This window comes from Gadus macrocephalus, chromosome 12, assembly GCF_031168955.1.
Source record: "Gadus macrocephalus chromosome 12, ASM3116895v1".
Taxonomy (NCBI): domain Eukaryota; kingdom Metazoa; phylum Chordata; class Actinopteri; order Gadiformes; family Gadidae; genus Gadus; species Gadus macrocephalus.
In genome coordinates, this window is record NC_082393.1 from 21173406 (window position 1) to 21232159 (window position 58754).

At 45.1% G+C, this 58754-nt stretch overlaps 4 protein-coding genes across 6 annotated transcripts in view; 2 read left to right on the top strand and 2 right to left on the bottom strand.

Annotated features, from left to right (window-relative positions):
* LOC132468806 (meprin A subunit beta-like) overlaps positions 1–1938 on the bottom strand; it is a 12825-nt gene extending 10887 nt beyond the window's left edge. Inside the window, exons 1-6 of the mRNA XM_060066614.1 lie at positions 1717–1938; positions 1104–1335; positions 786–813; positions 563–613; positions 409–446; positions 1–50 (exon numbers count right to left, since the gene is read on the bottom strand). The exon at positions 1–50 is cut by the window's left edge and continues 29 nt beyond it. Of these exons, the coding sequence (XP_059922597.1) occupies positions 1–50; positions 409–446; positions 563–613; positions 786–813; positions 1104–1151 (215 nt within the window). The 5' untranslated portion in view covers positions 1152–1335; positions 1717–1938. The remainder of the gene's footprint in view (positions 51–408; positions 447–562; positions 614–785; positions 814–1103; positions 1336–1716) is intronic.
* Positions 1939–13159: 11221 nt separating this feature from the next.
* On the top strand, positions 13160–14577 carry LOC132468811 (maternal DNA replication licensing factor mcm3-like). The gene is made up of 2 exons (XM_060066619.1): positions 13160–13745; positions 14220–14577. Exons 1-2 carry the CDS (start codon positions 13654–13656, stop codon positions 14428–14430), a joined length of 303 nt encoding a protein of 100 aa, XP_059922602.1. The 5' UTR covers positions 13160–13653; the 3' UTR covers positions 14431–14577.
* LOC132468805 (meprin A subunit beta-like) lies at positions 14578–23658 on the bottom strand. The gene is made up of 15 exons (XM_060066613.1): positions 23491–23658; positions 22977–23004; positions 22754–22804; positions 22611–22648; positions 22145–22223; positions 21771–21888; positions 21230–21408; positions 20633–20851; positions 19753–19899; positions 18894–19109; positions 18424–18680; positions 17644–17848; positions 16912–17085; positions 16361–16607; positions 14578–14928 (listed from the first exon to the last, which is right to left on the bottom strand). Exons 1-15 carry the CDS (start codon positions 23536–23538, stop codon positions 14919–14921), a joined length of 2016 nt encoding a protein of 671 aa, XP_059922596.1. The 5' UTR covers positions 23539–23658; the 3' UTR covers positions 14578–14918.
* A 730-nt stretch (positions 23659–24388) lies between these two features.
* Positions 24389–57418, top strand: trappc8 (trafficking protein particle complex subunit 8). 3 transcript variants are annotated; one of them, XM_060066596.1, is made up of 30 exons: positions 24389–24711; positions 26702–26911; positions 29947–30030; positions 31976–32065; positions 32259–32433; positions 32564–32717; positions 33090–33177; positions 33604–33857; positions 34831–34946; positions 35146–35296; positions 36216–36316; positions 36928–37033; positions 37789–37920; positions 38527–38751; positions 39372–39477; positions 39997–40191; positions 41308–41471; positions 42289–42363; positions 42615–42720; positions 42915–43072; positions 43636–44117; positions 45348–45522; positions 47178–47274; positions 48697–48765; positions 49321–49379; positions 49954–50157; positions 50776–50877; positions 54439–54581; positions 55254–55343; positions 56487–57418. In XM_060066596.1, the coding sequence occupies exons 1-30, from the start codon at positions 24555–24557 to the stop codon at positions 56746–56748; spliced, it is 4530 nt and encodes a 1509-aa protein (XP_059922579.1). In that variant the 5' UTR covers positions 24389–24554; the 3' UTR covers positions 56749–57418. The 3 variants fall into 3 exon arrangements, with proteins under 3 accessions (XP_059922579.1, XP_059922580.1, XP_059922581.1); XM_060066597.1 differs by having other exon boundaries at positions 29962–30030; XM_060066598.1 differs by lacking the exon at positions 29947–30030.
* Positions 57419–58754: the final 1336 nt, after the last annotated feature.

The following is a 58754-nucleotide window of genomic DNA, read 5'->3' on the forward strand; positions in this document are numbered from 1 at the left end:
GTTTTCGGCCAACGGTACTGATCTCCGACGATGGAGTTTCTGTTGGCCAACTTATTGGAATGAAGAATGAGACGGGTTAACCTTTAGAAAGCCATGATACCTTTGAGAACCTATATTTAATGTTGGTTTGCTGCTAGTTCCTAACTCTGAAATTCAACAATGTTTTCTAAAAAACGGGCACGAGTTGTTTCTGATTTACCATCAAAATCTACTGCGTTAAATGATAACGTGTGGATTTTGATATGAGGTCTCATTAGCACAAATTTACAATCATCTGAATCACAGATTAAGCATGGACACAATCAAGAAGGCTCTTCATAATATGACTCTAGTGAAGCAGTGACGGCAGCTTGGAGGATGAAACTTCAGCTTTTTCAGGTAAAGGTATCTCAGGAAACACTAACTCACCTCAACACTTTCAATATCACCCTCCAGCAAGTCAAGTCCTGCCATAACAAAGTGTTGTTGTTTTTTACATCCACGAGGAGGTATATTCAGAATAATGATATAATAATGAATAATGATATATACAGAGCATAGAAACCAAGAGAAATATACAAACCCTTATTGACATCAAAGATATCCCAGTCCTGGCCCTCATCCACATCAATTTCTACGAAATAGAATAGATGTATGTTTACTAAAATTCACAATTATAAATAGCAGAGCACTTTGAGAGACTTTTAGAAACACGTATTCACTCATACAAACAATTAGTTGAGCTCAAGTAATCTTTCAGTGAAACAATAAATCTCTTGAAAGTAATTGCATAGTGAATCACTTACCTGTTTCTCCAGATAGTTTGGCCACCGTCTATAGAAAAATATAATTACCATGCAGTTATGCCACTTACACTCTTCTCACGCCTTGCACGACTTCATGACTTATAAATAAAATAGTATGTTTGTCGATGCATAATTATGATAACTTATAATTTTGGCATTAGTCGGTTCATTTTTTTATAATACGAATAGTGCAATTTAAATTACACTCTCATTGTGTACATTTTCCTACACGACATTACCAACTACACAACTAAAACAACACCATCATTTTTAATTAATAAGAAAATCCATGTCACAAAAATGAATGCATGTACTCACTCGGTACCAGGTCAGCGCAACCACCAGGATTAGACTTCCGGAAACCATGGCTCAGATCAAACTAGCCAGAGCGAGAGAGCAAACACTATCCCTCTATCCTCTGAGTGACTGCTTGTGCCAGAAGCTCAGCAGGTGCAGGAACTCCTGCTCTAAGGTGCCCAGGAAGTCGCAATTGCCACCAATGGACAGCCTCTGCTTCCCCTCACTGCGGTTCCCCACAGAGGAGAAGCAACTGTCCACAGACCACAGACAGAGAGGAAACGTTTCTTCAAGCGGTCAATGTCCTCAATGTCCTCGTCAGAACCAAGTTTCATCATGTCATTGCACTTGTTCATACATTTGGGGTCTTGGCTATTGATTATGATGTAATTATTACTAATAATTATCCGAAAATGATGCTGAGGCACAATGTAAGGCGACTAAGTTGGACGTTTTTTCGTCGTGGGTTAGTATGTTATTAAAATATATAGTGATGCATTTGAATACAAGCTATATCATATTCAATTAAATCAGAATCATTTCAGGATTGAACTTTGAGGCCAGCCTCAAGCCTGTCATGTATATGAACGTATAGAGCAAGATAGAGGTGCAAAATGTGCAGATTTGTTGTCACCCGCTGCCCTTGAACACAGAGATGTAGTTCTCCTCCCCTCTCCATGGTGTGAAGTCAATGCATGTCTTCAGTCTGTACTGCTCAAAGGCCTTCAGAATCACCCCTTTGGCATTCATCTCTACAGCTCCCATGGATAGGAATGTACCAGGACACATACCGGCCCACACACACACACACACACACACACACACACACACACACACACACACACACACACACACACACACACACGGTCCATTTGGTGTATGCACTTTCTATATTTCAATATTCTGATACTTTTGAGGTTCCATTTGAGAGCATCCTCTCACCCACACTTTCTTCTATATAGTAAGGAATCGTTTTCGGCCAACGGTACCGGTCTCCGACGATGGAGTTTCTGTTGGCCAACTTATTGGAATGAAGAATGGGACGGGTTCATATTTAAAAATATTCATATTTAAAAAGTCATGATACCTACCAGAGGACCCGAACTATCAACCAATGTATGTAAGCTAATAGATTCTCTTGGACGACATTACAAATTCCTCACCTGCAATTTCTCTGCAACATATGATAGAAGATATTACAATGGGGAGAAAATCTATGAAAGGGAACAGACTACTGGGATATTGGCAAATCATAATGTTTGATCCACCCCAGTGATTAAAGGAGTGTAAAAAAAGGCATCCCACTTTATTGATGTTCCTATTAGAAAACTATGAATACTATTCTGGTACAAATAACGGGAGCGCCATCAAGTTTAAACTTAAGTTTATCCATACTATTCTATATATATGATATATGGAGCTAAATGTGAAAGGTTAAATTGAGAAAAACAGGACCAATCAAGAAGGACATGTTACACAGGTTTTTGCACTGAAGTAAATATACAAAGTAGTACTATTTTTATGTTTATTGTAATGTATGTTGTGTACAAGCATTAAAGAAAAAAACAACGTCCCTGTCCCATCCAGTGAGTTTCTGCACGGTGGCATCACACCGGCAGCACGTGACTCTATTCTGGTCGCACCCAGGAAGCAGCGCAGTCTGCTTGGAGAAAAAAAAGAGCGGTATTTTTAGGCCAAATCGCCCAGCCCTATGTACAGTGCATCGTCGCAATACGTCATCTGCCCCGGCAGAGTTGGCCTCATTGAGGTTTAACCATGGACCTATTAAAGAAAGGACAGCAGATAAAAGAATGGCGCCCATTCATTCCTATGAAAACTGCTCAATGGCGCAGGGCAACATCAAGGAGAGGTTTGCTTCCGCATCATGGGAGCCTAGCCACGCCCTAGTCACTAGTGCATGACGTGCCGGATGCAGAACAATACTTGTTGTCTAGCATTGTTAGCATTGTAGCATCATAAGTAGGGTTGAGCACCGAAACTCGGTTCCAGTAGGGAACCGGTTCCGACGTAAACGGTTGTAACGAGATCGAATAAGAACGCACATTTCGGTTCCTCATAACGGTGCCTGGCGTTTTTTAACGCCCCCTGCCCCGCCCCCATGGTGTTGCGGCATCAACTTGCGTTAGTGCTGGGCGCTATACCGGTTCACACTGAATAACGGTGTGTATTTTCGTTAGGATATGATTTTTTTATATACCGCCATACCGGTGTATTTGATTACACAACGTTCGGAACGCAGCGCTGCGCGACACTTTTTCAGACGGGACCCTTTTCAATGTTGCGCTAAACACGCATGGTACGACTTTCTTTATAGGTCCATGACTGCGAGGCGTGGTATTTCAGGCCAACTGGTAAAAGAGTGTGTCACGGCTTTCAAACATATAAACCATAAAGCCTATGGGCGCCTTGAGACTCGGGACGGACTTTTCAACGCGCTGCGGCATCGCTTACTTGATGTTGTTTTGATTGAAGATCGGCAGGTTGTAGTGTGTGTGTGTGTGTGTGTGTGTGTGTGTGTGTGTGTGTGTGTGTGTGTGTGTGTGTGTGTGTGTGTGTGTGTGTGTGTGTGTGTGTGTGTGTGTGTGTGTGTGTGTGTGTGTGTGTGTGTGTGTGTGTGTGTGTGTGTGTGTGGCGAGCGAATGTCATTTTAAAATAACAAACAAACTCAAAGCCGATTCATGCATCCAAAACTTTCTGTTCAAAACCAAATAAACAAATCAAAAACAGTTGATATTCGCTTCAAATACTTTTTCTTTTCAAAACTTGGGAATTAATACAGCGCCGTACCGAGCGGTTGAAAACAATGTTGGCGTCTCCTGTGGCTGCCATGATGCGTGCCTGCCTGCTTTCAGCGAGTAATTAATATTATTTGTAATTATTTTTTAAAAATATTTATCAGTCACAGCACTCGCAGCAGCCTCTTCGGGTAAGTCGAGTAATTTAATGCCAACCGTAATATTGCGTAGGCAGGGGCGATTCTAGGGAGTGTGGGGGCCCTAGGCAGAGGATTGTTGACGGGGGGGGGGGGGGGGGGTATGGAGCGATTTTTTATTTATTCATTTATTTTTGGCTCTAGGGGGCACCCTAGTAGTGGCCCGGGGCCCCAAGCAATTGCCTGGTATGCCTAATGGGATGCAGCGCCTCTAGGCTACCAAACACCGTTGCCATTCAACTCAGTGTCCGCTGACTTTCTGCTTAATGTGAAACTCATAACAAGTCGTGCATGTATGCAAGTGTTCGAGAACCGTTTTAGCACCGGAACCATTTGAAAAGTAGGCACCGGTATCGGATAAAACCCAAACGATACCCAACCCTAATCATAAGTGCAAGGTCTGTCTACACATCCCTCGGCGACTTTAAGTGATAAAAAGTCAACACAGTGCCTAAAACCCATCAACGTCATTCAAGTTAAGTAAAAGGAAAAAACTCTCGAACACGAGAAGTTAACTGAGCTCTCGCGGATGCCGGGCCCAAGCAACATTTGTTTCGCTACGACTCCTTTCAGCTGCCCACCCCTCCTTCTCCTGCACAAAAAAGAACATTTTGAAAAGAGAAAACTTACATTTTACATTTTATTAGTACATGGCATAAAGATAATTATGAGCCTTTGATTTGTTGTCCAGAATCCAGACAAATTCCTGTTCCCCACTTGTATTGGAGTGAGCGGCGATATCTACTTCTGGGCCCCTTGAATCGAGGGACCCGTCCCCGCTTAAACAGCTGCAATACCAGGCTTGGCCGCTGAGCACTGGTGGATTGCGGAAGTATGCAAAGCTCCCGGGGGCCTGCACGCAGGGCCATATACATCCTATAGAGTGGCGAAGTCATGCCCCTTCCGGTAGAGCCCATGGGACCTATGAGATCGAAAAATATGTATGGTTTCAATGGAGAGAAAGTAAATATCTTCTGGTCCCAGACTTTATTTGCCCCGGATTACACATGTTGTTTGTGGATTTAAATTATAATTTTATGTCAAGAGTTTGACCGTTGTGCAATTATTCAGTTAAAGGCTGTAGAGAAAAGACAACTTGACGCCCAGTTATCTAGGTGTTCTTATCCGATCTCGCTTGTCCGTTCATGTACCGATTTGGGTCCGAAGTAGATCGGGTAAAGGTGTTTACATGCATTTTAAAAGTCTGGTTAAGTCTTATTCGTTTCTTTATCCGATAATGACTCTGCATGTAAACGCACGCACTGACTCAGAACCTTTCAATCGCTGTGCGGGAGAGGGAAAGGGGCTAGATAGCCCTTCCGGCCCAAAAATCAACAACTTTACCCTGATGTGATAAGGATTGCAATTATGCAGAGGACCAGAAATTTGTTTGCCATTCAAATCCTAATGTCAAGAAAGGTACATTCCACACGATGCGTCTGATGTGAACGAAGACATTGCCCTGTTGTGCCTCCATGTCTCGCCGGCTGGGGACTCACATGTACATGTATTTGTCGAGCTTGGCGGCAAAGTGGCACGGCATCTGCCCGCAAAAAATACATACATTTACCAATGTATAAAGAGGAAATTTGGGTTTGTGACACACACAGACTGTCAGAGTTGGGGATTGAGCCCGGATCTGCAAATCCACAGTTCTACTCTAAACCCAACAAAAAGGGAAGGGTATAGACTCAAGTGCAGAGAGGGTTAACTGAAGTGTTATTTATTATAACAAAGTCTTTGGGCAAAAACACAGAAGATCACAAAATTCCAAAGCGTGGGCAAAAAGTCCAACAGAGATGGCATAAACTCAAAAACAGGTAAATCTTTGTCAAAAAAGCCAAAAATTCAAAACGTCATACCAAAGGGGCAAATCCAAGTTGGTAGTCCAGAGAGCAGGCAAGCGGTCAAAACACAGAATCAATAATAATGTCCTATACAAGACTTGGCTTGGGTCAGAGTGCAAACGTGGCACACCAAAGGCTAAGCACTGAACACAGGCAAAAGCAGGGCTTAAATACATTGCTTAATTGGTCATCATGTGACAGGAGCAACAAAACACAGGTGACAGGAGTAATTGGTAATGCAAGGAAACAGAAAATACTTAAATAACACATGCACGGCCACTAGATGCCGCCAAAGTCCAAAGTGCAAAAAAAACATAATTCAAAACCATGTCAGGACCCCTTCCCCTAGGAACGTCTCCTGACGTTCCTAGGGCGGTCCGGGTGAGCAGCATGAAAGTCCTTACAGAGGTCTGTATCGAGAACGTCCCGTGCTGGAACCCAGGTACGTTCCTCTGGCCCGTATCCCTCCCAGTCAAACAAGTACTGCAACCCGCCACGAACCTGACGGGAATCCACAATACAGCGGATGGTGAAGGCTGGTTGGCCTCCAATAACATTGGGGGGAGGGGGTGTTTCAGGGGCAGGGGCCAGAGGGGAAGTGAATACAGGGCGTAATAGGGACACATGGAAGGTGGGGTTTTAAGGGAGCGAGGTAACTGGAGGCGGTAACACACAGGATTAATACTTCGGACCACCTTGAAGGGGCCCACATAGCGAGGGGCCAGCTTGCGGGATTCCACCCGCAGTGGGAGGTCCTTGGTCGACAGCCAAACCCTTTGACCAGGGCGGAAGCTGGGGGCTGGCCTCCGAAGCCGGTTAGCTTGGCGCTGGTTCCTTTTGGAGGTCCGCAGGAGAGCCCGTCGGACCTGTTTCCAGGTTCTTTTACACCGTCTCATGAACTGTAGCGCCGATGGGACACTCACATCCCTCTCCTCCTCAGGAAACAAAGGTGGCTGAAATCTAAACTGGCACTGTAATGGAGACATGCCAGTAGATGTGGACTGGAGTGTGTTGTGGCGTACTCAGCCCACGGCAGCCGAGAACTCCAGGATGATTGGTTGTCAGCCACTAGACTCCTCAGGGATGCCTCCAGCTCCTGGTTGACCCTCTCCGTTTGCCCATTGGATTGGGGATAGAACCCGGATGTGAGGCTGGCCATGGCTCCAATGAGTTTACAGAAGGCACGCCACACCCGGGAGGAGAACTGAGGACCCCTGTCGGACACAATGTCCTGGGGAAGCCCATAGACTCGGAAAACATGTTTAAATATTAGTTTGGCAGTTTGAAGAGCAGAGGGGTAACTTTGGCAAGGCAATAAAGCGACAGTACTTGGAGAACCTGTCTACCACTACTAAAATAACTGTGTTACCTTCAGAGGAGGGAAGGCCAGTAATGAAGTCCACTGACAGGTGTGACCAAGGACGACCAGGAACAGGGGGTGGAGAAGACCTAGAGGACGTTGATGCTGTGTCTTACTACGAACACAGAAAGTGCATGCTGCCACAAACGACTTGAAATCCTTCTCCATCTCCACCAGAAACGTCTTTTCAAAAGCTCCAGAGTCCTTTGATTGCCAGGATGTACTGCCAGGCATAAAGAGTGCACTGTAATACTTTGGACCTCACCTTCTGGTGAACAAAAAGACAATCTGATGGACCCGTTCCAGGTCCTGGATCCTGCTGGAGAGCCCTCCTGACCTCGGCCTCAATGCCCCAGCGGATAGGAGCCACAATCCTGGAGCTGGGGATAACGGGACACTTGTCTTCCTCAGTGCCGAGGGTCTCAAACTGTCTAGATAGGGAATCTGGTTTCTGGTTCTTGGTGCCTGGTCGGAATAAGATGGTGAGGTTAAACCTGGGGGGAAAAAGTGCCCACCGGGCCTGGCGGGCATTCAATCTCTTAGCCTGCTTCAAATACTCCAGATTTCTATGGTCCGTCCAGACTAAAAACGGATCTTGGGCCCCCTCCAGCCAATGTCTCCACTCCTCTAATGCCATCTTGACAGCCAATAGCTCTCTGTCCCCAACATCATTTCGGGCCTCAGTGGGAGATAGGCGATGAGAGTAGAATGCACAAGGATGCAACTTCCCGTCGGAGATACGCTGTGAACGAACTGCACCAACCCCCACATTGGATGCATCCACCTCTACAACAAAAGGCAGAGAGGGATCTGGCAGTGCAAGGATAGGTGCAGACGAAAAACGCTCCTTGAGTAGTCTGAACGCCCCTTCAGCCTGAGTCCATATCAACGCCCTTAGTGAGGGCAGTGATTGGTGCAGCCTCAGGGCCAAAGTTCCTGATGAATTTCCTGTAGAAATTGGCAAATCCCAAGAACCGCTGCACCTCTTTGACAGACCTAGGGGATGCCCAGTCCCTCATAGTCTGAGTCTTCACCGGATCCATTTGAACACGACCCTCCTTCAAGATGAACCCTAGAAAAGTCACCTCAGACACATTTCTCCGGCATAACAAACAGGTGGTTCTTCAGCAGCCTCAGTAAAACTTGCCGGACATGGTGACGGTGATCTGAAAGGGACTTAGAAAAAATCCAAATATCGTCAAGGTAAACAAAAGCAAAGTGGTTAATCATATCTCAGAGAGCATAATTTATAAGGGCTTGGAACACTGCAGGTGCATTAGTAAGACCAAAGGGCATAACTTGATACTCGTAATGCCCTGTTGGAGTGTTGAAAGCGGTCTTCCATTCATCGCACCTGCGGACGCGAATGAGATGGTACGCATTTCTCAAGTCGAGTTTGGTGAAGACCTTGGCACCCTGGAGCAAATCAAAGGCAGTAGACATTAGTGGCAGGGGATAGCGATTACGGATGGTGATCATCCTTCTTGCCCACAAAGAGGAATCCAGCCCCGGCTGGAGAGGTGGAGGGTCGAATAAATCCAGTAGCCAGGGCTTCTTTAATGTATTTGTCCATGACCTCACGTTCTGGCAAAAACAGGGAGGAGATACGCCCACGGGAAGGACTGGTACCAGGCAAAACTCAATGCTACAGTCATAGGACCTGTGAGGGGGCAACACAGATGCTCTCGCCTTACTAAGGACTTCTTTCAGGTCCAAATATTCAACAGGAACTTGAGATAGCTCCAAGGTATCAACAGGTTCCACTAGTGGTCGGGCAGACCTTGGCAGGAGACAAGTGGCATGGCAAGTGGGTCCCCACTCAAGAACAGTTCCAGTGGCCCAATCAATACAGGGATTGTGCCGGTTTAACCAGGGAAAACCAAGAACCACAGGGAACCCGGGTGAGTCAATCAGGTAGAGGGTAATTTCCTCCCGGTGAATGTCTGACTGGAGTCTCAGGGGGGCAGTGGCAGCAGTCATTCTTCCTTTACCTAGGGAGCGACCATCAAGAGCAGAGATAATGAAGGGAGGATTAACTGCAATCTGAGGCACCTGTAGACGTCGGGCTACACTAATGTCCATAAAATTTCCGCCAACGCCGGAGTCGATGAAGGCCTGAAAAGTGTGTCGCTGCCCTCCCCATGATAGACATACAGGTAAGAATACTCCTGCACCTGGGGAGGCGGGAGATAATGTTAACCCAGTCACGATTCTCTCTAATCTTGACAGGGCTGACCATTTCCCGGGAAGTCAGGACAAGAGGCTCGGAGGTGGCCTGCCTTAGCACAGTAATAGCATAGCCCCTCCCTTCTACGGCGATCCTTTTCAGCTTTAGGGAGATGGGTTCCTCCGATTTGCATGGGCTCAGGATCACTGCACGATGTGGGAGCAGGACCCCAGGATGGAGCTGGAACATCAGCCGACCTTCGGGCGTGAGGTTGGGTATGGTGGAGCTCATGCAGGCATTTGTCTAGCTGAATAGCCAGGGAGACAAATGTCTTAAAGTCATTGGGTGTCTCCACGGTAGCCAATCCATCCTTCAGGGCATCAGACAATCCGTCGTAGAAGACTGAGACTAGGGCCTGCTCGTCCCACCCACTATCAGCTGCCAGGGTTCTGAAAGTAATTGCATAGTCAGCAGCACTGTCTAGTCCATTTCATAGTTTAAGGAGTTCTTTGGCTGCCTCCTGGCCCACTGCTGATTGGTCGAAGACACGCAACATTTCTTCTTTGAAATTTGTATAATTAGAGCAGATAGCGCCCTGTTGACCCCAGAGAGCAGTCGCCCAGGCTAGAGCCTTGTCAGTTACTAGGGTGATTAACTAAGCTTGAGGGCTGTAGCTCAAATGCCAAATCACATTGTGTCAAAAAGCCTCTGCACCCACCTGGATTTCCATTATATCTCTGCGGCGCAGGAAGTCTTGGTTCATGACTAGGTGGTGCAGGAGATGGTGCCGGAGTCGGGTGGAGAGCCGGTGCTGGAGATGGTAGATTCCCGATTCTCCGCACTTCTGCCAGTATATATTGTAGAGCTTGGTCATGTGGCTGGACACGTTGCTGCAGATTGGCCAAGGCTTGGGCATGGGTGTCCATTGGAGCTCCGAAGCTGTTGATGGTAGCCATGAGGCGTTCGATATCCGATAAATCCTGGAGGGCAGTCTCTGCTGAGTCATCCATGTCTTAGTCTTTCTGTCAGAGTTGGGGATCAAGCCCGGATCTGCAAATCCACAGTTCTACTCTAAACCCAGTGACCAAAAGGGAAGGGTATATAGACTCAAGTGCAGAGAGGGTGTTGTTTATTTTAACAAAGTCTTTGGGCAAAAACACAGAAGATCACAAAATTCCAAAGAGAGGGCAAAATCCAAAAAGGGCAAAAAGTCCAACAGAGAAGGCAAAAGGTAAACTGGTCAAAACACAGAGAATCTATAATAATGTCCTATACAAGACTTAGCTTGGGTCAGAGTACAAACGTGGCACACCAAAGACTAAGCACTGACCATAGGCAAAAGCAGGGCTTAAATAAATGGCTTAATTGGTAATGTGACAGGAGCAACAAGACACAGGTGACAGGAGTAATTGGTAATGCAAGGAAACAGAAAATACTTAAATAACACATGCACGGCCACTAGATGCCGCCAAAGTCCAAAGTGCAAAAAAACATTATTCAAAACCATGACAGACACAGACACACAGACAGACAGACAGACAGACAGACAGACAGACAGACAGACAGACAGACAGACAGACAGACAGACAGACAGACAGACAGACAGACAGACAGACAGACGTCACCTGCTCAATGACTTAGTAGGAGAACTGCAGGTGCTCGATAGATTTAGATTTACTGGACACTTGCTGGACACTGGCTGCGGCTGTACTGTTTGTCAGTGAGCGGTTTCCTGAATACGAAGATTTTCCCACAGCAGCCCTCCGAAAGGCAGTTGATGCCTATCCAATGTTGAGCAAACCACATCTGCAAACAGAGCTTTCTTTTATTTATGAAAACCCTGACTTCAGAGCATGCAGCAGCTCAATTGCATTGTTTCATATTTTTAGTCAGAACAACTTAAAGGTTGGGTACGCGATTTGCGAAACGCCAGCAGATTTTGAAAATACACAACTCAAATGGTCCTACCCCCTCTCCTTCAACGCTGACTCTGACTCCACCCATTCCAAGTACCTGGACGCGCAATCATGCACGAGCGCGAACAGAGATGCGCGAGAGCGAGCCAGGCTAGCGTAGGTTTTCGTTTAACAACATGGCACTACATTCAGCTGTAAATTGCACCCAGTACCGCGGGAAGTAGGGGTTTTGGGGGTGCTGCAACACCCCCTGTCCGAGGCCCTGTCTTATCACAGAAAACGATCATTTCTAAAAACTCCGGCCAAAGTGGAGATTTCTGAAAACGCCGGTTATGTGTTGTCGTATCAACGGGGAGAAACGGGATTTTAGGTTCTGAAGCGTCACATTATGCACCAGGAAATGCTTAACGTCATGTGAGCGTCCGCTGTACCGTATTGGTCCGAATATAAACACAAACCCCATTGTAATACGACCTATATTTGGAAAAAAGATTTGAAGACCAGATCTTGATTTCATGAATAAATAAATTGTATTAATTGAAATAATATACGAAAATAAAAAGGCATAGAATAAAACACTGCATTGCCACTAAACAGTAGTGCAAATAGGCCGTACTGATGTGTAGGCCTACACCAAAGACTTCCTGACACTCCTCTGCCCCGCTGTGTTCGCTCTGGCTGTGGTCGCTCCGAACTGTTTCGGCCCGTGGCAAAGCGAGTCATCCTCGCTGCTGTCCAAGGCATGTTGAGACGCAGCATTTATTTAATGCTCATATGTCCTAGTGCTGAAAAAAGGTTATATGAAAAAGTGTGAGGGTAGCGGTGGTGCGCTAAACTTGTTCTGTGAGCAGCTGGATGTGAACCATGGTGTGAAGGAAGTGAACACAACGATCGATTTTCAACTGTGCGCGCATGCACTGGTGTAATTGAGCTGCGCTGCTATATATCTTTTTTATCAATGTGACGAGTTGCGAGTCTAGTGCAGGCCGGGTTTTTTTTCCCAGCACCCCCTGCTGAGAATACGTTCTCGCGGCTATGGTTGCACCAGATGTTATAAACATTAAACGGTCACATAAATCATTACTATTTTTAGAAAATGTATGTTTGTTTCATATAATTGTATTTGAAGTCCTGGTTTTCACTAGGGTTGCCGCGGTGTGGACATTTTCACACCGAGTAATACACTCGTCTCAACACCGGTATTACCGAGTATAAACGGTATAAACTTTGAAACTAGGTCAACCGCCACACAAGCATCGGTTTTTAGACCCTTCTCGTCCTTCAGTTGCCGCAAACGTTCAAAAGCAGCGCCTGGGATTATTCTTGATTTCAGTTTTTCTCTTTCAACGTTTTTATTATCAATTACTCTCTGAAAAAGAGTTGTCCTTCTCTTTGCTGGTGGTGGTGGTGGTGGTGGTGGGGGGGATGGTGGCGTCTTGTCTGCCATGGAAATTGTCTTCTACTGCTAGGTCCAAATGTGGATTAACTAGTTCCAGTAGATACCGCAGGATAACAACAAACAGGAGCTTGCTCTGGGTCACGAGCTCTGGGTCACGAGTACTGCACGAAGGGGTCGCGCGCGGGGCGCGGGGGAGGGGGGGAGGGGGAGTGCAGTACGACCGTTTGATTGACGTACTTACTGTCCAATGAAACTCGGTGGCAATGGATATGATTGGCTGGAGTTTTTCGAGCCCTGCACGTTCCACAGATGATTGACAAGTTTAATTTTCATGTCAGTACTTCTAACTCAGTGGCTGTAAGCGGGTTATGATAAGGATTTCAAGTAATTTTGCAAAAATGGCCAAAAAAGCAAATCACCTATGCAACCTTTAATGGAGGGGTTTTCTGAAACGTGGAAATTACTTTGCATTCTTATCACTACGCCCATGACTGCAGCTGAGTCAGAGCGATGCTTTTCAACGCTCAAACTATTTAAGACATTCATAAGAAATACTATGGCCAAGGAAAGACTGAACGCATTGGCAATGCTGTCCATCGAAAATCGACTGGCACAGGACATACCTGATTTCAACAGAGTTGTCATTGAGAAATGTGCACACGTGAAAGATCGTTGGGCCAAGTTCCTGAATAAATGAAGCTCTGATAGCTTGCTTGATGAATTCTCATAAGATATGTCCGTTTGTTAGATGGCAAGCTCGAGGCCAATTCTTACAAGTTCGCTGGGGAGGAGAATTGTATGATGCCCAACTTGGCTCGTTATAGTTTGGCCCAGAAAGCAGAATTTAACATTTACTCTTACTTTACATTTTATCGATACTCCCAATTTACATTGTTTACTTTTAATTCAAGTTTTTATGTATTTAATAGATGTTATGGTTTTATCTTACTTCAGCCAAACCCAATCTAAGACCCAAGCCTTTATCGGACACTTTTCAGAAGAAGGAGATGAGTCAGGACAGGTATGGAGCACCTCCCAAACTGTCAAAAACACTCTACTGTGTCACTATCCACACTTGGACACTATGCAATATGATGCCCTGTTTCTCTCAGAAACCAAGGCAAAGGGCACATGAATGTTCTCTATGCTTCACTAGCATATGTATCCATGAACTTTATTTCATGGCACGTTCATGTACCCATATAGAACATTCGCTAATAAACGATGTTATACCAAATGGTCATTGCAGTAGTAGGTTGCAACAAGTAAACCTGTGCGTCCCATTATGATTGCAAAAAAACGTAAGCAGCCATTGGTTATATAAATTAAGCATACATAAAGTACATTCATGCATCTTATGCAGATAAAAAAAATGGAATGGGGGCATTGGTAGTGGATGAGGTGGGACTATTCCTCCCCATGTGAAGCACTTTCAGTGCTTTGAAGAGGGCTGTATAATTAAATGTTTTTTTAATTGCTCCATCATGTCCTCCAGACTCAAGGTGTTCAAGGGGGCTCTACTGCAGGCCTTCAAGACCCAGCGCTCCCAGTCAGTGGCGGTGGCCGAGCTGCTGGGCCTGGTCAACAAGGACCCCACTCCGGCCCAGGGCGAAGGCTTCCAGGAGGGGGAGGTCGAGCAGCTGCTGGGCCGCATGCAGGACGACAACCAGGTCATGGTGTCTGAGGGCGTGGTCTTCCTCATCTGATGGCAGACTCCTCTTCATTCTGCCTCACATCGCTAATCAAACTCTGACCCCCCCCCCTCCCCACCACCACCAAAAAATATATAATTCTTTGCTTGGTTTTTGATTAACAAAAATAAATTGTTTGAGCAGGGCGACTGGTGTGGTTTTGTTTTATTAAAACTTTTTTATTGATGCATTTTAATTGAGCGATTTCAGCATTGCAATAGCGTGGCACAAATATAATCCTCCCTTCTATTTTGACGTGGCGACTAGTGGAATGAAGGCAACACGAGTTATGTTATACTTTCATCTTTCAGGTGTTGCTTTAACAAAATCGTGTTGGGGTTAATGTATCGGGTGAAATTATTAACCAACAGCTTCAATGGACTTAATTCACCCTGCTTTTATGGTGATTTGTAGACATTTTATTCTTTCATGCATAGTAATTCAGTGGGCAGTCTTGTGGGTGTCTCACGGCTGGTTGATCAAAGAGACGGGTGGTGAATCCTTCAGGCCTTCCTGTTATGACAGATGCAAAGCATTGTTAATCCTTCCAACATTAAAGAGCCAAGGGAGAGGGGTCAAATCATTAAATATGGCACATTTGGATATACTTATGGTTTAACCATAATATGGATAATAATTATTATCCATCATGTTGTCATCACCGTTGTCTTGCCTTATGACTAATACACCTCTCCTCTTCCTCGTGGTTTGAATCATCATCATCATCATCATCATCATCATCATCACCCTCATCATGAACAGATCCTTTTTTTTAATCTTTGTTGATCATCGTGGTGGTATTGTTAAATGTCTCAATCCCTAAATCTGCCGTGGACTCCTTATCGCTGTCATCTTCATCATTTGAATCTACTGTCTAATCTTCAACAAACCTTCATCATTGTGTTCAATGTCATTCAGTAGCATCATTTGGTTATCAGTCACACAATGAATGGTCCTATTCCACCGCCATCAACAAAACCAAACCCTTACCCATATCAGTGAAACCGGGGTAAAAGCCTGATCCTAATAACTCAAAGAGTTCCACAGTTGTAATTGGCTCCACCCTCTGTCAGGGTATTTTTATCCTTGTGTTTATTCATTAAAAACGGAACACTGGCTTACAGATTGACACGCGATAAGCAATTAATAATGACGTGGGCATGGGTGTCCGAGCCCATGCAAATACTATAAAGGCATTTTTTATGAATGCAAAGCACTTCAGGGGATAGTGGTTGTCTTTGTTGTTCAATGCAAACCTCTCTTCCTGATTTTATAAAGGTGATTCGTGTCCCAGAGTTACAGTGCATCTTGTGTGCTTCCGTGACAACTGGCCGTCTGCCACACCTGTGATGGCTCTTCTCCTCTCCTTTCGCCTCCTAGCTCTGGAGCCCACATTATCTACGCACCGCAGATATTTGCTCTATGACCCCCCCCTCCCCCCCCATCGTAATAGTGCCAAAACCTTTTTTTTGTCCTTAACATTTTATTTCTGACATGAGGGCAAGACAAAGGAAAAGGGAAACCATGGCTACAGAGGCCAGTGGACGAGAGGAGAGAACCGGCACAAAATAAGATGCATAGTGGAAAGGGAGGGAGAAAGGGAGAGCGGGAGAGTGAGAGTGAGAGTGAGAGTGAGAGTGAGAGTGAGAGTGAGAGTGAGAGTGAGAGTGAGAGTGAGAGAGACGTTCGCGTTCAGAATGCCAGCTCTCTATATGTACTGCTGGCAAACACAAGTCAAAATGTATAATAACCTTTGTTTTTCATTACTTGCATTTTTGTGATTTAATGTGAGGTTTCCTTTATATTTTTTACTGTCTTGTTTTGCATTAGTAATACAAAAAGCGTAATATAATTACAAGGCATTAAGGAAGTGAAATAGTGTTCTTGCAGTGCTCCCTAGTGGTGGTTTCACATAACTGAAACGTCTCGGTGGTTAAACTCACACTGTTCCATAAATCCAGGCATAGCCTCTAAGATGGCCACTGTGTCTGTCTGCTGTGTCCTCTTTCTGCTCCGCACGTACATGCCGATAACCAAGGCAACCACCAGCAGCGACACTGACAGCGTGAGCCCCATCGCTAGGGTATTTTGGCCTTTGTTGCCCCCCAGGGGTACGTCTGGGGCCAGGGCCCTCTCCTTGGGGTGGAGTGCAGGGGGGGGCAGGGGCTGAGGGAGCAGCAACTGAGAAATATCTGTGAAGGAGGGACAACGGTTTACGGGTGCTGTTATGTTAGTCTCACAAATCAGGCTGGATAATACATTTAAAGCCTGAGAGACAAGCTCACATCTGGGTTAACGGGCCGTTTTGCGTTATATTTTCTTGTGACCAATCATTTTGCATTTAGCAGACGGATGGCTTTCCCTTTTCTAACAAATTACAATCAAATTCTAGCTCTTAAAACTTACCTGCAGCATGAACAGCATACACTGAATTAAAAAATAACACAACGTCCTAATAACTCTGTCACTATCACACTCCACAGTAATGTCCCCCACCTTGCAGACTCAGGAGGAAGTAGGCGTCGTCTCCTTTAATGTACTTCCTGCTGTGCAGTCGGCTGTGGGTGAGGAAGCTGCTCGTCCCAGTGCCAGGGCCGCGGTAGTAGCTCCCATCAGGGCCGCTCACCAGGGACCCCACCTTACTGGGCCGGTCCCAGAAGAACTCGAGACCTGTCAGAGGAAGGAAAGGAGACCTTACTTCCTTTCACTCTCCTTTATTCTCTTCTGCTCACTACAGGACTGCTGCCTTCCCAGAGCCCTAGTGATTGGTTGTTTATAGGGCATTGTTTATTGCTTCTGGGTCAATGTAGATACCGTTATCTACTCTGCACACTCTCTCCAGTTGTTGCATGCATATGCTTGCATGTGTAGACACTTGATTTTGTGCTTAAATTTAAAAAGTTTGCTTTGATTGTTTAGAGTCTGCTAAATGATTGAACCTAAGGGAAACTGAACAACCGCAATTGGATGAAAGGCATAGATGCACAAACATGACTGAACCTAAATGGAACCAAACTACTAGAATGGGTCAACAGACGCACATGCACGCACACAGACACAAACAAAGTAATTGTTGTATCCTAATAGCAATAGAAAATGATATGGATCTGTCCCTGAACTTTGATACACCAGGTTAGGATCCGTGACAAGAGCGTTTTCCACAAAGCACTGCAAACAGTGTTGACTTGTTCCAACAGCGGCCTCCCTGGGCGTGGCCGGCGGGCTTACCGTCCGTCTTGTTTGGATCAGTGGTGATCATGCGCTGCATGTTCATCCGGGTCCTGACGTCCGACTGCTGGTCCATCAGAGACATGGTGGCCTGGTGCCAGGGACAAGGCCACTTCAGGCTGTCGTCGTTGGGGCCGGAGGTCAGGTACAGGTAGAGCGCCATGGTGTCAGGACGGGTGTCGATTCCATTGAGGTACGAACCTACCTGCACAGCAGGGCAACACGCAGGATGAAACTACCACCCTCCTTTGTGGAGAATTTCTGACATTTGACATGACAGAGACAGTGGAACTTTAAAACCTGGTTGTTAACGTAGATATTCTAATGAATTCATATGCTTGTAAGTAGACTGATAGACTGGCATCAAAGGATTATGTTAATTGTGTGTTTGTCAACTTTTTGGCCTCATGTATCCACACAGCCCAAACAGTAGATCAACTTTTGTTCATATTTTTATAATTCAGCGTCATGATTCATATTGTAGTGGCTGAGGCATTTAACAAGAAAGCAGTTGAGGCATACTTCTTTCCATCCATGGTCTAAATCTACCACTGTATTAATTGATAGCACTCCATTGCAGACAATCGGGTTAGTCTCTTCATAATTGACGGCAACAGTTGAGTTACTGTGTTATCGTGCCATATTGGCGATCATGAAGACTCAGAGAATAGTGTGAATATAAACAACAATAGAGGCATTCAAAGCCTGAATATGAATATTATTGTGTGATTCATTCACTGGGGAGTGGAATTCAAGAGCAAGGTGTTGGTTAGGACTCACCTGGAAAGAATAGCCAGTCGGTGACAGGAAAGAGGGACTGTACACCTTGGTGCCTACTGGCGTGGTTGCCAGGAGACTGGTGATGTTGCGTATTTTCCACACATGCTGGGGACATTGGCCGGACCAGATGTTGACGTCATCGAGCGAGAGACCCCCCAACGTGGCAGAGGCGTCTCCCTTCACCCCCTCGAACACCACTCTGGACTTTTTGGTGATGCTGAGAGTCACGTGATGCAGCTCCCATGATCCGCTTGAACCTTTGATATATTTGAGAGATAAACGGACATGGTCAACATGAGCAATAATCAAAGAGATTTCTTTGTTCTTTTCACAAATGACACACAGATGGCAGCGAGACACATTCATTATTAATTAATTTATTGCATTTTAAAGAGCTCCTTCTAGGTTCCCAGTGCTCGCCATAGTAAGTGTGTGTGTGTGGGGGGGGGGGGGGGGGGGGGTGAACACACCTGTTATGGTCTCAAAAAGCGTCAATCGGCCTTCAGGGTTGAGTTCGTCATACTCCCGCACCCAAATTTTGAGGGAATCGCTAGCGCCCCCGCTGCTGTAGAGGAAGAACTGCAGGCACTGGACCCCAGGTTTAGGATACAGGAACCGGCTCTCAAGAAATCCCCTGTCCCCAGTGGATCCAGATGCAGTGCTGAAATGCATGAAGTAGCCCTTTCCTGTGGGCAACAGTGTCCATTACTGCACACAAGCACATTAATCCACAATACATTATGAAGTTTACAGTATTTCTCCCTGAATCTATAATCATTCAAATGTTCAATACAATCGGTGACAAGATGTCAGACATTTGTTTCCAAGATAATGTGTATCGCGATAAAGTTAAATTCAATAGTAGTTTTTTGACTTATTGTACAGGTCGGACAGTATTGTAAACAGTATTGACCTGCTCTACTTCAAGTATTTGTAACTACAAACTGTTAGCTGTAGGTTGCTGGGGATTATCCTGTACTTTGTTCTCCCTTCGTGTTGGTAGCATATCACTTTCAAAACAACAACACTTAAATTAGGCCTATGTGACCCAACACATTTATGGCTGGATAAGCTGATGAGCTGTGATTGGGATCTATTTTATAGAACTAGGTGGTTGTATAACTCCAAAAAAAAAAACTAGATATATTGTGCATTCCAGAATTGGCCAAACTATATGTATTTCATTTTAAAATCAAATATCGAAAGAAGTAAATGAAACATTGTTAATCCATATATTGAAGCAATTGTATACCTGAAAGTAAAACCAAAATAATGACTTGAATAACAAGTGCAATGAATAACAAGTATAGGTATACAAGTTATCGCTACCTTTGCATTGTCCCATTGAGGTGAAGTCTGTTTGAGGTCCTGCACTCACAGCCATACGCTGTTCCCACTTGTTGTTCGGACCCTGGATCATCCCACAGATGTTCAGCTCCTCAAAGTCGCAGCTCTCCACAAAGGTGGAAGAGGTGGCTGTGGAAGGGATTCATGTGATGGGTTAGTAATGCAAGAACAGAGTCTGTCTCTAAAGGGAAGCTTTTTTTTTTTTAAATCAAATTCAGGGGGAAGGCCATCATCCAAAACACATTTGGTATGAACTTACCTTTGCCTTATTGCCTAGGAAGGTGTATTTATCAGTGAGGTACACAACTATTAAACATGAATGTAGTAAAATAATAACAACAAAAATTGATAACTCAGTTGATAACAATTGAGAGTTAACAGCTGTAAATGCTGTTTGGAGTTTGACCATTTTAATATCAGCTTGGTTAAGCCTTTGTGATGCCAAACATCTCTCTGGGGAATTAATTTATTGTAATTGATAAAACATTAAGTGAAGATAGCAGATATTAGTATCATTTAGTACAGTACTGCATTCGGCTATTAGAACAACACAAACATTTTATAGATATATAGTAGATATAAATTGGTACTCAGTCAGGTCAAGTCCTATCACTTGAGCCCATGCATAATTCAGCATGCAGACGCAGTCACCACTGTTTAATGGTTTCCAGTTTTTTCATTTACAGTATGTGTGTCAAAGCACCAGCAGCGGTCAGCAATGTGTTATCTCCATTAGCCCATTCTACCCTTGCCCTGGTATAAAACCAGCAGACCCATAAATAGCGTCAAGATGAGCGACACCTGTGTTTGTGTTCTGATGACGCCTCTGTTCATAGGGGTCATGTGGTATAACTCAACCCACTGCAGTTGTAGAGGCGGTTCAGCTTGAGGAGGTCGCTGTCGCTGAACTCCATCCGTTGGCCGACCACGTCCATGAACTCTGGGATCTTGGTGATGATGGTCGGCGCTGAGGCGATGTTGAACGACGTCTTGCTGTAGTGCATCACCGAGCCGTAGTCATAGGGCACGCCTAGGGAGCTGGACACCTTGTCGTCGTACTTGTTGAAGTTGTGATCCTTGCCTGTGTTTCAACACATAGAGTTTGCATGTTGGGGATGGAGAAGTTAGAATATAATACAATATAATAAAACAGAAAATGTCTTTATTTGCTCCAAGGGGGGATTTGCCCTTCACATGCAGAGGGGCGGCAAAACAGAAACTATTTTCTGAATAAAAGTTTTACACCCTTCATATATAATACCTGAATATACACAATATACCTATCACCACGAGGTATCACAATGATGCACACATTTTTGCAATTGATATGTACAAATATATTTATTATATAAATACTGTGTGTAAGTACTGACTATATAATGTATGGGTCAGGTTGTTAGAGAATTAGTTTGTAAGAGAGAAATATTGGCGCTCTTCACCACTGACAACGACACCATACCTGGCTCAATCTGATCCCACATGATGTTGACGTAGTCGTCGCGGTCCGCCCGGGACTGCTCGTGCCAGAAGCCCAGCGCGTGCAGGAACTCGTGCTCCACGGTGCCCAGGCGGTCGCAGTTACTGCCGATGGACAGCCTCTGCTTCCCCTCGCGCCGGTTCCCCACAGAGGAGAAGCAACTGTCCACAGACCACAGACGGAGAGGGAAAGTTTCTTCAAGCTGTCAATGTCCTCAATGTCTCACTTCTTCATTCAATTGTGGTCTTGGCTATTGATTATAATGAAAAGCTATGATGTGATATTATTATTAATAATTATCCCAAAATGATGTTGAAGCATAATGTAATGCACCTCAGTTGGAATTTTTTTGAGGATTATTAAGTTATTAACAGACATTTTGATGTATTTGAATGAAGGCTATATAATATTAAATTCAATCATAATAATTACAGTTTAGAACTTTGAGGCCTGCCTCAAGCCTGTCATGTATATGAAAGTATATAACAAGATAGAGCTGCAAAATATGCAGATATTTTCTAACCCGCTGCCCTTGAACACAGAGATGTAGTTCTCCTCCCCTCTCCATGGTGTGAAGTCAATGCATGTCTTCAGTCTGTACTGCTCAAAGGCCTTCAGAATCACCCCTTTGGCATTCATCTCTACAGCTCCCATGGATAGGAATGTACCAGGACACATACCGGCCCACACACACACACACACACACACACACACACACACACACACACACACACACACACACACACACACACACACACACACACACACACACACACACACACACACACACACACACACACACACACACACACACACACACATTTGGTTTAGTTTATGCACTTTCTATATTTCAATATTCTGATACTTTTGAGGTTCCATATGAGGGCATCAACTCACCAACGCTTTCTTCTATATAGTAAGGAATCGTTTTCGGCCAACGGTACTGATCTCCGATGATGGAGTTTCTCTCGTCAAACTTATTGGAATGAAGAATGGGACGGGTTAACATTTAGAAAGCCATGATACCTTTGAGGACCTATATTTAATGTTGGATTGCTAACTCTAACTCTGTTCCTAAATCTAACTCTGTGTGAACTTACTTTACAATTAAACAATGTTTTCAAAAAAACTGGCACAGGTTGTTTCTGATGTACCATAAAAAATTGCTGCGTTAGATGCTAGCCTTTTGATTTTGAAGTGCGATCTCAGTAGCACACATTTGCAATCATCTGAATCACAGCTTAAGTATAATCACAATCAAGAAGGCTCTTCATATTATGACTCTAGTGAAGCAGTGACGGCAGCTTGGAGGATAAAACTTCAGCTTGATGAGGTAAAGGTATCTCAGGAAACACTAACTCACCTCGACATTTTCAATATCACCCTCCAACAAGTCAAGTCCTGCCATAACAAAGTGTTGTTTTATTTCTATCCACAAAGAGGTATGATCAGAAAATTGATGTAAATATATAGTCAGAGCATAGAAACCAAGAGAAATATACTTACCCTTATTGACATCCAACATATCCCAGTCCTGGCCCTCATCCACATCAATTTCTACAGAATAGAATATATGTATGTTTACTAAAATGCACAAGTAGAAATAGCAGAGCACTTTGAGAGACTTTTAGAAACACATATTCACTCATACAAACAATTACTTGAGTTCAAGTAATTTTTCAGTGAAACTGTGAAACTCTTGAAAGTAATGGCACAGGGAATCACTTACCTGTTTCTCCAGACAGTTTGGCCACCGTCTACAGAAAATTGTAAATAGAATGCATTTATTCCAGTTCCACTCTTCAGACGCCTTGCAAGACTTAGGCTGACCTTGCTTGCAAGGGTACTCTTACTCTATTCTATTGTAACTCCCTTTTCATTTATGCTATAGGGATATGGTTGTGTTCACTTGCTCACCATTGCAGAGTAGAATAAAGAACTTTAGTTTAGTTTTGGGAGTATCATTGACTGATAAATAAAAGAGTGTTTGATTTTTGGTTTGGCAAGGGTGCCGTAACCTACAGATGCACAATTATGATAACCTATAGTTTCGGCATTTGTCAATTCATTGTTTTATCATACTTGAGAATAGTACAATTTAAATTCCATTCTCATTGTGCATATTTTCCTACCAAAAATTGAAAACACAGTAATTTACTTGTGTACCAACTACACAGCTAAAACCACATTCTAGTTATATTAATAAGAAAATCCATGTCACAAAAGTGCATCCATATACTCACTCGGTACCAGGTCAGCGCAACGACCAGGATTAGCCTTCTGGAAAGCATGGCTCAAATCGAACTAGCCAGAGCGAGAGAGCAAAGACTATCACTCAATCCTCTCTGAAGCTGCTCTATAACAGCTGAAGCTTGCTGCAGTTGCTTGTGTTCATTAAAATGTGTTCTTTGAACTGGTATTTTTATGGCTTATTTGGATAAAGGTTTACAGAGCAAAGTTATTCATCTACTTTATTGCTGTTGCTTATGTTATGGCATGCTTAATAACCTATTTTTTCCCAGTTTTCCATTGTGTCAGATACAGAGATATCCTCGATTAAGACACCCGACAGAGGACCCTATCAATCAAAGTGGTAGGCCTACCTTTAATTTATTTTTGTTATTTTTTATCAACTGAAAAAGTAGGGTACGTAGGCTAATATATTTTCAACATAAAAAAATTCCACACCTGCAATGTTACTGCAAAATATGATATGATATATTACAATGTGGAGTAAATATACGAAAGGCAACAGAATAGTGGGATATTGGCCAAAACCGTTTGATCCACCTCCGTGATTAAAGGAGTTAAAAAAGTATACCACTTTATTTATGTTCCTAATAGAAAACGATGCAAATAACGGGCGCTCCATCAAGTTTAAACGTAGTATACCTATATGATATATGGAGCTATGTGCGAAAGGTTAAATTGATAAAAACAGGACCAATCAAGAAAGACAAATGACACAGGTTTTACACTGAACTAAAAACACAAAGTGGTACTATTTAACGTTTAGTTTAACGTTTATTGTAACATATGTTGTGTACAAGCGTAAAAAAAAAAAAAAAAAACGTCCACGTCCCATCCCGTGAGTTTCTGCACGGTGGCATCACACCGGCATCACGTGACTGTCTTCTGGTCGCACTCAGGAAGCAGCGCAGATCAGCAGGCTACGGGAGGATCCAACATGGCTGCTGTCTACTGACAGAAGGGGAGTTGTTTTCAACTCACAAGTGGACAGTTCAACCGATAAACCCGAATCAAGAAAATTATAGATATTCCTTAGGTGTTCCAAACCTGGTCTGCCATGGCCCAGTGCGTTCAGTCCGTGCAGGAGTTCATCCAGGACTCGTTTGTCCCGATGGTAGCCGTTCTATGCAGCGAAGATGCGGAGAAAGTGACTCGCAAAAACAACCTGAATTTCGCCGAGCTGCTCAGGCCCTTCTGCCGTCTGACATCCGAGGGTGAGTGATGCCTGACCACCTATCTCCGTGTGTATGCATCCAGAGAGGTGTCACACACCCGACACTCTGGTTAATCCTGTTATTGACTCTGGGTTTTGGCTATCTTAAGCTAGCTAGTTCCTCAGCATTGAGTTAGCTTGCAGCCAACATGCTAGGCTAGTAGTCACTACTAGAATGTGAAGCTATTGCTGTCAGTCACAGGGAAACAGGGAGGAAAGGCTGAACCAGGTGGATTCAGGGCCATTCTTGAACCTTCCTATCAACTGTAATGCGAGACGAACGGTTGACACCAAAGCCGCGAGCCTCCATCTCACGACGGCTGTCTTGTTGAACATTAGCCAGCTCCTCCGCTAACACCCTGCTCCAATAAGGATGGCTAACGAGACGGCTAGTCAGCTAGTGGACATCTCTGTCAGGCCCTGTCCTTCCACTTAGGGCTTGTGACGGAGACTATCCCCTAGCTAGTTCAGCTCAGTGTGCTGGAGATGTGGTCAATGATTGTTTGCTAGGTCGTTTACCCTGCTGCTTGGTGTGTCATTTTTCAGTAATAGTCTCCGTTCACTTCTTCATATAGACAGAAATGTCTTTGGAAGGAGCTGTTCCTCTTCTTTTTTTTTGCTGAGGGCTATTCAAAGGAACAGCAATATGAAATACGCTCTAGGTGAAATTGATATGCATTCACTACACACTAGTTCTTGGCAAAATGTCATTATTCTTGTTTACTTATTATTCATAAGGATGAGTCCAACATGGGGCTAATTTCATAATAACACAAAATGTGATTATGTTAGTTATGCATTTGGTTGGCTATATTATGTCGTTAGGTAAGGTATTTTATAAGCAAGAGAATAGAATAGTGTTCACAATGTCTACGAGACACTAAAAGCAAGATACCTTAGTAGTATGTTGCTTCTGGTATCTTAAACAATGTTATTAATATTATGCACTTTGATTAAATATTGTATCTACATTACAGACTACAAGACTACAACCAGTCCTCTTTTGCTTATCAGTGAACATAGTCTTAGAAAATGGCCTATTCTTCTCATATTGGGATAAGATGACTTGTGCCACAAATATACATGTTCCAAGTTAGTGAACTGCTCAATTTCTGCGCCAATATGCTCATAATCTAAACTAAATGATCACAATCCCACACGTGTTTACATGGAAGGGACATTTGAATGGCAATTAGAAACTTGAGCCTTCCCTGGACAAAGAAAACTCGAGTCACCACAGACCACTAATGGGATTTAGACTGAAGGACTGCTACCTAAAGTAGAACACATGTTTTCAATAGAATCCAAAGTGTGTTTCTTAATATCTTATCACTACTAGTACTCAATAACCCTGTAGTAATTATTCGATGAAGACATCTTTTTGATATTTTTTAAAGATCATCATTTATCAATCATTTAAAGGGAAGCACAAATGAATGCCTAATTTAAATTGAGGTTGGCAAAAAGTTCCACGTGGTAATAATGATCATGTATTTACCATATTGCTTTTTCTTGATACATGTTTTGATACACTTATATTGGCGTCTAATTCTTATTAGCTCGAGGAAATCCTGGCAATTGTTTATGAACAATGCAGAGACTTGCGTGTGAGCCCGTACAATGCAGCACATTATCCAAGTCACACCTCTGTGAGTTAACAAAACTACATTTGTCATTTGTTTTTAGTGATTCCATACAACAATGCTGAATTTATTAGTTACTTATTATCAGCAACTTGTTATTTTTACTTTTATTTTATATTATTTTATTGTATTTATTTGTATTACTACTTCGTACCTGTTGAGGAGAGCTTGGAACCCTCGCATTTAATTGCCAGCAACGACTGCCACTGCATGTTTGTGCATTTGAATGAATAAAGATCTTGAACTTGAACTTGTTGCCATTTCTTCAAACCAGTCAATTATATAACCTTTTTCCGGTGTGTTAATTGTTACAATTCTGCTTCTTACCCCCCCCCCCCCCCCCCACAGGCCACATACGTGACCCCAATAATCAGGTGCAGCCAGTGAAGAACCTGCGCATCAGCGTCAACAACGTGTGCACGCGCCCCGCTCCAGCCACCGGCTCCCTTAGCCCCGCCCAGCGCCGGCTCCTCGGCGAAGTGGTATCGTCCATCCAGCCACCAGAGGGGGTCACTGCAAACATCATCACAGCAGGAGACCATGACCTCAGCTTTAACGGTGAGCGAAGGGTGGACCACGGTGGTGGTCTGTATGCATATCTTTCGAGCATGAGTCGAAACACATTGTCAACAGATCACTGGCGGTGTGGGGTGTTCAACAACATGCTGTTTAGCACAGTTGTGTGAGGTGTTCACCAACACGCTGTTTAGCACAGAGGGATTTATCTAAATAATTGACTTCTTACGCCTCGTGCCCACTGCACCGTCAGTCAACGGACGTGGGAAGGCGTGGCTGACGGATGGGGGAGTTGTCTTTGCAGATGCATCCGTCAGCCAATCAAATCGGTTCGCCGGGTTCTTCCCGCTTCTTCCTGCTTGTTGCGAGGCAAGATGACCCGCTTTCCCGCTTTCCAGTATCGTCAGAGCCCGAGTCGCGTCACAGTGCTTACATTTGCATACGCGATCTGATTGGATGACGGAACCGTCGCTGCCGAAAAAGTTGAACATTTTTCAACTTTCTGACGGTGGCGAACGCTCCAACTGAACGGACGGATCCACAATGCATTGCGCGTCCGTCCCCATTCAAAAACAATGGGCAACGGACAACTGACGGAGGTAGTGGGCACGGGGCGTTAGTATTCAGACATTCAGTCCATTTCAGGGTCGTTTGACGTTCATCCCAAAAGGAAATGGAAGTCTCACAAATTTCCCCATTTGTATTTTGCTATTCTGTACTTTTCTGTAGATGTCTGTCTTATTTCCAGTAGAGGGTAATAGAGAGTATTTCGACTCATTAAACAGAATTTGACTTGAATGTTATTTATCCCGTACCGTATGCACATGTAAGCTTAGATGGTCCTTTACAAACCCGTATTATGCCGCGTTTCCACTGCAGGGTGCGGAACAGATCGGATCGCAAAGGTGCGGTAGGGAGGGGGCGGTATAGCCCAGCTCAGTTCCGAGGTCGCGTTTCCACTGCCGACAGTACCCTTTGTGGTAGGCCGGATGTCGATCGCCGCGGCAGCTACGTAAACATCGTAAAAAACGTCTTCCTCCCCAAGAATGCAGACGAACGTCTCCACCTCCTTGTTCGCCCAAGCAAGCGTTTTACGCGACAAGTTAATTGTAAAGAATACCTCGAGGCTACTGTTCGTTTGTTTTTATCCCCGCGTCACCCGGAAGTGACGATTCTGTCGACCAATCAACGGAGGGGGGGTGTAGCTAGAATTTCACGGGACCCTTTCAGGCGTCTCGTCTCGTTTGCGGTACCCCAACGGAGGAGTCCCGAGAACGGGGCCGGAACGGGTACGGCAAAGTCCGGGTCACGCCCACTTTTGGCGGTGGAAACGCGACCCGACCCGCACCTTTGCGATCCGATCCGTTCCGCACCCTGCAGTGGAAACGCGCCATTAGGGGTTACCTAAAAATCAAATACCAGGACCCTAATGCCGCTTTTCCACTGCATGGTACCAGCTCGACACGACTCGACTCGACTCAGCTCGCATTTTTTGCGTTTCCACCGCGAAAACATGGTATCTGGTACCTGAAGTGGCTGCTTTTTCTAGTACCGCCTCGCTCTAGGTTCCAAGCGAGCTGAGCTGATGCTAAAAGGTGACGTCGGCAGACGGCCGGCCACTGATTGGCCAGAGAGTGTGACGAAGTCACGAGAGCGACATGGCAACCATGCTGGTAACAGCCATAGCAGCGCCGCAGCCAACATATTCCACTTCTTCAACTTCTTCAACATGCCAGCTAATAATACGAACACGAATACCATCGCATCGATGTCCTCCATTGTTGTTATGTGGGTTCTGTCCATGTGTGGGTTGTGTAGGTGTTGTTTGCGTCGCGTACAAAAATACGTCACGGCCCTTTCGCGCAGCCGACCCCGCCCACGTCCAGGAGGTACTATTTGCGGTGGAAAAGGACCCGTGCTGCTACCGTGTCGAGTCGTGTCGAGTCGTGTCGTGTCGAGTCCTGTCGAGTCGAGCTACATGTGCGGTGGAAAAGCGGCATTAGTAAAGTAGTAAATTCAGAATGGGATTCATGAATGATTCAAACAGTTGCGAATTAGGAGAGGGTTGAATATCTTGTTTGAAGAGAGTATTGCTGAAATAGACGTCTTTTATCTATTCAAATCCATCTATTGCAAGAAGTTATACCTGTATACTGTCTACACAATCCAGCGCTGCAATTTTCCAAAATTTGTAGTGTTCTATATATTGTATAGGAGCTCAATTCGTTTAGGACCAAAACAAACTGATAAAATGTGTTTTTTATTATTATTCCTTATTATCTCTAAAGCATTCCCTTATTATAAGGGAATGCTTTTGTTGAAATGTTTTTCACTCAAAATGCATCCTTAATGCAACATTTATTTATGACTTGGTAAGGCTAGGCTAGGTTACTGACCCAACCACTCATCTGCAAACAGCGTCAGAGAGAGTAAGCTGGTTTCTATAGATAACCTTCCAGCATTTACAGAATATAAACCACTCGCTGAGTCCTTCAGGTTCCTCACTTTTCCTCATCACATACTGACGGCTCTCTTTCTCCCCTCTTGTTCCTTTTTAATACACATCTCTGGATGCACCTGCGGTAAGAGACATTTTCCCACACACCAAACCCAGTAGAAACCATCATACCATGCAGTCGAAGTGCTGATCAGAGTGTGACACACACACACACACACACACACACACACACACACACACACACACACACACACACACACACACACACACACACACACACACACACACACACACACACACACACACACACACACACACACACAGCACTCTGGAAATTAGCTGCACTCACTGGGTCCTGTATTCCTGAGGGGCCAACATAGCGCTAGCGTGTTCTCTACGGTGTGTGTGTGGTCAAACACGGCCTCCAACATGTCTCCTCCTTCCCCTCTAGAATTGACCTCCCTCCTGGAACCTCATAACACCTTCCTCATGGAAAATGCAATTGAATAATTTTTCCTCACTAAATTCTATGCTATAACGTATTAACTGACAGGAATGGGACTGTCGCTAATGCTAACAGGCCCTGTGTCTCTTGTCTCTCTCTCTCTCTCTCTATCAGATCGCTCTCTTAAAGCAAGCGCCCCATGGTACAGTGCCTGGAGACAGACACTCTCAGAACTCTCCAGCTCCCAGCACTACACAGGTACCCTTGTCTCACAACCGCTGCTGGGGATGGTGGTGGTGGTGGTAGTAGTTACTAGAATAGTGTACGATTCTCCCTTCCTTTGACTCTTGTAGCTGAGACATTGCTCCGCCTCCTCCTCTATGAGTTTCTACACTGGACTAGACACTCGCCCGCATTACACAGTATCAAGATTAGACATCCGTATGAAAGGAAAATATTAACTTCAAAGACCGTGGTCTTCTGTAGACATTGGTGAAGGTGTGTCTACTGTGTAGTTACTCTTTAACTTCCTCTCAGTTTCTCCAGCTGTACATGGGTGTAGGCTGTAGCAATGTGCCTCACAAATACTGGTATTGGATATTAGTATGATACATGAGGGTACTGCAGGATTGTATTCCAGGTATTTTAAATAAATCTAAATCTAAATCCATTGTGTTCAGTCAAATCAAGTAATCGATGAGATTGAAATACTGTGTTGTTAATCCTGGACCATGAATTTATGTCAGTGAAGTGTTTTCTCCTTATCACATACCAATCATCCCTGTCACTTACCAATCACCCTTTCTGTATTATATATAGTATACCATTCGTCCTTGCACGGTATTTATTCCATCCTCAAAGCTACACCCATGTCTCTCTGCAGGCCTTGCCCACGTGCACTAGGGCTCTTCCTTCCCAGGCTTAGACCTCTGACGTGGGTCTTGCTTACTTTTTGATCTTCCAACATTTTATTATCTTTCTTAATTAGGGTCTGGGCTGTCTTCAAACTATAATCAGGATTAAATATGGATCTAATGAGAACGTGCTTGGGGCTGTGTTTTTTAATTGTTTCATCATACCTTTACATGACACACTACTTATGTTCTGTTTGGCTATAGGGGACATTTTAAATTGGTGCTGTAGTTGGCCTTGTTTCAAATCTGTTTGACATGTCCGTCTGTTTTAAGGAGGAATATGGACCAGAGACCCATTGCTTTATGTATTTTTTGTAGTGTTAATGCAGTTCTTAATGGGAGTTGAAGCCCGCTTTAGCATTCAGTGAATAAGCTCAACATAAATATGTGTCAGCCCAAGCCTCAACTGAATTTATTTGGGCTTTAAAACGTTGTTGTTATTAAATACAGAGTGAAGTAGATATAAAAGGTTTGTCCGTTGGCTTGCTGTTCTAACACTTAAGAGTAAAATGAATCAACGTATGTTGTATCTAGGGCAAGCCTCTACCACTCCATATATTGTTGATTTGCGAGAAAATTGTGGGTGTAGAAATTCTGATATCGTTGTCCTTCATGGGTCCACTCTTCCAAATCACCCTGTCAATCAACTGTGCTCTTGGCAGCTCCTGCCATCTGTTTAATGTGTGTGCTTTTGCTAATGCTATGACGCTCTTACAATGACCCACATGAGTGCCTTCCTCTTGATTGAATGTAGCTAAAAGATGGTAAAGACTTCCCACTGTAACGGGTCCATTTGACAAGCCGCTTAATCAAAAGTAGTGGGGTATGCAGATGTTGTCTTTGGGGTCACCCTTTTGTAAGTAGCAAACTGAAGCGTATCCAATGAAGCAATGATGTCACAGGTTTGTGTGTGTGTCTGTGTCTTTAATCATTTTAGTGCTTTTGTAGGGACACAGGCATTTCAGGGCTGTTATTTCAATTTTTCAATTAAAACCTTTGTTTTAAGGCCTTTTCAAGAAAGAGAAAAAAAATTGTTTACTTTCAAACACTCAGAGTTTTACATTAACGATAGCTGTAAATTGCTGCACTGACGTATACATTGAATGGTACATTGACTTAAGTTTCAGGCTAGCTAACTACTTCACCTCATTCCCAAGATGGCGGCTCGCTGATGGAGGGTGGTAAAGTTGCCATCCAATCAAAACACAGTTTTGATTGGGAGGTTGCATTGTATCACTGTCCCCTCCTTATCTACTTCATGTGGCTTCATCTGCTCTGTATGTCTGCAGCCACCACGCCCTGGTTCGAAGCCTACAGGGAAAGCTTCCTGCAGTCCATGCCGGCCTCGGATCACGAGTTTCTCAACCACTACCTCGCCTGTATCCTTCTGGTTCTAACCAAACTTCGTCCATATCAAAATGTGATGGTGTGAACCGCTTGTCTTAACATGTCAGGCCTTTTGTAAAGTCGACGACTATATTGCATCATCTCAACGCACATACACACACACACGGGGAACCTGCTGTGATAGTTGTTGAGTCCTTGATGAAACCACGCCCCCTGCGTCTTAAGGCCTGTTGGTGGTATCTTCCAGTGAAGCCGTCCCAGTGGAACAGTTCCTCAAGCTGTCTCAGGAGCAGCACCGCATCCAGCACAGCGGTGACTACACCAACCCCAGATGGTTCATCCCCAACACGCTCAAGTACTACGTCCTACTGCATGACACCAGCCAGGGCGACGAGCAGAGGTACCAAAGCTCAGTTTCATTTGAAGTGGGCCCAGTAAGTAATTTGTGCTACCAGATTCTTTAGCATCTCGTGCTTATTTTGACGATATTTGTTTCTTTTCCCCGATGGTCCTCCCCTGGACTGCTTCAGGGCTGATGCCGTGTATGAGGATATGAAACAACGCTACGGCTCCCAGGGGTGCTACCTTCTCAAAATCAACTCTCGGACGTCTCCAACGGGCACCGACGAGCAGATCCCTGACCCTTGGAGTCAGTACCTGCACAAGAACAACCTTCTGAGCCAGGTCAGCGCCGGCATCTCTCTTAAGAAATGACCTCATTATTTACCCCATTCGGGTCGGAATATCCACAGAATTCAATAATATAATATATAATAATAATATATACAATAATTGGTTTTGCAAGCATTAAGCGTTGTAGCTGTCAATCACCACAATGGGAATAACCGTGGATTCTCTTTTTGTCTGAACCTCGTTGCGTGAATGTGCTGTATGAATGAATAAAGGTGAAGAAATGAATCTGTGTTACTTACTGGGATTTGCAGGTTAATCAGCCTTAGGACCTTGTAGAAACAGTAGTTTGGTGAGACGTACTGTGATGTAATGTGAACATGTTTTCATTGTGAGTGCCATGTTTTATGCCCTCTCGTTGCTCAGGAGTCTTGTGACGAGCCGGCTCCTCCGCCGGTGGCTGAGAACGACGTCGGCAGCTCCGAGGTGGATTCCCAGGATTCCGCTGATAAAGGTGAGTGGACACGTTTTCAGTGTGAATCTCCTTGGTGGTCCTTTTTCTGCATCAAAGCACTTGTGTCGCTTGCCTTCTGGTCTGAGCGTTATGAGGTAAGCAACACTCCTACAAGTGGATATGTTGCATGGTTCTTGGTTGATTATTGAATATGCAACCCCGCATTTCTGTGTTGTGGTCAAAAGAGTTGATTTGATCGGTTAAACATAAACATAAAGATGTGGTACGACAGATACGGTCATCTCCTGACCTCACGGTATCAGAACAGCACGCTCGACTAACAAACTTACAGAAATCGATCACAATCGATGGAGCGATCCCTTAGTGTCATACCTTATGCATGCTGGAGGATGTGGCTACCACTGCCACCTATAACTCAGTCCAAGTAAGAGTTGGTGTTGAGCTCCGCTTGGTGTGTCCCCTCAGACGAGATGCCCGACAGCATGCAGAGTCACCCTCTCCAACTGGACTGCCCTCCCAGCGGGGGTCTGGACAGCCTCGGGGTCCTGCCCCCCGGGGGCCCCAGCGCAGCCAGGGCCGCGGCCGTGGCCGCCGCGGGGACCCACGGGGACTGCCTCACGCTGAACGACCACGACCACATCAGGCAGTTCCTGCAGGAGTTTACCTTCAGGGGCCTCCTCCCCCACATAGAGAAGAACATCAGGCAGCTCAATGACCAGGTACACATGCGGTCAGAGCGTCTCTCTCTCACTCTCACTCTCTCACGCTCACTCTCTCTCTCTCTCTTTCTCTGTCTCTTTCTCTCTCTTTCTCTTTCACTCTTTCTCTTTCTCTTTCACTCTCTCTCTCTCTCTCTCTGTCTCTGTCTCTGTCTCTGTCTCTGTCTCTCTCTCTCTCTCTCTCTCTCACTCTCACAATACACACCCCAAAACACCACACTTTGTTGCCAAAGATGAAATTGTTGTATTTGATTAATTCATTAATTCAAGCTAATAGTGAATCATACTATGCATATAGGTTAACTAGAACGTATGCCGCTTTTCCACTGCATGGTACCAGCTCGACACGACTCGACACGACTCGACTCAGCTCGCATTTTTTGCGTTTCCACCGCGGTACCATGGTATCTGGTACCTGAAGTGGCTGCTTTTTCTAGTACCTACTCGCTCTAGGTTCCAAGCGAGCTGAGCCGATGCTAAAAGGTGACGTCGGCAGACGGCCGGCGACTGATTGGCCAGAGAGTGTGACGAAGTCACGAGAGCGACATGGCAACCATGCTGGTAACATCCATAGCAGCGCCGCAGCCAACATGTTCCACTTCTCCAACTTCTTCAACATGCCAGCTAATAATAGTAATGTGATCGATGTCCTCCATTGTTGTTATGTGGGTTCTGTCCATGTGTGGGTTGCGTATGTGTTGTTTGCGTCGCGTACACAAATACGTCACGGCCCTTTCGCGCAGCCGACCCCGCCCACGTCCAGGAGGTACTTTTTGCGGTGGAAAAGCACCCGTGCTGCTACCGTGTCGAGTCGTGTCGTGTCGAGTCGTGTCGAGTCGAGCTACATGTGCGGTGGAAAAGCGGCAATAGACGTTTTCTTAATATGTATCTGACTGAGCATTGGGTTGTTTCCCCATTGTGTCTTCATTGTGTTCCTCATGTCTCTTGTTTTCATTACTTAACCCTCTGGTAGCTGGTCTCGCGGAAAGGTCTCAGTCGATCCTTGTTCTCGGCTACTAAGAAGTGGTTCGGTGGAGGCAAGGCTCCGGAGAAGAGCATCGCTGAACTAAAGAGCACTTCTGGACTGCTGTAAGTTTCTCTGGTTGGAGAGATGGATGTTTTCTGTTATTATGTCTGATTTTAATTTACTATTTATCAAAACTAATTGAGCTATACTGTTTGAGCTATATTACCAACTTTATTACAGATTAGAGACAGTAATTGAGACTGAGTTTAGAGTTGAATGGAATAAGGAGTTTTTTTGACCTTTGACCTTTGGTCTTTGAAGCTACCCACCGGAAGCCCCCGAGCTGCAGATCAGGAAGATGGCTGACCTGTGCTTCCTGGTCCAGCACTACGAGCTGGCCTACAGTTGCTACCACACGGCCAAGAAGGACTTCCTGTCCGACCAGGCCCTGCTGTACGCTGCAGGGGCATTGGTAAGGACGCACATGAGTGCTAGATACAAAGAACACTTGAACATTTTGTAATCTTGGTGCCGTAGTCCAAGTAGGTTGAGTGTGTTCTAAACATTAAAGCGGATGTAGGTACGTTTTTTGATAGTTCCAAACGGGGAGAATCGAATGGAGAAGAAGAGAGCAATAATTTTAAACTTGCTAACTAATTGAACAACCCAAAACCATTCCTGTACCTCTCTGCTCCCTCCATCCCTGTGTTTCGCCATTGAGAAGTGCATTCAAACACTTGTCAGTGACAGGCAAAAGGGATTCCCTGCACCAATCAGAAAAGAGATTCCGTGATTGGTTAAAGGTTTCATACAGGATAAAAAGGGCAATCAACCAGATCCGATTTTCTCACATAGTATTTTATACTATTGTACCATAGTCAATGCAAGCAAGCCGTCAATAAAGTCGTGATGTTGCTCATTTACAATGAGCAACATGTTAACATGTTAACAGTTATTTATTCTTAATTATACCTGGATGAATGATGCCAAGGATAGTTGCAGCCAAACACCATCACCATTAAGTGTAAGGAGGGGGGGAGCTAACCTTGGGAAAGTCACTTTCCTCCATATCTCTTTTCTGATGCACAGGAAGATCAAAGGCCTTATTTAAGTAAAACCACACACACACTCACAATCACACCCACTCTCTCATTTGTCCTCTCTGGCCCTGTTCCATCCACTTTATTGCAAGCTATGCATTGTGGCTAAGCTGGCCATCGATATAGGAAAAATAAATTAGATAGGAAGTATAGCCTTGGATCTACCGCTCTTGCCTGACAGATACCTCCTCTTCACTGCCATCCTATTAGGCAACCCCCTTTGCCTGACTTCACCTCAGTTGAATCACCCTGAACTCATTGGCCTACCCCCCGCCTCTTCTTGTGCTTCAGGAGATGGCTGCCGTGTCTGCGTTCCTGCAGGCCGGGGCTCCCAGGCCGTACCCGGCGCACTACATGGACACGGCCATACAGACCTATCGAGACGGCTGCAAGTACGAGCTGTTTGCATGGTTTTAGGGAGCGACCACATGCTACGCCACATTCACTTGTTAGTGGCCCTCCAGAGCTTTAGAGAAGTGTGTAATAAAGGCTTGGATGCTATTCTTGATAATGGGCCGTTTATAGACGTATTAAAGTGATGGACAACAGAAATCTGAAGTGTACTTCTAATTAAGGTCTATTATTCCTCCTGGTTACTAAGCCAAGCGGGGGACCAATTAAGGAGGCCGCTTAAAAGAAAGGCGGCACTTTAGCTTATTGAAGCTACGCCGCTTCAGACTTGGAAACCAAAACAGTGATGGGGGGCCAGAGTATTCAGACCACACACCTGAAATGTGCAGTGGATACATCCCTCTGTAATATTTGAGTTAATTATAAATTGCTTATGCATTACATTACCAAGAGCAATCAATACCGGGGAGATAACCCGACGGATATAGATCCAGGTGGTGTACATTTCCCTTTTCAATCGGCTAATAATTGGAGTTGTCTGAACACAAATCAAGGCTGTGCCGTCTCTTTTTTTATGATCAAAATGTGATCTTGATTTTTGTATCAAAAATGTTTTGAATGTATACCTTTCTGCTTCTACGGTAACCTTCAGGAACATGGTGCTGGCGGAGCGATGTGCGCTGCTCAGCGCCGAGGTCCTGAAGAGCCAGGGCAAATACTCTGACGCGGCCACGCTCCTCATCAAGATGACCAGCGAGGTGGGCCCCCCCCCCCCCCCCCCCCCAGCTGGACCTCTGTCAGGACGGTCGGTCTTCAGCGCTTCCCTTTGCTGAGGAAGAGCCGTTGTGGTCGACGTGTTCAACAGACCCTTTTCACATCGTAGGACAAACACGGGCTGACGCTCATAGCGCTAATCATGGGCCGGCTGGTTCTGTGCACCAGGGCCCGTGTGTGGACTAGGTGGTCAGGGCGGCAGTATCTCAGGAGGTAGAGCGGGTTGGCTGGTAACCGCAAGGTTGCTAGTTGCTCCTCCCAGCTGAGTTTCGAGGTGTCCCTGAGCAAGGCACCGAGCCCTAACTCTTCCTGACGAGCAGGCTGTCGTCTTGCATGGTTGAAGCCCTTTTTGGTGTGTGAATGGGTGCATGAATGGGTGAATGTCAGGCGATATTGTAAAGTGCTTTTGGCGCTATACAAATGCAGTCCATTGGGACTAAACTAGTGAAGATAAGTCTACTACACGTTTGACCTACGATGAAACCACCGTCAAAAGGGTCTATTGTTACGATAACAGAATGCACCATCTGCTTGGTTGGTACTATCACTAAAATAATATGTTTTTGTGTGTGTATGTCTAACACGGCTTTGTACTCTGCGTGTGTGTGAGTGAAAATGTATATTCAAAACTATTTTTCATTGCGTTTTGATTGGCACCTGTACAAGTAAACGCTAACAGCTGTCCCTGAGTTTTAAACCAGTTAAAAAGCCTTAACCCCCTCATGTTTCCGTCCCCCAGGACTCTGACCTGCGCAGTGCGCTGCTGTTGGAGCAGGCCGCTCACTGCTTTATCAATATGCGCAACCCTATGGTCCGCAAGTTTGCCTTCCATATGATCCTGGCTGGTCACCGCTTCAGCAAGGCTGGACAGGTAAACCCTTTCATACATGCCTTCGTATGGTTGTTATATGTCGTATGTACAGCTGGAAGCTCTCTTTTGTGTGTGTGTGTGTGAGATCTTTGCTGTAGCATGCATAATTAAAACCCAAGGCAGGGATACATTAACAAAAGGAGCACATGTGTAGAGGGAGTGTGGCACTCAATAAATACTGAACATTTATAATTAGATAAGATGTGCAACAAAATGAATTAGGAAGGTGCTCGACGGGTAGAGCGCGTACCATTAAGACTCGGTCCTTACGGCAACGAGCACAGTTAGATTCCTAAGAAGTATTAAAGCATAAATGCAAAAATTAATTGAACCCTTAGGAAATAAATGTAACTTAAACATGAGAGAATACACAGTACACATCATACATGGACAAGACGAATATACAGAATATAGGAACTGTGCAATGACTCTCTTTCTGTGTCTGTCAAATAAATATTAGAAGAAATTAATAATGAATGAATTAAGAAATAGATTTACCTTAAACTTGAGAAAATACACAGTCCACATCATAAATGGATAAGAAGAATATACAGAATAGAGGAACTGCCGTGACTTTCTTCCTCGGTGTCTGTATCCGTCCTCCAGAAGAGGCACGCGCTGCGCTGCTACTGCCAGGCCATGCAGGTGTACCGGGCACGGGGCTGGTCGCTGGCCGAGGACCACATCAACTTCACCATCGGCCGCCAGTCGTTCACACTGCGGCAGCCTGACAACGCCGTGGAGGCCTTCCGCCACATCCTGACCAACGACAGCCAGCAGACCGCCACGCAGCAGGGGGCCTTCCTCCGGGAGTACCTCTACGTCTACAAGGTGGCCGTCTCTCTCTGGCTCTGTCCCTCTCTCTGGCTCTGTATCTGTCTCTGTCATTAATTATTTGTCTTGCTGTTTGTCATCACTAGGTGCGTTTCCATCCCCCTGATTTTATGTGAACTTTGAAGTATCGAATCAGTAAACGGTGATGGAAACACCAAATTTCGCATAAAAATCCTCTAATTCGCAGAAAGTTTTATCCGCTCGCTTGAGGTGGTTTTTGAAAATGCGAAAGAGTAAATTTGCAAAATGGGAGATGGATACACACTTTTCGAAACAGCTGTGACGTAGCGAACTTTGAACACACAGGACTGACAGCCTTTACGATTTCCACCTAACGACCGGCCATAGCAACCCGCCAAACACGAGACGCCAACACTTAACATGTTGGTTACATTTTAAAACAGTTGCTTGGCCACTAGTGGAGGTTTCCAGTATGGCAGGTAAAAAGACAACATCCTAAGAGCTAATCCAGGGCTCTCTCTGCGTTAATTATTGTTCCTTATTCTCCATTGATGCACCGATGGAGATCCGTCTATCTGAGCTGTTTAACCATTGGGGTCATGGTATGGAGGTTGACAGCTTTGTGAATGTGACCGGGTGTGTCTTGGGTGTTCCAGAGTGTGAGTGCAGAGAGCGAGGCGAGCCTGCCCAAGCTGCCGCTGCCCTGCATCCACGCCGCTGCCACGCGCGTCTACTTTGGCCACGAGCGCCGCCTGGCCGAGGGTAAGACGCATTAGCGCACGCAAACAGTTCACAGATCGGAGCTGAATATTATTAACATTAGTGTCAACTTTGCTGTTTGGACATGCCATTTGCTGATTTGTATTAGACTGTTGAAGTTGAATGGTGAATGTCTTCACTAGGTCTTCGGATCTACTCTCCTAATATTTTTGAAAAAGCATGTGGGGAATATTTAAATGTGGAAATCATAATAAAAAAAAATCTAAGTTGTATATTTGATCTCACTCACATTGGTCATATGCATTCATACTTGATACATGCGAAGTGCATTTAATTGGCTCAGTTCTTGGCTGAACTTGTGTAGTCGTCTCCATCCCGTTCCTGGTTGATAGAACGGATGTTTGACTTCAACAGCGGCGTTAGATATAATACACACCAAAACAACGACGGCGTAAATGACCCTTTTTGCCCCCGGTAACGACGGAGCACTAGAGCTAGTATAGACCGGGCGGTATTCCTGCAGTCCTAACGATGGGATGTCCTGGCTTTGTGCGGTGTCAGGGGAGAAGCAGGCGGCCACCAACGTGTCTCTGGACCAGGAGTACGACCAGGAGCAGGCCGTCATGTGGTGCCAGCTGGAGGAGCAGGCGGTGGCCTCGGCCCACCGGGGCGTGGTCCCGGCAGCCTTCCAGCCCAGCCAGTGCTGCCTCAACAGCCAGACCGACAACCTCCGGACCCCCCTGGCTGTGGTGGAAGGTACGGAGAGTCGGTGGTTGGACTTTGCTTGAAATGTATATGTTTTTATTAGTGGTGGGACGTTATCGGCGTTAACGGCTGTGTTAACGCAAAACTTTTATCGGGCGATAAAAAAAATATCACCGTTAATCTATTTTCAAACACTTCCTTGTTCGGACCCATCACGTGACTGAACTAACCAATCAGGAGCTAGAATTTAGACTGAGATAAACGTGAGGGAATCAGAGAGGCAGTTTCAACAGAATATCCTGACTGTGTTTAATATGTAAATATGTAAGTAATAATTGTGTAACATAAATATGTAAATGATTAACTGATTAAACATTGTAAGTACATTTCTAGCAAATCAACTCCAATATAAATTATATTAATTTATTCTACAACTTTCAAATATTTAACTTCTAAACCTTACATTATTATGGATTATTACACGGCTCTTCTCAATGCTGTAGACTGCTCCATTCACTTGCATGGGCCTTCCCAACGTTCAGCTGTCAATTATTTTTGTTTATGCTCCGTTCACTTGCATGGGCACTTCACAACTTCCGGCGGTGAATTATATTGGATAATTCACCGTTGCCAAGTATAATTGACAGCTGTCAAGGCAAGGTAAACGAAAGGATTTTTTGCCGTTTGCCATTTTAATCTAGATTAATTCCAAAATGAATCTAGATTAATCTAGATTAAAAAAAAATATCTATGCCCGCCACTAGTTTTTATAGATTGGGAGAAATGCATTTCTTAGTTCTTAAATTAATATTTATGTCCATGAAAGGGTAAAAATAGGCATTTTAGTACTTTTAGCACATTTTAGTGGTCCTGTCCACCTAGATGTGTGCTGGACAGATCCTTCTAGCAGCCTACCCAGTGGACTGTAGCAAACGTTGCTCATCTATCCGTCATACAGCTAGGTGGACACGCCCACTTGTGGCGTCGGAAGAGTCAGATTTAAAAAACGGCTTGTAATGGCTAATCACACTCACACCTGCTGGTATAATATGTCCCCTTTTAGAATGGTCAGACGTATCCTTAATGAAACAAATTTCTGCTATTTTTTATAGAAAACTGATTGGTGTCCACTCTCCCTGACCTACTCTGTCTCTCTCTCTCCCGCAGAGCCCATCATAGTGGAGGTGACCTTCCAGAACCCCCTGAAAGTGTCCCTGCTCCTGTCCGATCTGTCCTTGCAGTGGAGCTTCACCCCCAGGGACCTCTCCAGTCCCCAGCAAGGGGACCTGCCCTCGGACGAGGCCTCGGGGGTGCCCATCACCAACGACAAGGTGGGCTCTTTGGTCCAACTTCACATTACAGTAACAGCAAGACCGCATCATATTTTTTTTCACCCTTTTTAGTCCTAGTTTTTGGATTTGTGTTCACATTTTTTTTCTTGTATTTCATGGATTTATTATTTGATGATGTAATCAGTCTATGTTCGATTTGTTTTTGAAAGTTCGAAGTGATTGTCCTTGTTACTGTGTAGTAACACATAATTACACAGGTAACAACCCGTAACAGCGTGTACTGATTATATAATAATGTCATGGAGCAGCCTTAAGCTGTATTTACGTACCTGGGACAACGTAGGGAACCACAGCGTAGCCGCGGTTACGTAGGGACCCAAAGTGTAGCCACGGCAACGTAGGGACACACAGCGTTACCACGGTAACGTAGGAACCCACAGCAGAGCCGCGGTAATTTGGTTAAGCATTCCTTTTCCTGCATCCAACGTGTGAAGCACCTGCAATCTTATAACGTCTTAGATTACTAGTTCTGTGTTTATATATCGTGTACCAGATATATAAACAGAGTGTATTTTTTTTAATTTATGTTAATTGGGTAGAGCCATATTCTGTGTGCAATAAGGGAACATTACTGTGGTGCTCTAACAGCAGTACTGTGAACAACACCCCCTGCCACATATTTCCGGCTCTGTGGGTTCTTCCTCACTGTGCACTCATTAGTGTCTGTTTACCTGCCAGCAACGAGCCTTTCCCCTCACACTGACAGTTTCCGCCGGTTAAGAAACGGCGAAGAACATAGAGAGGAGCAAGGCTTCATTCATTAAACTCAAACTCTGTTCTCTGCTCTTCCCCACAGTCGGAAAACAAAGACAACGTCATATCCAGTGAAATTATTCCAGAGTTCAACTTTGGCCCGAAGGAGACCAAAGTGGTGAGCTACTCTTATTACAGATTATTAAAAAAAATTCTGTCATCTTCAGTTTCGTATGCCTATTTATATTGCTGTATGATGTGCACGTTTATAGAACTGGGCAGTATTGAATTCATCAAATAAGTTATCAGAATATCTTTGAGCTAAAATCAATATTGACTTTTATTGCACGTAAGGAACGATGAAAATCAATTGCCCTAGCGTTAATTGGAGTTGAGAATATAATGACAAAGAAAACACCTCTGTCATAGGCCCGTCTGAAGCTGCTGCCTCACATGATTGGTCAGCTCAACATTCTGGGTGTGGCCTACAACCTTGCTTCTGTGCCTTCGGAAGAAGTGGCTCACTGTGCAGAAGGTAACACACACACACACACACACACACACACACACACACACACACACACACACACACACACACACACACACTTTGGAAAACAACACTCATAGACACACTCAACCTAAGTGAGCTGCTCCCCTTGGAGGAGGCCTGTCACTGTGTCTCTCCTCACACCCTAACCCTCCTCTCTCCCCCCCCCCCCCCCCCCCCAGGGCAGCCGAGCAGCCAGCCCCTGGTGGTGCGCGGCCAGCAGGACCTGGAGATCAGGGGCCCGCGCCTCAACTCCACCAAAGAGGACAAGACGTCTGTGAGCCACGGCCAGGACCAGCGCCTGCATCCCCTGATCACCCCCCCCATGCCCCTGATGGAGGTACCTACGGCCTCCCAAGCACATGAAGCACACCAACACAAGCCCCAATAAGGGCGCCTGCCTCCCAATGGAGCGGCATAATCACTTGCATGTGAATCTAAATCAATAGTCAGATTTTGTGGGGCCGTTACGTTGTTGTCAAGTCGTAACAACTCCGCAACTCTTAGGAATCCCAGCCTTGAACCTGGTGCGTCCATGAGGGCCCACTAAAGCTATATGACACAAAACCGTGTTGCATGTTTACAAATGGAATGGATTCTGTTGATCGCAGTGAATTATCGCGATCACAATGTTGGGAAAAATTATCGCAATCACAATTTATCGTCGTACTGGTGCAGCCCTACCAGCTTACAGCCCCTGATGCGGTGTGTGTGTGTGTTTGTGTGTGTGTTTGTGTGTCTCTGGGTGTGTGTTTGTGTGTCTCTGGGTGTGTGTGTGTGTGTCTCTGTGTGTGTTTGTGTGTCTCTGGGTGTGTGTCTGTCTCTGTGTGTGTGTGTGTGTGTGTGTGTGTGTGTGTGTGTGTGTGTGTGTGTGTGTGTGTGTGTGTGTGTGTGCGCTCGCAGGTGTTCTTCCTGCAGTTCCCCACGGCGCTGCTGTGCGGCGAGATCACCAAGGCCTACGTGGAGTTCTGCAACGTCAGCGGGGTGGCGCTGCGGGGCCTGCGCGTGGCCTCCACCCACCCGCACTTCTTCACCTTCGGCGGCGGCGGCACCTCCTCCTCCTCCTCCGCCGCCTCCACGCCCCTCAGCCCCACCAGCGCCGAGGTCTGCTCCGCCTACCACACGCTGGCCACGCCCCCCGGGGACCCCCACCACCACCTCCACCCGGGCCACCCGCCGCCCCCCGTGTACCTGGTGTCCTCCCCGGTGGAGGGCCTGGTGAGGGGGAAGGCGGTCGCCGTGGAGATCCCTCTGGAGGGGGGCGTGCTGCGGCCCGGCCAGTCGGCCCAGCTGCCCCTCTGGCTGCGCGGGCCGGACCAGGAGGGCGTGCACGAGATCAACTTCCTGTTCTACTACGAGAGCGCCGAGAAGGGCGGGAGGATCAGGTGAGCGCAAAGTACAAAATAAAAAAGTAGTGCTCTTTACCTCATTTATTTTTTCGAAAATGGGGGGAGTTCATTTTGCGTTATATGAAGCCTAAAATGCTTTATTTACGTTTGATTCTGCACCTTGGGTGTCACTCTTTTGCTTGAAGGTGGCATTTAACTGTGCCAGAGCATTTCCCATTTTCCTATTTTGTCTTCTTACGTGAATTGGTGGCTTTTTTTTAATTCAAACCCCCCACGCTTATTTTGCAATTCATTACGGCAGCGCGTGCGGTTGGATCGAAGCAGCTCAATAAATTATTCTATTTTATTGTTCACCTCGTTCCCGCTTACTGCCAGCCCCCGCAGTAATGTGCTCAAATCCCCCCCGTCCCCATCACCCGGAAACGCACTGAGCCTGCGGTCTAGCAGGGGAGGGAGGGGGGGCACTTCTTTCATCCCTGTCACACACACTGACACGCCAACAATGCATACGCCTTCTCCCCCACTATTCTCTTTCAGAGAAAATCTCTATCTTTGTCGGACCCTCCTTTCAAGTCCTCTCAGGCCTTCTCCTCACTTTGTTTTTTGACAGCCTACAGCTGTCACTCTCGCTCCATCTTTCTGACTCTGTCTTTCTCTCTCTCTGTCTCTCTCTACTCTCTCTCTACCCCTCTCTCTACCATTCTCTCTACCACTTTCTTCCTCAATCTCTACCCCTCTCTCTCTGCCCTTCTCTCTACCTCTTTCTTCCTCATTCTCTACCCCTCTCTCTCTACCCCTATCTCTCTCTCTCTACCTCTGTCTTCCTCATTCTCTACCCCTCTCTCTCTCTACCCCTCTCTCTCTCTCTCTGCCTCTTTCTTCCTCATTCTCTACCCCTCTCTCTCTACCCCTATCTCTCTCTCTACCCCTCTCTCTACCTCTGTCTTCCTCATTCTCTACCCCTCTCTCTACCCCTATCTCTCTCTCTACCCCTCTCTCTACCTCTGTCTTCCTCATTCTCTACCCCTCTCTCTCTCTACCCCTCTCTCTCTCTCTCTCTCTGCCTCTTTCTTCCTCATTCTCTACCTCTCTCTCTCTCTCTCTCTCTCTCTCTCTCTCTCTCTCTCTCTCTCTATACCCCTCTCCCTTCTACCCCTCTCTCTGCCTCTTTCTACCTCACTCTCTACCCCTGGCTCTCTACCTCTACCATCCCCACCTTAGTTCCAGAGCATTGAGTTCAAACCCGTCCGTCTGCCCCCTCCCCAGTCACCGGGTGCTGCGCCACAACGTGTTCATCTGCGCCAGCCGCTCCCTCAGCGTGTGCGCCACAGCCTGCCCGAGCAGCGTGCCCTCCGCGGACCACCGCGGGCGGGACGCCGAGGACGGGGACCACCTCAACGACGGCATGCTGGTGTTTGTGGACGTGGAGAACGTCAACATGGTGAGCCTAGCACGTCGCGTCTTCAGCATCACATGACGAGCGCTCAGCCTGTTATTGGTTCCGTTGCAGTATTGCTCGTCTCGTGCACATTTGGCGTCTGATCGCTATACCGCCCCCTATCTTACATGTTAATGTGACGCGTATAAATGCAGGCAGCTCTGTGAAGATGCACGTTCTCAGGATGTATGCAGAACTGTAAATACAGCTATGAGTTCCTGTGGGGGTTGAGCGTGGAAGCCTACCCACCTAGTGCTGACAACCCCCTGGGTCTAGTGTACTGCTCACATGTTTTACCATGCTGCCGCACTTGGGAGTACAACACATTTAAACTTTGACCCTGGTTGACTCTGTCCTCTCGAAGCGCGCATTATATTAACATTATGTTAATTTAGCTGAAGCTGTTGTTCAAAGCGACTTGCAATGAGTACATTCAACCATGAGAATGCAACCCTAACGAATGCAAGGAAAATGTGAGTGAATACAATTGATTAAATACGAAAACTTCTTCAGGTGCTACATTATAGAAACAAGAGATTAACTTTTCATGGACCAAGATGCAGTCTGAACAGCCAGGACAGCAGAAGCATTGTCTGTTGTTTAAGTCTTGTTTAAATGCGAGATTCCTGAGCTTACATCATCCGTTCTTGCGTACATTATCACCCGTGGCCAACCTAGCATCCTGCCCTAACCCTGAAGCTATACATATAATTATTTTACTGGCACACACAACATGAAGAGGCGTTGCCCCCTCCTATCTCCAAACACCCAAGCACTATTGAATTCACATTGCGTTTGGCGAGGTTAATTCAGTTACAACGCAGGCTGAGCTGCAGATTGGATTGACTCAAACTGAATGCTGGCCCTAATTACAGACAACATATAAATGAGGACCCATCCGAAAGAGCATTCGATGTGTTCCACATAGTCGCGTGTACATAGCGAGTGCCAGTTACCTACCTCCACTATTAAAACTAGGGAAGGTAATTCGGAGAAACCAACCAGAGTAAGAATCCAATCTACAAAATCCCTTCCTCCCTTCAGGCCTCCTTCCAAAGTCACTCTATTTGCTTTAGCAAAGACTCTGATCATGTCCAATGAGTGCAAAGGCAGAGCGCAGATAGGGTTGCTAGATGGTAGGTGACAGGTGTATAAAGCAACAGGTAAATTAAATCGGGCCAAATTCAAATTTTGGACAGGCTTGTCACAAAGCAGCCAAAGATACAAGATCATTTTTTATTTTTGTCAGAGCAATTTATTATGTTTACTTCTGAAAAATAATCCCCTTGTTCTAAAGGGGACATATTATACCAACAGGTGTGAGTGTGATTAGCCATTAGAAGCCACGTTTGCTACAGTCCACTGGGTAGAATGGTAGACTGATTTAACCAGCAAACATGTAGGTGGACATGCCCACCTGTGATGTCAGAAGCTGCACGTTTTCAATACGGCAACAGGTGACGTAATATGTCCCCTTTAAGTTCTCCTAACTGGTTTCCTGTTATTCCATAATCTTCACTGACGTCAGTGGATGTCAAATGGCAATGATCAGTCAGGCACACAAAGATGCCTTTACAATATGTGGCAAGATGTCTTTTGTAACGTCCTATTCACCAATGGAAGTTCCTGTCTCTCTCTCTCTCCCATCTCTCGGACAGAGTGAAGCAGGTGTGCGTGAGTTCCACATCATCCAGGTGTCAAGCTGCAGTCGACAGTGGAGGTTACACAAGTGTATCAACCCCTACAAGGACAAAGGTACGCACGTAGGTGTGTGTACCTGTGTGTACACACAGGTACACACCAGTGAGGGAGGAAGGAGGGAGGAAGGACTGCGTGCTTGGTTGCCATTGGCCTGCTTGCAATGTTTGTGGCGTATGGTCGTATGGTTCGGGGAAATGAATGGGAGTCAACGGAGGCTGAAGGAGGAACATCCTCCCTGAAGTAATTGTCAATAGGGGGTGCTAATGTCCCTTTACTGAGGGAAACGACCATTACATATACAAAGGCATTAAAGTAGTCATATTTAAGGGCATTAGTTCATTAGTAGTCTGGGCAAAAAATCATGTTGCTAACCTATAAATCCCTACATGGTTTACACCCAAAATATTTAACTGATATGCTTCCACTACATAAGCCTTCTAGACCACTAAGATCCTCTGAGACCAATCTGTTAATTATCCCCAGGGTAAACACGAAACATGGAAAAGCAGGATTTAGTTACTATGCAACAAATAGTTGGAATAAACTCCCAGAGGATTTAAGACTTGCCCCAACTCTGAGCACCTTTAAAACAAGACTGAAGACTTTTATGTTTGCTTTAGCTTTCTGCTAAATCTTAAATACATTGCACTTTCTAAAAAGCTTTTTTAACTTTGCCTTTATTTTCTATTTTAATCCTTTTTAACTTTCTATTTTACCCATTTCTTTGCATATCTTTTATTTTACTTATCTATTATTTTATTTTATTGTATGACAATGTTTATATGTGAAGCACTTTGAGTCTGCCGTGTGTATGAAAAGTGCTACATAAATAAAGTTGCCTTGCCTTGCCTTGCCTTTAAGGATAGTGGTGCTATCTGGATCAAAATGACCTTAATTTGCCTTTGTTTAAGTTTGGCCATTCCACCTAACACAGCCTCGCTATCGATGAGAGGAACTGCTTACTAAGTGTGTGTGTGTGTGTGTGTGTGTGTGTGTGTGTGTGTGTGTGTGGGAGAGTTCTGGATGCGGCTTTGGCTGTTGGCCAAATTTATTCCCTGCAGTACTGCGAGTGTGACAATCACTGTACTCATTGAATGCTCATTTGTTTGTATTTGTTCAACATAGAATTCAAACAGGAACAAATTTGTCTTCAGCATTTTAGATTTATGAACAAATACTTTTAGTTTGATGGATTAATGTGCATAAAATCATGGTGAAACTGGAAATGATACGATGCAGTTGCGTGGGTTTTCCTAAAGTAACGTCATCATATTGTGTCTTCCAAAGGGCATTTAAAATAGCGACGCCAATTTCCTTAATATGAGGATATGAAAAGCTGCCCCTGCAATATTGTACAGGAAGTGTGTTAGGGCGGGGCGTGCTGAAGGTCACCGGAGCGCTTCCCTGGCCAAGCATACCTTTAATGAATCAGCTTAGCTAATTGCTTTGTCTGCTTTCTCTTGTGATGCCTCCCAGACTGTAAGCTCACCAGCAGAGAACGGGCCAAACTGTGTTTCCGGGCGGCCAGATGCAAACCCCTCAAAGGTAACCATCGACGCATTGCATGTGTGAGATATCAAAGTATAAATATGAATGATTGTCGTGGAAACGTTAATCCTAAATATATTATAAAATTAAATACAAATGATATCAAAATTATAAACCTTGTTTATATAATTCTTTTGTCTATTGAAAATTAATTTCTATACATTCTCCTTGGACCTAGAGATACCCCCCTTACGGAAAGGTGCAAGGTGTTGAGATAGTTTTCATTCACAGTGCCACGAAGCCTCTTACTAAGGCCATGCCAATCTACTGACTTCTTTGTTGTGAGGATTCCTTTAACTGTCTTGCAGCCTTGTAGACATATCCACTTCCCCCATAGTGTATTGCAAATCAACTTGGTCTCTCCCACCATGGCTGTACACCCATTGTGTCATAGAATATTTGCTTGGTAAATTGCTGCCTGTATCTTCCCATGGTCATGCTCTACATTTGAACCATTTGAACCATTTCGCTGTCAAGAAGAGTACTAAAAAAATTGTTATTCTTCAACGGTCAGAACACCTTCCAAAGTCTATGTATTTCTCTTCCCCTCAGCTACCTCGACCACAGAAGATAAATTCACGTTTGCAGACCTGAACCTTGGAAATGAACGAGTGAGTATCAGGAAGGACTAATTGATCCTTTTCGCAGCTGTCCATGCTAGACAAACACAGGTCGCTCACATCATGAATCATGGGTCTGCTACCCCCAAGTACCTGGACACCGGTAGTGGTCTCAACTAGTCATGCGAAGAGCGCCACCTGTGTTTGTCCTACGATGACGGCTCTGTCGAAAGGGTCTATTGAGTAGAGCACAGGATAAACACACCATGATCATCAGCTGGCTGCTCTGAAATGCAGATGTTCATGCTTGCACTTCTAGATTTGGATGAAAGATAAGACAACACCAAAGACTAAGAGTTAAGTTACAACTAATAACAAATTACTGAGTATTACCAGCTGGTCCATGTCTCACATGGGATACATGGGTGTTGAAAAATGGGTGTTTCTCTTTTTCTTGCCTCTAAAAGTATTTTGTGTGCAAAAAAAAAAAATATTTGACATAAATTAGATTTCCACAGTGAAAAATACACAAGTGTATGTTTGACTGTAATTGAGCTGCTTGTCCTATACTGAAATAGCTACACCATCGTATTAGACCCCATTCCTGATTCCCCTCCTCTGTCAGATCGTCAGCTCCACCACACCGTGTGCAGACTTCTTCTTCCGCTGTTGCCCGAGCGACCCGGTGAAGAAAGAAGGTCGGGCTGGGGGCCTCTCGCACCCCTCCAGCAGAACCACTGGTGGACACTGGACCTGGGGTGGGGGTCCGATCGAGGCGGTGGTCCGGACGTGCAACGAGCTGGACCTGAATATCATTGTCCTCTGGAAGGTACAGTCATGGTACCACTCATAATCGTTTGGATTATGTGTGAGTGTGTTACCACTCATGATAGTTTAAATGAGGTTTGAGTGTGTTAACACTCATGATAGTTTAAATGAGGTGTGAGTGTGTTATCGCTCATGATAAGGTTTGAGTGTGTTAACACTCATGATAGTTTAGATAAGGTTTGAGAGTGTTACCACTCATGATAGTTTAGATGAGGTTTGAGTGTGTTACCACTCATGATAAGGTTTGAGAGTGTTACCACTCATGATAGTTTAGATGAGGTTTGAGTGTGTTACCACTCATTATAAGGTTTGAGAGTGTTACCACTCATGATAGTTTAGATGAGCTTTGAGGGTGTTACTACTCATGATAGTTTAAATGAGGTGTGAGTGTGTTACCACTCATGATAAGGTTTGAGAGTGTTACCACTCATGATAGTTTAGATGAGGTGTGAGTGTGTTACCACTCATGATAAGGTTTGAGAGTGTTACCACTCATGATCGTTGATATGAGGGTTGAGTGTGTAACCACTAATGATAGTTTAGATGAGGTGTTAGATGATGTGTTACCGCTCATAGATGAGGTGTGAGTGTGCTAAAGCATTTATTTGTGCATCTGCAGGCATACGTAGTCGAGGACAACAAGCAACTCATTCTGGAAGGCCAACTCCACGTGACTCTTCAAACGCTGGGCAAGGAAGCCTTCTCCCTCCCCCAGAAAGAGGTACGCACTGTCCGCACAAACACCAACACACACAAAGCATTTGTACCAGACTTGGACTTTATGGTTTCCTGACGGTGTTGTCATTTACTGAGTCATCCCTGTAGTGTATACTGTTTAGTGTTTGGCTCGGGCCCCAGTATGCACCCTTCAGATAACTCCCAGCCCTTTGAAAGCATCACATAAACAAGACACGCATGCCAACATTGTTATGCAAACTCAATTTGAAAGTCACATTCGGTAATGACAAGTGTTTTTTTGGTGGATTATGGCGGCATATCAATGCCAAAAATCTTGAGCAAATATAAGCCAATCAACCAACAAATCCGTGCCCGCGGATCGTTATTGCGAGCACGTTCACGGGACGCAGTCTATCTCTGCTCGCGCGATGCAATTATAAAGCCTGTGAGGAAAAGGAGATTAATTGAGAGCACACAAAAAGGGAAGCCGCTGGCAACTGACGCCCCCGTGCGCACAAAGGCGGTCTTTGCTCGTGCCCGCAACCTGTTTTCCTACTCACTCGGATTATATATATACAATATGTATATATATGTCAATGTAGTGATCTCCCAGAGCACTCCCTCCTTGTTTCTGCCGGCACCAAAAGAGCTCTTCAGGCCTTTGTATCAAAAAACATTTTGTACAATTGTCTGTAATTTAAACCACTTAAAGACCTGTGTGAATCACTGTGTATCCATTTGCTCCCCTTTCAAACCACCTCCCCTCCCCCCCTAACCGTACCCCACAAACCGCCCCCTCACCACCACATCATCACTCCTCTTTCTTCTTTTAATCAGCCGATTTTCAAACTCATCTGAAGCTGTGATCGAGCAGGGTTTACATCTGGTGGGTGCTAGCAGCTAGCTAGCTGTCGATTGTTCTTCATAAAGAGCAGGTGAAATCTGCCTCTTCTGACATCCCAAGTGGGTGTGTACACCTATGTGTGCTGGATAGATCAGTCCAGCACACACCTAGTTTGAAAAGCCCACTTGGGTTGTCAGAAGAGGCAGATTTTCAAAACGGCTTGTAACGGCTCATCACGCTCAAACCTTGTGGTATAATATGTCACCTTTTTAGAAGTGTGCTTGTGTGATGTTACCCAAGAAATCTTCTAAGCACTTTGAGAGGTGTTTGGACTTGGCTAATGTAACCAATCACATCAGGGATATTGTAATCATGGCTGGCTCCGCCCAGTCGGCCCACCACCTCACGCAGAGAAAGGATACCGGAGCGAGCAGGAAAACACTTTGCGAGCGCGAGAAGAAAGACAGCATTTGTGCGCATAGGAGTGTCAGTTTCGTGCTGCTTCACAAACTTTTCGAGGCTGTATTATTTCTCTAGCGTGCGGTAAAACCGCCCACAATAAAATCTTTTGTGCATGGATGTGTGAGTTGTGCCAAGTCCTTTTCCAATCAGGATTTCTGGCTGTGATATCCCGCCGTAGCAATCTGCCGGCCAGAGTTTTTTTCATGTGTTTTTCTTGAATGAATTAAACGTCCATACAGTTAATTGAATCTTAGCTTTAATTCTGCTTTTGATGGAAATGATTATAAGGCATATAGAATACTTTGCTCAAGTGTGTATCGCATGTGTCTGAGAGCACCAGAGAGAACTTCGTGGAGACACGACGGATTAAAGAGTGCCTTCGCTGATTAAAATCCCAACCTCCTCACCTCAGTTGTGGGATGCTCGCACTAGTCTAAAATTAGCTCTTCTTCGATCCAGAGGAGGAACAAGATGTACTTCTCTCAAGAAAGGGGCCTGATCCATTCCCCATATACTGTATGTATAAGGGGAATGCATTCTTATTTTAACGCGATTCAAAGAAAAATACTCACACAATTCTCTTTTAACTGTAATTCTGAAAGGTTTTACCCACAGGAGGTCAACATTCATATCAGATTTAATATCTGTTTTTAGTTCCACTTACATGACATTCAATTAACCTTGCAGTAAGTGACAGCTGGTTTACAATTCCCAAATAAATATAATATAATATAGTCAATATAACTCCCTCAAGATCACTTGGTCTAGTTTTTGCTTATTAAGTACATTTGGTATGAATGATTGTGTCATCGAATTTGATAAACTCATTTAACTTAAATTGGAGTGGTTTTAAAAAGACATTAAAAGAATTTGATTAATCGTCAGTTAACTCACCAACACTGCGATTAATCACGATTAAAATTGTTAATCGTTTGACAGCCCTTATAGTTGCACATGTGCAGTCATTTCCACCACCACCTGTGGAACACAGCCTTCCATCTGTTGCCAAGCAACTGCTCCCGTGGCTCCATGTTCATTCATGTTCAGGGTGAGGGAAGAGTACGTGCTTTTTATAGCTCCACGTTCCGTATTTCCCCCCCTTTTTTCCACCCCCTTTCCTTTCCCACTCACGTTCTTCCCCATCGCTCCAACGTGGGTTCTTCTCCATTCATCCAGGTAGAAATTGAAAGTACCAGCAGCTGTGGTAGAGGCTACGATTGTTGACTTCTTTTACTAAATACTTATTACTTTAAGCCAGGGGTCTCAAACTTGCGGCCCGGGGGCAAATTGAGGCAGGCGGGATTAAATATTGTGGCCCCCTACTTGACATCAAAGTTTAATGTTAGTGCGGCCCACGCGTTGTTGTCAAACGCACAATTTTGCTGAGACGCTTGCCAAGCTTTTTTATCACTTGTGATAGCTGATTGCCGGGACAGTCCCAATTTTGAGTTACGTATCCTGAGTCCCGACAAAAGCCAAAGGACGCTAAAATGTCCCGGTTTCCACCAGCCACTATGAAATGTCCCCTGTTGTCAGCGATAACATAGCCATCGTGATCTAATTATATCCCGATCATTAACTTAGATTTGGTCAGTTGTGCTACATTTTTTTGTTGAATACTTGATGTGGCCCAGCCTGACCCAGACTCTACCTCCAGCGGCCCCTAGGTAAATTGAGTTTGAGACCCCTGCTTTAAGCCAATACTGACTAACACTGAACCTGCTAGGCTGGGTACCGCCAGCTAGTTAGCATGTTGTTCTGACTATCTGAGCAGCATACTACCAAACCGCTAGCCCTTAATATTTTTAAGTCAAACAAATGAAGGGAAGTTCCCTCCTAAAAATGTGAGACGATGTTGGACAGTGGCTACACAGCAAGTTGGTGCAAGGATGTATTAGTCGCCAGGGAACCAGACCAATCTGCTGGGTTTTATTCGCTCTACATATGCGTCTGGCCCCCCCCCTCCCTTTAAGGCAGATTTCAAGTAGACCGGGCCAATCACAAGTTCAATAAAATAGAGGGTGTATTTAGTATGATGACTATGAAAAGAGTGGGACTATGGGAGTGATTTTTATCATAAACAACCAAGATGGCTGCTGCTGATCCGTTGTCTCGTTGCTCTAATTGGTTGCATGTATATCCAAGTCCAGAGGCATTTTGGGTGTGCAACCGTTGATGACGTTCCTTAAAAAACAAAATTGAAAAGTGGGTTTCCAGACGAATTGGTCTGGCGATGTTCTGCTTGTGTATTGGTACGATGAGGGGTGAATTAATTGGTGGGGTGTGTCATGTCCACAGGAGGCTCAGGAAATGGTGCTGCTGAAGTTCAAGCCAGACTTACCTCCCCCTGTGATCCAGCCCTCTGTGGAGCAACTGTCCACCCTCATCAAGACCAACCTGCACTACCCCGAAACGTACAGCCACCCGTTTGTCCACGAAAGGTGGGATCTCCCGCTCTCTCATACACATACACACACACAAACACACACCCGGAGAGGCAGAAATCAAGGCTGATCCAGCTTTGTACCGACTTGTGCTTCTCAGGTTGGCCTGAAAGCCATGTTGGTTGGCCAAGGCACACTTTTGCCTGACATAACCACACCTTTTCTCTTTTTGTTTGTACAATTATGCACATCATGTGAAATCATACAACTGCCTAAAGCAACTGTTCTATGGAACCTACGTGGACCTAAGGTGTACTGATGCTAAGGGTCCTATGCTAGGTGTTGCATGTCTCTAGTTCAAGCAACGTTGTTCCTTGGACTTGAACATTAATTGAAATTACCTTAATTTTACAAATAATACCAACTTAAAAATAGTAGCCCATCTTAGACCTGTGGCTCAACTTAACACAAGTCTCTCTCTCTCACTCACTCACTCACTCACTCACTCACTCACTCACTCACTCACTCACTCACTCACTCACTCACTCACTCACTCACTCACTCACTCACTCACTCACTCTCTGACTCACTCACTCACTCACTCACTCCCTCTCTGACTCACTCACTCACTCACTCCCTCTCTGACTCTGACTCTGACTCTCTCTCTCTCTCTCTCTCTCTCTCTCTCTGACTCTGACTCTGACTCTGACTCTCTCTGACCCCCTCCAGGCTCTGTGTTGTACCGGTCACCCTCACCATGTCCAACTGCGCCTTGGCTGAGGTGGAGGTCCTCATAGACCTGCGACACAAAACCATCAGGTCAGTCTCCAGACAAAGGACGTCTGTGTGTGTCACTCTTTACAGATCACTACATTCGGCCCTAACATAGAGTATAACTAGAAAAGGTGAGGTATGTAAATGCATGTAACTGCTATAGGTCAAGCTAATCTCCCTTTGTTCTTTGAAATCATTTATTTTGAAAACTCAAAATAAACTTTAGTATATATATATATATATATATTTTTTTTTTTTGTTAACCCCAAGTATTTTATAACGATTTGTACTTGCTAAGTGTTTCCGCTATGAACCTATCTATAAGCCATACAGACGCGTACATTGTCATAGAGCAGTCGTTGGCAGCTCAGCGCCACGGACTCCGTTCAGTCATTGACTACTGCATTCCCCTTTCCCTTTTAAGTTCTAGCAGATCAGTGCCTTGTGAATGACTATTTAAGCAGTAGCTGAGCGGTCTTAAAGGGAAGACTCCCTTGGCAATGTTTTAATGCTAAGACCAGTATACACGCCCTCTTCGGTTCTTGCTTTGTCTGCACTTTCTGTTCCCTAAACGGTTGGCTTGCCTCCTGATCTGTGTCTCCGTTCATTGTAGGGGAGAATCATCAAACTATTATAATCGGGTTGGACATTTTTTAACATATATTTATTATATTCATTGTATGTTTTAAGGAAATCAAATCAGCTGGATAAATAATAGTACACTATTTTCGAACATTTCTTGTTCCTTTTTCAGGGGAAATTTTAAAGTTCTCAGTTACAAAGTGTTTTTAGGGTGAAAAATGCTGATTAAATGCATCATGTTTTCAAACTCCATAAATAATAGTTTTAAAGGGGACTTATTATACCACCAGGTGTGAGTGTGATTAGCCTTACAAGCCGTTTCGAAAATCTGCCTAATATGACATCACTAGTGGGCGTGTCCACCTAGATCTGTGCTGGATAGATGAGCAATGTTTACTTCAGTCCACTGGGTAGGCTGGTAGATAGATCTATCCAGCACAGATCTAGGTGGACACACCCACTAGTGATGTCATATTAGGCAGATTTTCGAAATGGCTTGTAAGGCTAATCACACTCACACCTGGTGGTATAATAAGTCCCCTTTAATAATCGTAATGATCGCCCTAGCCCATTGTAACCCGCCTGTATCCCCACTCCGCCCTCCAGCCCCGACTCCACGGAGGTGCACGGCACGTTCACCTGGCTGGGCCAGACGCAGTACCGGCGGCGGCTGCGGCCGCAGGAAGTGGCGCCGCTGCCGCTGCGCGCCTGCTTCCTGCACGCCGGCGTCTACAACCTGAGCACGCCGCGCGTCTTCGCCAAGTTCACGACCCCGACGAGGAAGGAGGAAGAGGAGGGGGGCGTGGCGGTGGAGACCAGCCAGCAGGCGGCCAGTCCGGCCCTGATCATCATCACCAGCCAGGCCTGAGTCCGTCAGCCTCTCCCCCCCCCCTCGGCACCTCGTCCCTCACACACGTCAGCGGCAGGGGGCCGGCGAGGCAGGATGTTGACATGTGTGGCTCGGTGACGGGGGGCTCACCAGCCACAATGTTTCATCCAGAGCATGCCACCTGGGTACCCCTTTACACACACACACACACACACACACACACACACACACACACACACACACACACACACACACACACACACACACACACACACACACACACACACACACACACAGCGCTTGCCACCCCCCCCCCAAACAATGCATTTAAAGTAACACTCGTTACTACACCAAAAACAAGACACGTGACACGGATGGACAAACTGGACCAGAAGAAACCATACTGGCCATGCAACCGCCCCGACCCCATTAAGAATCACTACCCCCTCACTCCATGGGGAGTCGATGACTCGCGATCCAAGCTGAGCCACTTCAGGGTTCCCTTTTTTCCAACCAACAAACTGAGAGCTCAGCTTACCCCCTCAGAAAGCCCCCCTCTCCTCCTCCTCTCCAGTTGTTGTGATCAGGCTGTTGTGTATTTTACTCGATTGTTGTCGTTTTTCTTTTTTTCTTTTTGAAATTATGTATTATATTTATATAACAAATTAAGTGTAAATAGAAAAGAAATAAAATGTAACCAATGACCAAATTGGTGTACGTCGTCCGTCTTGCATGCAGAAGCACAGGCAGGTGCATGCAGAAGCACAGGCAGGTGCATGAGGCCGCATTACAAATACGGAGGGTGGAAATGTGCACAGAAAACGCTAAAAGCTCAGGAAAGGAAGCCCTATCCATTGCACTGATCTAAAGGGCTGCTTATGGTTCCACGTCGACCCAACGTAAGGGGGATATGGACCCATAACCTCCTTGTGGATCCTCCTTGCGTCAACCACAAGGGCCTGACTTGCGCCTCCCAAAAAAATGTACCTTGTATCAAGGGGACGCAGCAGTAAGGGCTGTGATGGTCCGCTCACTAAAACCCGATGCAGAACCAAGACAGGTTCACGACCGCGTTGAAGCGTCCATGTGGTCATTGCGTTGTGTCGAATGTCGATGTGGAAGCATATTACTGACCGAAGAGTAGAGAGGTCTGAGTGATCCGAGCGATGACTCTTTGTACTCCGGGCTCATTTTCAATCAGCTCGTGAGCCTCAGAGGTTGGTGCGCTTGTTTACATTCTCAGATTAAGATTTCAAAATAACGAGGAATTAAGAAGTTATGTATGTATGTTATAAACTAAAGATGGGGTTGAAGTAGGCTACTTAATTGACTACGGACTACATGCTAAAGACCGCTGGATCCCAGAGGTAAGTATACCTCTGCAGAGAATCATGGCTGTTTCCTGGGTTGAACGAGCAGGATAAAGGTTATTTTAGTTTACTAAAGGGGTGACCAACTACAATGACGTGTTTGCTACCCAACCATACAGTATGACCTCTCTCTCACCTATATTAGCATTGCAAAAAAGCTCTCAAACAATATAATATAATATAATTCTTTATTTTCATTGCACAGGATACAACGAAATTGGATCGCAGTCCTCTGCTAGAGCACTTCACATCACACAATTGCCGATGTCATATATTGGTAGTTTAATTTACATGGATTTACCACATTAATTTCGTTATAATCCATCTTTATTAAATAATGGTTTCTGATTGGTCAATACCGGCGGTCTGTTTTATCTCAACAGACCGCTTCTATGATTTAAAGACGGGTGCTATATGGACGCTATTCCCAGTCATACCAGATAATCGTTTTAGCAGAAGCAATAAAATAACTTTTTCTTTACCGATAAAATATTGATTGTGTTGGTTACATACTTTTCAAAGATTTTATTTCGTTATTAAATCACCTTGTGTGAAGGTTAAGAGAACCCAGACGAGAAGCATTGTTGTCTTGAAACACAGTGCGGTCTATTCCTCAATGACGGCTCGACGTTATCCCCCTCCTTGAATCCTGCGTCCTACTCCTCCCTCCAACAT

What these genes read in the sequence shown, in the direction of transcription:
- LOC132468811 (XM_060066619.1), top strand. Translation starts at nt 13,654, where the DNA reads ATGTTATGGTTTTATCTTACTTCAGCCAAACCCAATCTAAGACCCAAG. An exon ending in AAGGAGATGAGTCAGGACAG is followed by an intron (nt 13,746 to 14,219) that starts GTATGGAGCACC and finishes CATGTCCTCCAG; the next exon opens with ACTCAAGGTGTTCAAGGGGG.
- LOC132468805 (XM_060066613.1), bottom strand. Translation starts at nt 23,538, where the DNA reads ATGCTTTCCAGAAGGCTAATCCTGGTCGTTGCGCTGACCTGGTACCGA. An exon ending in TATGTTGGATGTCAATAAGG is followed by an intron (nt 22,649 to 22,753) that starts GTAAGTATATTT and finishes TTGTTATGGCAG; the next exon opens with GACTTGACTTGTTGGAGGGT. An exon ending in TGATCCAAACAAGACGGACG is followed by an intron (nt 17,086 to 17,643) that starts GTAAGCCCGCCG and finishes TTCCTCTGACAG; the next exon opens with GTCTCGAGTTCTTCTGGGAC.
- trappc8 (XM_060066596.1), top strand. Translation starts at nt 24,555, where the DNA reads ATGGCCCAGTGCGTTCAGTCCGTGCAGGAGTTCATCCAGGACTCGTTT. An exon ending in ACCTATCGAGACGGCTGCAA is followed by an intron (nt 36,317 to 36,927) that starts GTACGAGCTGTT and finishes GGTAACCTTCAG; the next exon opens with GAACATGGTGCTGGCGGAGC. An exon ending in GAGAAGGGCGGGAGGATCAG is followed by an intron (nt 44,118 to 45,347) that starts GTGAGCGCAAAG and finishes CCCCCTCCCCAG; the next exon opens with TCACCGGGTGCTGCGCCACA.